We start from the raw sequence: 72,089 nt of genomic DNA on the forward strand, positions 1-72,089 counted from the left end.
AATACTGGCAAACCGGATCCAGCAGCACATCAAAAAGCTTATCCACCATGATCAAGTGGGCTTCATCCCTGGGAGGCAAGGCTGGTTCAAAATATGCAAATCAATAAACGTAATCCAGCATATAAACAGAACCAAAGACAAAAACCACATGATTATCTCAATAGATGCAGAAAAGGCTTTTGACAAAATTCAACAGCCCTTCATGCTAAAAACGCTCAATAAATTCGGTATTGATGGAATGTATCTCAAAATCATAAGAGCTATTTATGACAAACCCACAGCCAATATCATACTGAATGGGCAAAAACTGGAAAAATGCCCTTTGAAAACTGGCACAAGACAGGGATGCCCTCTCTCACCACTCCTATTCAACATAGTGTTGGAAGTTCTGGCTAGGGCAATCAGGCAAGAGAAAGAAATCAAGGGTATTCAGTTAGGAAAAGAAGAAGTCAAATTGTCCCTGTTTGCAGATGACATGATTGTATATTTAGAAAACCCCATTGTCTCAGCCCAAAATCTCCTTAAGCTGATAAGCAACTTCAGCAAAGTCTCGGGATACAAAATTAATGTGCAAAAATCACAAGCATTCTTATACACCAGTAACAGACAAACAGAGAGCCAAATCATGAATGAACTTCCATTCACAATTGCTTCAAAGAGAATAAAATACCTAGGAATCCAACTTACAAGGGATGTAAAGGACCTCTTCAAGGAGAACTACAAACCACTGCTCAGTGAAATAAAAGAGGACACAAACATACCATGCTCATGGATAGGAAGAATCAATATCTTGAAAATGGCCATACTGCCCAAGGTAATTTATAGATTCAATGCCATCCCCATCAAGCTACCAATGAGTTTCTTCACAGAATTGGAAAAAACTGCTTTAAAGTTCATATGGAACCAAAAAAGAGCCCGCATTGCCAAGACAATCCTAAGTCAAAAGAACAAAGCTGGAGGCATCACGCTACCTGACTTCAAACTATACTACAAGGCTACGGTAACCAAAACAGCATGGTACTGATACCAAAACAGAGATATAGACCAATGGAACAGGACAGAGTCCTCAGAAATAATACCACACATCTACAGCCATCTGATCTTTGACAAACCTGAGAGAAACAAGAAATGGGGAAAGGATTCCCTATTTAATAAATGGTTCTGGGAAAATGGCTAGCCATAAGTAGAAAGCTGAAACTGGATCCTTTCCTTACTCCGTAAACGAAAATTAATTCAAGATGGATTAGAGACTTAAATGTTAGACCTAATACCATAAAAACCCTAGAAGAAAACCTAGGTAATACTATTCAGGACATAGGCATGGGCAAGGACTTCATGTCTAAAACACCAAAAGCAAGGGTAACAAAAGCCAAAATTGACAAATGGGATCTAATTAAACTAAAGAACTTCTGCACAGCAAAAGAAACTACCATCAGAGTGAACAGGCAACCTACAGAATGGGAGAAAATTTTTGCAATCTACTCATCTGACAAAGCGCTAATATCCAGAACCTACAAAGAACTCAAACAAATTTACAAGAAAAAAAACAAACAAGCCCATCAAAAAGTGGGCAAAGGATATGAACAGACAGTTCTCAAAAGAAGACATTCATACAGCCAACAGACACATGAAAAAATGCTCATCATCACTGGCCATCAGAGAAATGCAAATCAAAACCACAATGAGATACCATCTCACACCAGTTAGAATAGCAATCATTAAAAAGTCAGGAAACAACATGTGCTGGAGAGGATGTGGAGAAATAGGAACACTTTTACACTGTTGGTGGGATTGTCAACTAGTTCAACCATTATGGAAAACAGTATGGCAATTCCTCAAGGATCTGGAACTAGAAGTACCTTATGACCCAGCCATCCCATTACTGGGTATATACCCAAAGGATTATAAATCAAGCTGCTGTAAAGACACATGCACACGTATGTTTATTGCGGCACTAATCACTATAGCAAAGACTTGGAATCAACTCAAATGTCCATCAGTGACAGACTGGATTAAGAAAATGTGGCACATATACACCATGGAATACTATGCAGCCATAAAAAGAAAATAAAAGGATGAGTTTGTGTCCTTCGTAGGGACATGGATGCAGCTGGAAACCATCATTCTCAGCAAACTATCGCAAGAACAGAAAACCAAACACTGCATGTTCTCACTCATAGGTGGTAACTGAACAATGAGATCACTTGGGCTTGGGAAGGGGAACATCATACACTGGGGCCTATCATGGGGAGGGGGAAGGGGGGAGGGATTGCATTGGGAGTTATACCTGATGTAAATGATGAGTTGATGGGTGCTGACGAGTTGATGGGTGCAGCACGCCAACAGGGCACAAGTATACATATGTAACGAACCTGCACGTTATGCACATGTACCCTAGAACTTAAAGTATAATAAAAAATAAAAATAAAAAAAATAAAGTCTATTAAAAAAAGTTCTGTGGTCGAGTAAGTTTGGGAATACTGTGTACTCAGATTCTCTCTTGGAGATTATGATGCTCACATAAAGCACATATCAAAGGTTCTAAGAAGTTCAATGATAAAGAAATCCAGCATAAACCAACTTGTTCGACCACAGAAGCTTTGTTTGCTCAACAGCTAGTTACATCCAATGGAACTAGTACGCAATAGAATATTCGTGGGAAATGCTGAAACCCCCCACGCCAAACACACACACAAAAAGTAAACACTTGTGCTCTAAAGGACATCATTAACAAAGTGAAAAGATGACTCACAGAATGAGAGAAAATATCGGCAAATCATAGCTCTGATGAGGGACTTATCCCTAGAATATATATCTAACTCTTACAACTCAAATATAAAAAGAAAACCAAATTAAAAAATGAACAAAGGATTTGCATAGATATTTCTCCAAGGAAGACATGCAAATTGCCAGTAAGAACATGAAAAGATGTTAAACATTGTCTACTATCAAAAAGCAAAGCAAAACAACACAAAAACACAAGATACCACTTTGTGCTCACTTGCAGGGCTATAACTGAGGAGACAGTAAGACAAGTGTTGATGAGGATGTAGAGAAATTGGAAGCTTTGTACATTGTTGGTGGGGATGTAAAATGATGCAGCTTTGGAATACAGTGTGGAAGTTCTTCGAATAGTTAGTTACTACATAACCAGATATTCTGCTCCTAGGTATATAACCAAGAGAAAAAATATATATACCACACAAAACCTTTCATAGCAATGTTCAGAGCTGCATTATTCATAATAGCTAAAAAGTGGAAATAACCTATGCATTTGTAATAAACAAGATGTGGTATATCTATACATTGGAACATTATGTGGCCATAAAATGCAATGAATTTTTTTTTTTTTTTTTTTTTTGAGACGGAGTCTCGCTCTGTTGCCCAGGCTGGAGTGCAGTGGCGCGATCTCGGCTCACTAGCTCCACCTCCCGGGTTCACGCCATTCTCCCGCCTCAGCCTCCGAGTAGCTGGGACTACAGGCGCCCGCCACCTCGCCCGGCTAATTTTTTTTTTTTTGTATTTTTAGTAGAGACGGGGTTTCACCATGTTAGCCAGGATGGTCTCGATCTCCTGACCTCGTGATCCACCCGCCTCGGCCTCCCAAAGTGCTGGGATTACAGGCTTGAGCCACCGCGCCCGGCCCAATGACGTATTAATGTGTGCTGCAACATGAATGAACCTGAAGGGAAAGAAAGAAAATAAGTGGGGAAAAAAAAAAAAAAAAAAAAAAAGAAACAGTCTCAAGGGGTCACACATGGAATGATTCCATTTGTATGAAATGTCCAGAACAGGCAAATTTATAAAGACAGAAAGTAGATTAGCAGTTGCCAGAGGCTGGGAGAAGGGGATAATGGGGAGTGACTGCTAAGAGATGTGTGGTTTCTTTTTGGGGTAATGAAAATATTCTGGAAGTAAGTAGTGGTGATAGCTGCATAACTCTGTGAATATACTAAAGCCACTGAATTGTACACTTTAATTATATCACAAAATTATTTTAAAAATTAATTAGTTCGTGTAAATGACTTTAATATATGATTAAGGCATTACAGAATAGTGAGGAAAGGGAAGCTTATTAATGGTATCGGGGCTATCTGCTTTACAATTTAGAAAAAGTAATATCTTTACATTTATATTATGATTCAAAATACATTTTAGAGGGATTACATATTAAATAGTAGAATTGGTTTTAAACAGAAAAACTAACAAGAAAGTAGAAATATTAATCAGACATTTATTAGTGGAGCTAGAATAAACTTCTTTGCAAAGCAGCAATAGAAGAAATCACCAAATAAATGATCAACATCAAACTAGATGTATAAAAATTAAGAACTATTTGATATAAATAGGAAAACAATAATAAAAAGGAAAATAGCAAATTGGCAGAGAATGTATTGCAGCAATATGTTGGACGAAAGGTGAGTATCTTTACTCTAGAAAAAGTTAAATTATTTGATAAGATATAAAAATGAAAATAAAGCAGAAGATACAAAAAAAGAAAAAAAAAAAAAAAAAAAGAAAGTTGCACAATTCAAGGCAGGATAAAAGTTGTGGAATAACCCATGTTGTGAAAAGGCTATGTGCTATACTGTTGTGCAGAGACAGGAAATATCCATTTGGTGTTGGGGAGGGAGACAACAAAGGGTAGAGTAAACAAGATGCAGAAAAATATTTGTCCATGCTTGTAATCAAAGGCATGTATTTTAAAAGAGTAACTATCTGTTTTTCTTTGATTGAATTAGCAAACATTACAATTCTCAAAACTGGCGTGAAGAAAAGGTAAAAGTGATGTATTTTCAAACATAGACAAGCAATGTAGTATCATGAAAAGATTCATACTGTGTTTGGAATTAGGCAGAATCAAAATCAAACGATAATTCTGTCACTTACAAGCTGTGTGATCTTGGTAACTAAGACAATCTCTCTAAATCTGTATTATTAGCCATAATATGGTGATGTTTCCTACTTTGCAGCATTGATGTGAGAAAAATAGTAAGAATCTAGCTGAGTCCTTGACACATTCTACACACTCAGTTTATTCTAAGAGTTCAGTAAACAGTGACTGTTTGAATATTACAGTTGGTCATGGAAATTAATAAGAAAGAAATTTAGCAAGTATCAAAAACTATCAAATGTTCATATTATTTGATCCAGTGATTTTACTTCTGGAAATATATTCTAAGAAAATAACCATTAAGAAAAAATTATATGCACAAAACTATTTTAATGGCATTATCCAGAATAGGAAATGTTTTATAACAGAGGAATGGTTAACTAAATTATGATGTAACTATTTACCGAGTGGAAGTATGATGTGGCTGCTGCAAAGAAAGATAATTGTGAACGTCAAGTCATTTCTTTAAAAAAATTGATATTTATGTGCATCAAAGGGCACAATGAACAGAGTGAAAAGGTAACTTACAGAATGGGAGAAAATAGTTGCAAATCATATATCTATAAGGTGTTAATATCTAGAAACATAAAAAACTTGTATAACTTAACAACAAAAAGACAAGCTGATTTTTAAAAGGACGAAGGACTTGAATAGACATTTGTCTAAAGAAGACATACAAACATATGAAAAAATGCTCAATATTACTAATCAGAGAAATGCAAATCAAAACCACAATGAGATAGTACCTCATACTTGTTAGGATGGCTACTATGAAAAAAACAAAAACAAAAACAAAAGTAGGCCAGGTACGGTGACTTATGCCTGTAATCCCAGCTCTTTGGGATGCAAAGGTAGGAAGAAGATAGCTTGAGACTAGGAGTTTGAGACCAGCCTGGGCAATGTCATGAGATCCTGTTTCAACAAACAGACAAAGAAACAAAACCCCAAAAGTAACAAGATTGGTAAGAATGAAGAGAAATGGAACCCTTGTGCACTGTTGGTGGGAAATTGTAAAATGATGTAGCTCTATGGAAAACAGTATGGAGCTTCCTAAAAAAATTGAAAATAGAAGTACCATGTGGTCCAGCAATCCCACTTCTGAGTATACATCCAAAAAAGCTAAATGAGGGATCTCAAAGAGATATTTGCCCATCCGTGTTCATAGCAGCATTATTCACAGTAGCCAAGAGATAGAAGCAACACGAATGTCCATGAATGGATGGATGAATAAACAAAACGTAGTAAATCCATACAATGGAATATTACTCAGCCTTAAAAAGGAATAAAACTCTGTCACATACTACAATATAGATAAACCCTGATAATATTATGTGAAAAAGCCAGTAACAAAAAGACAAGTACTGTATCCTTCTACTTATATGAGGTATTTAAAGTAGTCAAAATCACAGAAACAAAGTAGAATGGTGGTTACCAGGGGCTGGTGGGTGTAGTGGAGGAAAAGGGGAATTGTTTAACGGGTATAGACTTTCAGATTTGCATGGCGAAACAGTTCTGGAGGTCTGCTGTAGAACAATGTGAATATACATAACACTACTAAACTGCACTCTTAAAATGGCTCAGAGAGAAAACTTCACTTTTTTGCCACAATAATTTTTTAAAAATTAAAGCTTCAATAAATATGAATTGATCGTGTTTCACTGTGCCATGTCCTGTGGTCTGGAGGGAGATCACTTCAGAAAAGAAAAGGCCAGAGCGACCATCAAGGGCCATTTGGGAAGAGCAGGGAGAAGCCATTGACAGTTTTTGAAAAAGTTTAAGACAGGGTCTTGCTCTGTTGCCCAGGCTGGAGTGCAGTGGTGCAATCATAGCTCTCTGCATCCTGGAACTCCTAGGCTCAAGTGATTCTCCTGCCTCCATCTCTTGAGTAGCTAGGACTACAGGCACATGCCACTGCCCCTGGCTAATTTTTAAAATTTTTGTAGAGATGAGGTCTTGCTATGTTGCCCAGGCCAGTCTTGAACTCCTCAAGAGATCTTCTGCCTTGGCTTCCCAAAATGTTGGGATTACAGGCCTAAAACACTGCCCAATCATCCATTGAAATTTTAAAGCAGGAAAACAAAAACAGTGTAAAATAGATTAGAACAGAAAATTACATGTAATACAACTATGCAAAAACACGCCAACCAAGGAAAACATGAAAAGGAATGAGCTTATGGGTGATGCTTTCCTCCATTAAAAAAGTAATTCTTGTTTTTGTCTCCTCTAACTCATAAAGGGAGTGGCCAGCAAAGCCACACAATCTGGAAGTTCTAAGAGAAAGGAGAGTATTGCGTCTTCTATACCTACCTTTCTCCGGCTTACTCCTCTAGTCAGGCGAGTACAAGTTGAATTCAAGGCTGGGTGTCTCCTGTGCTGCCACCTCGTGGTCACTCTCAGGCTGTCAGCTGAATTGAAGAGTATGCCAGTAACATGTTGTTTCATGTCAAATAATCGGAGCACAATTTATGAATATGATTGAAATTATTTTAGCAAATAATCTTAAAATGTGTCTCTTAGATACTAGTCTTGATTGCAAGTGGTTGAGGATGAACCTTGTGACCTTTTAAAATGTCTTCCAGCTCTGTTTTATGTGGTTTAAATTAAAAAAAAAAAAAAAAAAACTTTCGAAACTCTGGAAATTTTATATTAACGTGGCATAATTCATACCAAAAGTTCTGTTGGTTTGTGTTTTTAGAAAAATTCAATATTTAATAATAATGAAAAGACACTAGAGGTTTTTACAAAACGAATGATGAGCTTTAGACATAAATATCATGAATAACATTTTTAAGTTGGCAAATTCAGTATTTTCTTTGCCAAACTGTTATTTTGCAACGAGAAACTTCTCAAAGTAGATGATCAAATAGTCCTTAGGCTCAAAAGTAGTATATGTTGACATTGAGAAAAAATAATATTTTAATATAAGAAAATCTGTGGTGCTTGCTAATGAATGTTTTAAATAATATGGCATGAAGCAAGTATTTTTTCCCATAATTTAGAACTATTTTATAACTAATGGGAAATACTATTTTTTTCCAGAAGACAAGTAGACCATACATATTAAATTAATGTAAGAAATTTCAAAATCTTACCTTATGCAGCTGTTTTTTTCCTTCTTTCTTTTTCCTATTTATCAATTGTAAAGACTATGTAGCAAAATTTTCAACTTTTAAAATTCCCTAATGATACCTGAATTTATGGATTAATCTGTATTTTGGGAAAGGCAGAGGCTCTGGACTCAGATTGCCTGCTTCCAATTCTGACATGACCTTTCTGGGCACACGTTCTTTGAACCAATGAGTTTAATGGTTTTCATCTGCAAAATGAGACAAACACCCTACCTACTTCATAGGGGTTTTGAAAAATTCGATGAAATAATGCATACAATGCACTTGACAGTGCTCAGTACATAAGAAATTCTTACTCTTAGGCAATATTACAAATGAAAAGAATCTATGCTAGAGAAAAACTTCTGTAATTATCACAGCATCATAGTACTCTAATATCTTTCACCAGATCAGTGGTGTGATTTTCTTTCTTTCTTTCTTTCTTTCTTTCTTTCTTTCTTTCTTTCTTTCTTTCTTTCTTTCTTTCTTTCTTTCTTTCTTTCTTTCTTTCTTTCTTTCTTTCTTTCTTTCTTCCTTTCTTTCTTTCTTTCTTTCTTTTTCTTTCCTTCCTTCCTTCCTTCCTTCCTTCCTTCCTTCCTTCCTTCCTTCCTTCCTTCCTTCCTTCCTTCCTTCCTTCTTTCTTTCTTTCTTTCTTTCTTTCTTTCTTTCTTTCTTTCTTTCTTTCTTTCTTTCTTTCTTTCTTTCTTTCTTTCTTTCTTTCTTTCTTTCTTTCTTTCTTTCTTTCTTTCTTTCTTTCTTTCTTTCTTTTTTTTTTTTGAGACAGAGTCTCATTCTGTTACCCAGGCTGGAGTGCAGTGGTATGATCTCGGCTCATTGCAACCTCTGCTCCCGGGTTCAAGCAATTCTTCTGCCTCAGCCTCCTGAGTAGCTGGGACTACAGGCACCTGCCACCACGCCCAGTTAATTTTTGTATTTTTAGTAGAGATGGGGTTTCGCCATGTTGGCCAGGCTGGTCATGAGTTCCTGACTTCGTGGTCTGCCCTCCTTGGCCTCCCAAAGTGCTGGGATTACAGGTGTGAGCCACTGCACCAGGCATGGTGTGATTTCTTTAAAATGTGTGTGTGTGTATGTGTGTATGTATGTATGTGCGTGTAATGATCTATTTCTAGAAATGTTTCCTTGGAGTTATTTTGTTATTTATTTGTTGTTTTGAAGAAATTACTATCACATATGCATCTCACAGCCTGTTCTTCCTTAGATATGGATTCTACAGTGTTCAGAATAGAAACAAAATGAGTTTGACCCAGAGCATGATCGGTTATACTGTAAAGTTTTAATTAAAAAGACATAAGAAAAATTCGAATCCAAATATTACATATCTAAAAAACTATTCATACTCTATAATATTTAAAACCACTTCTCATACATCAGTGCTAGGTAAAACTTTAATAACTCTTGAATTAGCATTTTAAATTAAAATTTAAAAATCATTTTGATAAACAAACCTTTTAAATACCATTTAAGGTTCTTTAAATAATTGATTATTGTTCACCATGTTGTATGATTGGAAAAATAGAACAACTGAGGAATGTTTTGTGATATTATGTACCAGAAGTTAAAAAAATATGGTACAAATTAGATCCAAACAATATATGGTATGTTGTTTAGACACCAAACAATATATGGAACAAAAATCAGAGAGATGCAGGGAACAGCTCAGAGTTAGGAGTAGAGAATGAGGAATTGTCTATGGAGTGTTCTTCAAGGTGATACGTTGGCAAAGTTCTGGATTATTGGAGAGACTGTCCTGGACAATCGGTATATCTCTGAGTCAGTATATTAGCCTTTTGTTTTTTTGGAGACAGGCTTCTTTCTCACTTTGTCACCCAAGCTGGAGTGCGGTGACACAATCTCAGCTCACTACAGTCTTGACCTTCCAGGCTCAAGTGATCCTTGCACCTCAGCCTCCTGAGTAGCTAGGACCACAGGTGTGCACCATCGTTCCTGGCTAATTTTTGTATGTTTTGTAGAGGTGAAGTCTCACTATGTTACCCAGGCTGGTCTCGAACTCCTGAACTCAAGTGATTCATCTGCCTTAATATCCTAAAGTGATGGGATTATAGGTGTGGACCACTGCATCTGGCCAGTGTATCAGCCTCTTATCAAAGATTGAGGCTGGTCAGGAGAAGCTTGATGGATGGAGAATATGGAGTAAGCAGAAATGCAGAATCTGAAATACATAGTGTGGTTTGGCTGAAGAAAGAGGGTGTGAATGGTGCAGGCACAGCTGCTCAACATCAGAATGAAACCTCAGATCCAACTGTTCTCACCCAGATTTGGTGATGCTGAGAACGGGGATACGCTGGTCATGTAGAGAGCTGCTATGTTCCTTTCATTGATTCAGCACATGCTTATTCAATTTATGTGGCAGAAACCACTGCAGACACTAGGGAACATGACACAGTCCTTGTCTCAAGGAGCTTAGTGGGTGACAGCTATGTGAACGTACAATCACAGAAGAGTGTGGTAAGTGCTGGACAGGTAGTACGGCAGAATGCTTAGAACAGGGACTTTGGCATTATCTGGACTCAGGCTCTTGCTCTGTAACCTTGGTGAGTTGCTTGACCTTCTAAGCCTCAGATTTCTTATCTAGAAAATGGAGGCACTAACAAAACCTATTATATTTGGGTTGTTATAGGATTGACATGCTATGATGCCAGCCAAATTCTTAACATAATCCTGACTCGCGGTGGTGGGGGCCGGAGGGGGAACCTAATAAATGTTAGCTATTGGGAGGAAAAGCACAGACTATGGGGCTCACTACATGAGAAATAGCGAGTTCAAAGAAGACATAATGGAAGATGTGAGTAAGACGAGGCCCAGAGAAGTTAGCTTGACAAAGGAAAGCACATGGAAAGCTAGGGAGGAGTGTTCAGGGAGGAAGAGTTCTAGAGGTGGGAGAATGGAAGGCGTGTTGAGGGAACTAAAAGTAATAGATCAATGACCATAAAATGGATTCTGGAGGGAGAGAGAGGAAGGGCTTTGATTCTGCAGGGTTGCCTATGTCAGAGAGTTCTTGAGACTAACCAAGCACACACCTACCTCATGGATGTCAGCTTGACCTTCCTTCTGCCTGGATTACTCTTCCCTACATGCCTCTTTCCCTTGCTTCCTTCAGGCCTTTGCTCAGACTTCAGGAAATTCTTCCTTGACCACCCTACATAAAATAGGATTTAAACTGTATAGGGCAGTAGTGAAATAGGCAGATTCAGGAGCCCAACTGCTGGGACTCACATCCCAACGCTACCCTTTCCTGCGGCAAATTACTTCACCTTGTTATGCTTCACCTTCGTCATGTGTAAAATGAGCATAATACTAGTACTGATGCGGGGAGGTGCTATAAGGATTACATGAACTAATAGAAGTAGACCCTTGAGAAGATTGCTTGGCACATAGTAAGTACTCAGTAAGCATCTGCTGCTGTTATTGTCACTAATAATATTATTCCAAATAGTAAATAAAGCACACGATCAAGGCCATTACACAGTTAAAGTTAGCACCTGTTCAGTCTGCTCAGTGCTCTGCGAAAGCTGCTGGGACCTAGAGTTCTACGAGGGGGATGATTTTGTCGTTGATGTTATTTTGCTTTTGTTATTGTAGTTAGGAAACACATTGAACACATCAAGAAATATATGGAAGTGTATAATGAATATCTGTATATCTACCACTCAGCTTAAGAAATAAGATGTTACAGGCTGGGCACGATGGCTCGCGCCTGTAATCCCAACACTTTGGGGAGGCTGAGGCGGGTGGATCACTTGAGGTCAGGAGTTTGAGACCAGCCTGGCCAACATGGTGAAACCCTGTCTATACTAAAAAGACAAAAATGAGCTGGGCGTGGTGGTGGGCACCTGTAGTCCCAGCTACCTAGGAGGTCGAGGCAGGAGACTCACTTGAACCCAGGAGGTGGAGGTTGCAGTGAGCTGACATCACGGTGCTGCACTCTAGCCTGGGTGACAGAGTGAGATTCTGTCTCAAAAATAAATAAACACATAAATAAATAAAATGTTACAAATGGAAGCATCGTAAAGTGTTTTGGTTCTGATTTCCTTCTTATTGTCCAACACTACAAACTTTTTCCTAAGTGAGCCACTAGAAAGCTACTTCCACAGAGTGCTGACAGGTATTATGTGGGGAAAAGTTTGGGGGATTGGGTTCAAATTAGTTTGAGAAATACTGACTTTAATAAAGTAAAATGGGGTTATTTTCTTCACGATAGCTCAAAGCCTTTCAAGCTGAACCCAGGAACCCCTTTCTATGCCATGTCTTTTGTGACCATGTTTTATACAAAACAGTTTTGGAAACACCAATCTGTGTTATACTACTGCATCAACTCCAAAAAGTACCAATCACCTGATACTTTTCGCATCACTCAAAGAGGATAAATTAATTTTAAAACTTGAGTTAAAAAATAGGGCTTAGTCATTAATAATCTTAGTGCCAAGAAGATCAGAAGCAAATGGGCAGTTTGACTTTAATGACCATGGAGTTATGGCCTAATATTTACATTCCAATTTTCTCCATAATCTTGCTATTTTATTCCATCCACCTTTTCCTTGATCCTGATATTTATTTATTTTTAATCGTCATTGTAACAATTTTTTGTTGTTATTGCAATAGCTCTCAAATCCCTTGTAGAACAAGGCAGGGAATATATTCATTAAACTCAAATGAAATGTACCTAATTTCTTCACTCAAATATACTAAATTTTACAATGCTGATTTAATAACTATATTGGACATTTCTTTTGGTTATTTCCAAATTTAACATTGATTGATACTGATATTAGGCCTTTGGTATTGACGTAAGCCAGAAATTGGACTATAGCCACACCATACTTATAAATGTAGTCATTTCAAGGTTATGTGGTGGTAGAAGTCTGGGTCAGTGATGATCTGATGGATTGGAAGATGGGTGGGGAAAAAGTTCTTGGAGCAGCTGGTCCCTGAGCTGTGATTTAAAGAGGAGAAACTTGTGGTTTGGTTGTTATTCCATAGATATGGAAAAAATTGAGCCAAGGCTCACAGCCAGGAGAGGAAGAACCAGTGGAAGGAACCACATGACAATAAATTTAGTTGGTGTGGAAGGTGAAGGCTAGGTTAGAGTAGGAGACGAAAACAAAGAGGGCGGGGCAAGCTGGGAGAGGCCTTTGAAAGAAATACTCGGAAAATTGTGTTTGATTCAAAGTGTAATAGGAAATCAATGTAAGTTCATGAGAGGATGTGGTCAAAATGATGAAAAAGGAAAACAAAAAGAGAAAAGGAGTAACTCTGGAAATTGTAGTCCTACAAACACAATTTACGTACCAGTAAATATTATATAATCTATTTGAAAACAAGTAAACCATATTTGTTGAATGGGTGGAGTGAGTTCAATGCAATGGTGAGTGAACACATGGGTACGCTGAGGGAGGTGGCTTCTAGAACCCAGGTGATAAGTGCCCATAATCAGGACAGTGGCTTGTCAGAGACTCTGTGCGAATATCAAGAGGGATAACAATAATGATGATTATATACATACATACCTACCTATATAATATCAGGCATCAGGCAGCACTCTGATGAAACTATAATAAAACAGGTGAGGTAGATAAGTCCCTTGCCTTTAGGAAGCTTAAAATCTAGAGGCAACAATTCATACCCATTCAACAAATTCTTACTGAGCACTTGATCCTGGCCAGGGTATGCCATGTGCTGGTGGTGGAATAAAAGATACAGTTCTCATGAAGCTTACAGTCCATCAGGATATAAACAAGTAGGCAGGTAATTAACATCAGTGTAAAGAGAGTCTCTAGGGAAAATACAGAGAGCTGGAGCTAGACTGATGGGGTGGACTGAACATGCACAGAATGGAGTGAGATGTGTTTCTAAAACTCAGGGGAGTTACAATTATACTATTTTGATAAGCATTTTGGAGGAGGGTGGCGAGCAGGGGAGAGCTCCAAGAAGCATGCTTGAATAGCAATAATGGATCATTAAATGCCTTTCTAAAGAGGCAGAGGTTGGTAATCTTCAGGGCTTTTCTTTTGCTGAACTGGAGATTCAAATCTGATGCTAGAGGGAAACTTTTCACAGGCCACAGAAGAGAAGCTAATTGCTGGCTGCCTCAGGAGCTCCCTCTCTACTCTTCCCCACAGAGCGTATGGCTTCTCCTCTATACAACCATCTAAGAGAATCGATTTGCAGAGGCGCTCATGGTTGGCTTGTATTTCTCGGTCTGGATTCCATTCTGCAGTGTGCTATGGGAGCATGTAAGTGGGGTGCCTAGCCCGTTTTGTTGGGCTGGGGAGAGGGGTGGACAGTGCTTGATGATGTCGTAGTTCAGAATGATGAAAAAAGAACTATGATCCCAGGGGGCAGCTGCCAGAGAAGACTTGGAAGGAGCGTGGTAACAAGAAACCCAGGAGAAACTACCTGATGCTTTAAACCTGTCTTAATATATGTGAATAGTGTGTTGTTCCCTCTGTATCCTGCTTATCTCCGTGATCTCAGAATGATCTGTTAGTGCAGCTTGGCCACTCACAGACGTTCTCTGAAGGAGATAGGTGCTGTTGGTGAAGAAGTGAAAGTCAGAAAAAGTCAGAAGTCAGGCTTGTTGTTCAGAGCCCTTTGATCCAAGTAACAGAGCCCAACCAAACTAGGTTGTGAAAAAGGAGATTGCTCCTCCCCCATCCCTGCCCCCCTCATATCACTAAAAACCTTGGGAAATGAGTGCGCAATGGACCGAATGTTTTGTTGCTTTTTTCGTATGTTGAAACGCTAATCTCCAGTGTGATGGTATTAGGAAGTGGGGCCTTTGGAAGGCAATTAGGTCATGAGGATGAAGCCCTCATAAATGGGATAAACGCCCTTATAAGAGGAGGTGGGAAAGTGAGCTGGCCCTCTTTCTGCCAGGTGAGGATACAAGGTGAAGCTGGCTGTCTGTAACCTGCAAGAGGGCCTTTACCAGAATCCAAGCCCGCTGGCACCCTGATTTCTGACTTCCCAACCTCCAGAACTGTAAGAAATAAATATGTATTGTTTCCACTCAGTATATGGTAATTGGGTATGGGAGCATGAACTGACTAAAACAAGGTGGATGCAGGGCATAAGCCATGGTGTCAGGGTTACCTTTTCCTCTCTCTTGTCTCTGCTTTTCTTTGTAACTCAGCTTCTTTCCCTCTTATCCTGGACAGCCTCTTTCAAGCAGCTGGGGAGATGATGAACAAGAAAAATGCGAACACTTTTCATACAATTCAAGATTGTGAAGGCAACAGAATCATCATTCCCATTACGCTCAGCAGAAAAGTCTAGGGAAAATTCTGATTGGCTAATTTGATGACGTGCTCATCCCCGAACCATCATTATGGTTAAGGATAATGGAGTTCTCTGACCAAGTTTAGGTCATTTCCCACTTTGTGGATTGGAAGGTTGCATTAACTCTCCTATCCCTGAAACAGACACTGTTTAGAGAAAAAGAGTGGATCTATCGAGGGGAAGATACTGCTAATAAAATATAATTTTTTAAAAAGTAAAATCATGGCTGGTCATGGTGGCTCACGTCTGTAATCCCAGCACTTTGGGAGGCTGAGGAGGTCAGATTACCTGAGGTTAGGAGTTCGAGACCAGCCTGGTCAACATGGCGAAACCCTGTCTCTACTAATAATACAAAAATTAGCCAGGCAAGGTGGTACGTGCTTGTAATCCCAGCTACTCTGGAGGCTGAGGCATGAGAATCACTTGAACCGAGGAGGCAGAGGTTACAGTGAGCCGAGATCATGCCACTGTACTCCAGCCTGGGCAACAAAGTGAACTGTGTCTCAAAAAAAAAAAAAAGAAAGAAAGAAAGTAAAATCATAGGCCAGGTATGATGGCTCACGCCTGTAATCCCAGCACTTTGGGAGGCTGAGGCAGGCAGATCACTGGAGGTCAGGAGTTTGAGACCAGCCTGGCCAATATGGCGAAACCCTATCTCTACTAAAACTACAAAAATTAGCCAGGCTTGGTGGTGGGTGCCTGTATTCCCAGCTACTCAGGAGCCTGAGACAGGAGAATTATTTGAACCTGGGAGGTGGAGTTTGCAGTGAGTTGAGATTGCACCATTGAACTCCACCCTGGGCAACAGAGCAAGACTTTGTCTCAAAAAAAAAAAAAAAAAAGAAAAGAAAAAGAAAAGAAAAGAAAAGAAAAAGAAAAAAAGAAAAGAAAGAACGAAAGAAAGAAAAAAAGTAAAATCATGACTGATACAGATATGCAAATGAGCATATATAAAAGATTTATTATATTCACTAATCAATGAAAAAACTAACATTACAACTCATTCCAAAAAGAAACTGATTTAGGGATATTGAAATAAACATCCAAATGGAGGCAAAACTATTTTTTCCAGAATGGGTGGGAAAGAAATCAATCAAACCTATACCAAATAGGAAAAAATTACAGACAAAAATCATTTTCCATTCCTGTCGGTTACCTAGAAGTCACAGAGTTGTAAATACCTCCCACAGTGTCAGAATCTGATAACCCAGAGGGGTTTCCTCTAGCGTGTAGTTGCATAGTTTTCAACTGGAAGCGCAAATATTTTGCCTACACCAGGCAGACAAACAACATGTGTTCACTAAACAAGGGATGTAGTATTTGAGAGAGAAATGTTTCCCCTTGTAATTCCAGGTGGTACCAGCAGAAAGCTTACCTAAATTCAGTTACCATAGGTAATATATTGGTTCCTGGAAATGGGGTCTCCGCCTCAGTTGTCTCTGTGTTCTCTGGACCTAACACATGAGAGATGTTTATTAAGTGTGTGAGATGAATGTTGAATAGTGCACCTGCCATGTGGACTTCCTCTGGAGCAATAGAAAAGTGTCCCCACCTTTATGTTGCTCATACATAGCCTTGAACCATTTCTACAGCTCTTAGTTCTCAGCTAGCAGGAAAGCCCTGTAATTTTATTGCTACAAAATATATTGCATGTATGTAAAACATTAGAAACTTGGATTTGGGGATTTGTATTATAGATTACTCAAGGTTAATTTTGGTTCTACAGAGATATTATTTCTGTGGTGGTTGGCTATAGTAACACTAAACAAGCATGAGGAATTGTTGCTATTATAACTACAGTAAACTATGTTATAATTACAGTAAAAAAAAAACACAAAAAAAGAGTGAACAGCAAAAGATGATAGGAACTGGGATTTTCATTAAACTCCAGTCTATGTTGAGTGTGCCAGCAAATGGAACTTACAACTCCAACGAATACAACTTTTTTCAGGGCATCTAGTTACTCCCAACCAATGAGATACATATTTATTAGACCATAAGCAGCTGCTGGGCCAACCCTCAAGGAAAAACATCAACTCAATAGGAAACAACTGCTAAAAATGTATAGGGAATAAGAAAAAAAAAAAAAAGCAGGTGTGTGTGTGTGTGTGTGTGTGTGTGTGTGTGTGTGTGTTTTGAGACAGAGTCTCTCTGTCACCTGGGCTGGAGTGTAGTGAGATCTTGGCTCACTGCAACCTCTGCCTCCCAAGTTCAAGTGATTCTCCTTCCTCAGCCTCCCAAGTAGCTGGGACTACAAACATGCACTACCACGCCCGGCTAATTTTTTTTTTTTTGTATTTTTTGGTAGAGATGGGGCTTCACCATGTTGGCCAGTCTGGTCTCAAACTCTTGACCTCAAGTGATCCGCCGGCCTCAGCCGCGCAAAGTGCTGGGATTACAGGCGTGAGGCGCTGCGCCCAGCCAGCAATTATATTTTCGGTACAAGGTCCAGAAAGACCAAGCCATCTGTGAACTGCCCGCCCCACAGTCAAACTGTGGAATCAAGACTGCCTATCCTTTAACATGCACTGTTTTGACATTACTTCTCCTCCGAATTGCTTCTTAATGGTGACACCACAGGCACATGTGGTACCAGCAGAGAGTTAGGCAAGCAGCATAGTAGTTCTCTGTGGGAGCAGATAGAACTTCATCTGCCTTTAGATTCATGGGGTAGCCTTCACTACTTGGGGCAGATAAATCTGTGTGATTCTTGGAAAATGTGGGACAAGGAGACCCGTAATGAGAAGGAGTCAATTTTAGGAACATGGTCCTTTACCATAGTAAAAGGTAAAAATCTCTGTTTCCCCCATTCAAAGAGTCAATAAAGTATATCCAGCCATTATCCCAAGACCTGTGTTTTCCTCTGGGCCGTAAAATATATACTTAGTTGTGCATCTCTTTAAAAGATTCACTTAGTGTAAAATGGAAAGACAGCTTTGAGCGGGGCAGGCTTCTTGACAGCTAGATTGCGCGCTATGAAAATGAAAGAATAGAGAACAGGTTTTTAAAAGCAAGGAAGTTTCAGACTCTTGAAGGGAAATGTGGGGAGAACTTAAGCAGCTTGAGCCGACAATGCTTTCAAAACAAGTCAAGCTAGCACCTCTGTAAGATGGTGTCTGACCTTCACCCCCTACGCAAGCTGATTTCTAAATGGAAAGAAGCTGAAACTCAAATGAGGCCTGGCCTATTCTCCCCAGGGTGCCCTCCTACGATGAAAGGCGTTCTTCTTCCCTAATCAAGTCTATCTCAGTGGAAAACTCTTCTTTCCTCTTTTCTGTGTAATTTAAAAATAAATAAGTCACCAAAAGCCAATCTAGAGATGAAAACCCATTGAAAAGAAATGATGACATGCTTGTTACTGGCTGCTGTGTGGGCCATGCACAGGGAGTGGGCACACACTGCTGTTAGCTGGAGAAAGCATGAACTGCTGAAATTATTTCTGACTGCTAAATGAAGGAGGAAAACTGCCGTGCAATGTGCCAAGTGTTCACATAGAAAATCGCATACCCCAGGGAAACGGGGAGGGAGGGGGAGGCGCAGAAAAACTGAATATTGGAGTTTTGGAGCAGGTTGAGAGGTAACAGGAGGGGAAAGATTTCATCTCTGGGGTGGTCCCATTTTAAATCTGCTTTCGCCTTCTTACAGAAAGTGGCTCTCTGTATACCTTTACACACCCGCCTGCCAGCCAGCGCTTCCTCGCCTTCCTCTGCCACACTCCTTTTAAAGCAACAGCTGCCCATTCATGGGCCTGGGCAAACACCTGGGCTTCTTGGCTGTGTGTGTGTTTGTGTGTGTGTGTGTGTGTGAGACAGAGAGAGAGAAAGCGAGAGAGAGAGAGAGAGAGAGGGAGAGAGAGCAAGTGAGCAAGAGAGCATTTTAGAGCTGTGTGGAATCTAAGGTGGCAGTCAGCCTTACGAGATGCCTGGAAAGACAGAAGCTGGTAAAATGATGAAATAGAGGACTGAAGCAAAACAGGATTGTATTGGACCTGTGATTGCCGTGAATTTGCAGACAGCAAGACAAAAATTGTTTTGTCTAGAAGATGTTTATTCTGAACCAAGCTTTCCTGCACTATTTGTAAGCTATGGTGCACAGAGTAGAAGCTCTGAAGTTAGGCGAAACTTACTGTGAATCCCATCTCTGCCACTTACAAACTGCATGATCTTGGGCAAGTTGTCTAATCTGTCTCTGGCAAGGTCGCATTATCTGTAAAATGGAGACGAAGAATATCTTTCTCACAGGATGCTTGGAGGGATTAAATGAGATACAGTATAGTATAAATCAGGTTAGAAAACTAAGTCTTTGCTCTATTATTTGTTGGCTAGGTATTATGCTAATTTATTCTTTCTGACATAATATTCTAATGTTAAAAGATGTTGCTCCAAAACACAATTTCTAATCCTTGAGGAAGATGACAATGAAGAATCTCTTACTATGTCATATGAAGAAAACACTATTCTCTCTAAAAAAAGCTGCTGGCTTCAGTTTCTTCCACCTATGGAGAACCATGGTACATCTCTTTAATATATTCTTTTGTATTCTACATTGACTGAAGGGTTCCACTAAAACCCCTGATGAATAGAAGAAACAGTAATGTGCATATAGGGTTACCAAATTTAATGTGGCATGGTTTGTTATTGTTTTGCATTTATTTTGTAGAACATAGAACTCATCAGAGCGTCTTCCCAGCAGCTTTTCAATGACAACCCAGTGAGCTATGACCATCAATTACTTTACTCAAATGAAAGATGGATGGACTGTTTTACTCTTCAGACCTCAAAGCAATGTAGATTTGGCAGGGAGTAGTCACCATTAAAACAATCCATTTTTTTTTTAGAGGTGACACATTTTGTATTTGTTCCAATTTGTAAATGTCTTTGAGTTTGGAGGAAAACGTAAGGAAACTCTTTGGAAGATGTTTTGAAGCTTAATTAAAATGCAATTTGAAAATGTACCCCTTGTGCTTTGCACTTGTAAATATGAGCATGTTAGGAGCTTACACAGAGATGTGAGCGTTCGCATCCTGCTGTTGGGTTGGGAACTGTGTACATTAATCTTCTGTCAAAATAGCAGCGTGCCTCTTTTGCACAACTGAGCCCTGTGGGTAACTTCTGTGCAGTGTATTCATAGGAAGAAAACCTGATATTTTAAATTCTCCTCCCTTCCTCTGGGAGGTTGCTGTATACTCAACACAAACCCTTGCATCTTGTAGTTACAGGGCTGGAAAAGTTCCCACTCAACCAGAGGCTGAAAAACAAAGGGCACTCTGGTGAACAGTGGATAACTTAGAGCAGTTATTCTCTAAGCTTCTTGTTATTGGAGTAAGAGAAGGGCGTGCCATGGGAATCTGAAATACTCAAAACTCAGATCCATCTCCTATTTCCAGCAGATCTTGGGGGCAAAACGCTGCTTTTCAGTTGTTTAATACAGAAACTGAAAGAACTTTTAAATTTTGTTCAACAGATATTTATTGGGCACCTGCTATGTACTGATGTTGTTAATTAGTGTTGATGGCATATATGGAATAAAACAAGGCTCCTGCCTTGAAAAGGTCACAAGATCATTAGGGAAGTACCACTGACAAGGTGAAAGGAATAGTCCTTCTCTTAAGGAGTTAACCTCATGACACATGACAGGATAATTGAAGCAATATCTTTAGTCTTTTTACTCTTAGTAGCTACTGGTATTTAATGCTTTCCCTAAAATGTTCAACTGAATCTTCAGGACTACCTCACCATGTGGCAGCATTTTACTAACTATATATAGAAACTTTCATAATAATCTTGTACCTAACACCTTCTGGGTTGTGACATGAAGGGATGTGGCAAACATTTGTGCTTGGAACGTCTTTTCCTCTTTCTTTGAGGAAAGAGTGATGGCTCTGCTCTGCTAGGAACACTTCCTACCTGAAACTCTCAACAAAAGTCAGCGCTTTACAGAAGATGAACTCTCTGCAGACATAGCTTCTGTCTATAACTGGTCCTATTTTCCATGCGCTTTGTGGCCAAAGTGGGGAAAATTGCAGTTGAACTGTAAGATACTCTAATATTCACTTCCAGATTATCCTAAAGTTCATACCCAGTGATGGTGTAAGTATCCCAGAATTTCTTACAAAAGGCCATAACTCGAGTTCTTTAAGTACATGGAGGTTATCTATTAAGCCATATTTCAGTATTTATTTGATGAATTGATCAGACAATAAAATTGAAGTAATACCTTCTTGTTCTTGTTGGGTCCATTACATAGTATATTAAAGAGAGCATTTGGAATTTTAAAATGATTGATTTGACTCCTTTTGTCCTTGTACTAACAATAGATGATGAAACATTAAAACTAAATTTTTAGCCATCATGGTTGTAGTTATACTTTCTCCCAAGAAAATCGTCAGTTTCTTCATCTTTTTCAGATTGACATCTTTTTCAGATTTTTTTCATCTTTTTCAGATTGACACTGCCTGCATTCCAAACTAATTTTTGTAACAAGGAAGGGAGATGTCAATATTGACTTTAATATTTTCAGGACCAATAATGTCAACACTGATTTTGGTTCATAACTTACGTAGCTCTAAATATGTTAGTTGTAGTATAAGCAACATGCTTTAAAATGCACTTGCTTTACAATGATGGCTATGAAAGTACAGAGGAAAGGAACAGGACCTTCAGGCTTAAGTGTCACTGCCTGTCTTTTGGAGGTGACCTCTATAATACCTGTAAATACCAAATTTCTGTCTGAATAGAATATGAGGAAGGTAGTGGTGTGTTAGCAGATTAAGTTTTATTTTCTTAATGCCAGAATATTTAGTCCAACTTGCCTTTGTGTAAATTGCTACTGTTTTATAAACAGTACTTAAGTCAAAGATAAGCTATATTCACTAACAGTGTAATTTGCTGGGAGTTTATTTACATTAAAATACTTATTACCTTAAACTACATATTTCAGTTTTTCTTTCATATAAAATGACTCTTTTCCCCAAATGTTTTTGCCTCCTTCATCTCCCAACTCCATCCCTTATCCTATGATTTTACTCTTTAACACTGCCAGAGGACCCAGGGTATGACTAAGGGCAACAATGGCATTAATAATGCTTTGGTAATAATTGATAACTATAAATCTCCAAGTTCCCTCTTCCTCCTTTCCTTTTCAGGAACAGGCTACTTGTGAAGCAAAACTTAAAGATGGTATACACTTAAAGGTGACTCTGATGCTTTCTTGCTTTGATAACTAAGTATTTACCAAGTTAGTATTAGAAAAACTTATTTTTCATGTGAACAACTTATAAGGATTTGGTGCAATGTCACTTAAGATGTAGAGTTTCAAAACTGCTTCATGGAGTTTTGCAAAATGTGGCTATGTCTGTTTTTAAGGCACCGCAAACTTCTTGCTTTATTCAGGCTTAGTGCATTGGCCTTAAACTTCTAAAGATTGCTTAGTTGTAAAACCACTTCCAACAAATTTTTAAGTGAAGCGAAGCACAAGTTTCCTTATTTGCCTACTAATGTAGGTTTAAACTCTTTTTTAAAAAAATAGCCAAATCAGTTCTATTTTGAAGACTATGGGATCTAAGTGAAAGTATAAATTCAATAGAACAGTACTCCCAGAAACATAATTCTACTCACACCTAGTTCATACTAATCTCTCCTTATGTGTTTTTTCCCCTTTTCTAGCCATCCATAGGATTTTGGATCATTTCAGCATTTAGTTGTTTCATGTATACATATGCAACAATCCACCCACTGGAGTAAAAGGCTCATAAAGGCAATTTACTTCTTATGTACCCCCCAAACATCCAATAGACATCTAACAGGATATGGGCATTAATAGACTACTTCTTCAATATGTGCTTGCTTGATTCGTAGGTTTTTTTGTTCTGTTTTTCACTAAGCTGCAGGCAGCAAAGAAAACAGATCTGTAGAAGGAAACGTGTTCATGTTTTCATCTGAACATAATGGGAGGAACCACTAGGAGGATATTCAAAAGTCAAAAAATAACAGATGCTGGTGAGGTTGCGGAGAAAAAGGAACATTTATACACTGTTGGTGGGAGTGTAAATTAGATCACCCACTGTGGAAGACAGTGTGGCAGTTCCCCGAAGACCTGAAGACTGAAATACCACTCGACCCAGCAATCCCATTACTGGGTATATACCCAAAGGAATACAAATTGTTCTATTATAAAGACACATGCACGCATATGTTCACTGCAGCACTATTGACAGTAGCAAAGACACAGAATCAGCCTAAATGCCCATCAATGATAGACGGGATAAAGAAAATGTGGTACATATGCAGCATGAAATACTATGCAGCCATGAAAAAGAATGAGATTATGTCCTTTGCTGGGACTTGGATGGAGCTGAGGCCATTATCCTTAGCAAACTAACAAGGAACAGAAAACCAAATACCACACGTTCTCACTTATAAGTGGGAGCTAAATGATGAGAACACATGGACACATAGAGGGGAACAATACACATTGAGGCCTATTGGATAGTGGAGGGGAGGGTGAGAGGAGGGAGAGGATTAGGAAAAATAACTAACGGATACTAGGCTTAATACCTGGGTGATGAAATAATTGGTACAACCCACATGACATGTGTTTACTTCTGTAACAAACCTGCACATGTACACCTGAACTTAAAAGTTAAAAATAAAAAATACAAAAGAGATTCCACATGACATCACAACCAAGCTGTTTGGAACTAGAATTCCAGGAACTGTGATACCACAGGAAAGCAATGCTCACCTTTGAGAGCTTTTTGAGCAGTTACTTATTTCCCAAACTTGAGTCTTTCTCCTTTCTGTTAGGAACCTTAATAGGCGGTATTCTCAAGTAGCTCTTTTATGTTTAATATTGTTGTTACTAGTAAGAGCAAAATCCCTTAAATTACACTCTACATTGGTTAAAATTACCCATGACCTTATAGTCTCTGATCGGCCTCCTTCCCTTTTTTCCAGCTCTGGCCAACTTTCTGGACTTAATGTCTTTAATCCTTTCTCCTGATTTCTTTCTGCTTCTTTTTTGCCCACTCCTGTCTGAACTTCAAATTGAATGTACTTTATAAAATGACATCTAGATAGTTCAGCCATGCTGTTGACTTGAACTGAAATATTGGACAAAATACATTTTAAGTTGTTTTTAACTAAAAGCTAATGTAGAATTGTTGGAATGTGTACCCACATAAACAAATTATGTTCAAGATTATATTCAAATCGCTTTTTAAAAAAACATATGTTCCTTCTATTAAAAATCTTAAAGGATAGAATTCACTCGAGTCATGATGTAATTAGATTATATTTTATTAGACATTCTTTACAAATTTAAAATACTGCTATTTTTACATGCACAGAGGAAAATCAATTTGGATAATTATATTTAGGCATTCATTAAAATCAACCACAAAATAGAGACACTTTATTGTGTCATTTATCAACATACTTGATATGTATATCTAAAGTGCATTATGTTACAAAAAATATAGAAATTCAGCAGCACCAAGATACATTTACAAAATAAATACATCAATTGACAAAATAAATTATGGTAAATGTGATAACAATAATTGGATTAGCCTTGGCAAAAAAAATATTCACAATGACCAATGTGCAGTTTCATAGAGCAATGGGGGAGACAGTTTTATTCCAATGCATTTACAGTATTTACAGACAATAAATATTTCTAATACTTTCCATATGTTCACTATTACAGCATCCTGCAATATGTCCTTGGAAGGTCTCTGCTGAAAATTTCAATGCCTCCTGCAAAAAGAAAGAAGAGAAAGAAAAGGAGAAAACAGGTTAGTTTTCTTTACAAATGAAAACATAAAATATAAAGGATATAAGCTAAGGAACACAAAATCGCAATGGAAAGAGATTCAGGGAACTTCTTGTAAATATCTCCTACAAGAGGTACCTGCGGGATCCACCTGGATCTCCATAACCTCTGTTACAGGCAGGGTCTTCAACCCGACTTAGTCCATGTGTGCGGAAAGGAAAAGGGCCTTTATTTCCAATCATGCTGTCAGAAAAAAGGAGACTGTGGAAAAATTTTCTAAGACTGCCAGCTGGCAAGTTTGGGAAGAGAAGGGACAAATTTGAGAACTTGGAAATGAGGTTAGGTTGGACCATCCATTATCAAATACAATTCACTTGGGAGTTATTCTTCCAGTGACACCTGAATTAGGCAATCCAAAGCTTGTTTATTTTGTTCAGGTGCTCATTTGGCCAATCTCTCACAGCATAGTGGGCAGTGGTGAGGATAGTGGAAGTGTGGGACTTTGGTAACAATTGAAGGATGTGTAGTTTAAATAGAGTTGATGATATAATGATATCCATCTTAGTCGATGATATGATGTTTGGCATTTCTTTAGCTGTCTTTAAACACTAATGAATGAAACTATTATTGGATTTTATAATAGTTTCCAAAGCCAAAACTAAAGTAGAATCATTTGTCTCTCACTCTGTTGGTTTTTGAATGGATTTTCTATTAGCATTGGGAAAGTCTACTGTAAATGAGGGAATAATTAAGAATAAATTAATTTAAAAGTATAAAATAGCAGTATTTCCTATTACCATGTCTGTTTTATTATTCCAAAGCTACTACTTGGAGCTGACACCTTTTCTAATCTATCTAAATACTGTAGTGACAATATTTTAAGATGGGTTAGTGGAATTTTCTCTGCTTTTCTCTCTCCCTTTCTCTTCTCTTTGTGTGGTATATGTATTTGTTCCCAAGAAAACAACTATAGAATGGAATTTGATTTGCTATGACATTGAATTAACAGCCAGAATTGTGGCAGAGTTTTTACATGGCAGACATATATGGATGTAAGACCTATAAAACAGTATATTTTTAACAATTTTGGAGTTTTCTGTGCCACTTACAGAAAAAGCAAATTGAGCATTTAGAGTGTTTTAATGTCAGGTTATTGACTTCTTCACCAATGGTTTTGCTGGGAATGTTAAAATCACTCCCAGCTGCAAACAAAGAAAAGAAGAGTTTAAGATTAAAATTTTAATTGGCGAATGGATGTGGATAGATGAAATGAATAAAGCCAAAAAGATGACCTCGAAACTCAATAATCTGCATACTCTACTGATTTTTAAATGTGTTTGTACTAAATGGTATTTTGTGAATTGGGATTAAGAATAACACAAACAAAGAGGGAAGGAAGAGGATTTTGAACAACTATTTCCTCAGAAAGAAAGAAAGAAAAAGAAATAAGTTAAAGGACCAAGGAAAAATCTTCTATGTATCTTGCCCTGCCCAGATGTTTGCTCATTCTCCTTTCTTTTGATTTCTCCTTTAACAAAGGCATGTATTGGAATAGACAAGTAAAACATCTAACATGACTTAAAAGTATATGTGTATGTTTACTATATGTGTGTGCATATGACAGCATTCTACATTCCTAGCTCTTTTTACTATGGACTTTTAATATTTTTCTAAATCAGTATTTTCCAAGACAAAATGATATGATTTATAACAAATGAGTCCCACTGTATCTGGATATCACATTTGCAACATTGAAAATTCTAAAATATAATCCCCTCAATTTAAAGCTATATATTTTCCACTGAATGGTTCATGTGAGAGAAAAATAGACAATTTTACCTCAGTAGTTTTTTTCTAAAAGAAGGCTGTATTATTGGCCAGGTATGGTGGCTCATACCTGTAATCCCAGCACTTTGGGGCAGGTGAATCACCTGAGGTCAAGAGTTCAAGACCAGCCTGGCCAACATGGTGAAAATCCATCTCTACTAAAAATACAAAAATTAGCCAAGCATGGTGGTGGGCACCTGCAATCCCAGCTACTCAGGAAGTTGAGGCAGGAGAATCTCTTGAACCCAGGAGGCAGAGGTTGCAGTGAGCCGAGTGCACCATTGCACTCTAGCCTGGGCAACAAAGCAAGACTCCGTCTCAAAAAAAAAAAAAAAAAAGGTACTGTATTATTTTTCAAAATATTGTATGTATTATAGTCAAGTGCATGCTTGCCATCTCATCAGACCTCTTGGTTCATCATGTAATAATGCAAAAGACTAAGGAGGGGATGTTAATAAAAGACTTGTCACTTATAAAACTTTAAAATAGGTATTCTGAAAAGATTTTATTTGGATTACAAAATTTGCATGGCCCCATACATTCTCATCAATACACTCCTAAACTTCCTCACTCTTCCCTGAACCTCTGTTGGATTATGTTGGGAGAGTGCCAACATTTGGCTGCCAAATAGTTCTTTCCATGAATGTCCCTCACAAACAGGGAAGAGAAAGGAAAAGCAGAAACTTCCCGTTTCTTTCAGCCCTAGGTCTGGATTTGATTAGGCCACTGCCTAATTTTCAGTAGACCTACTTTAACTTAGGGGTAGTTCCAGCCATAAGAATTGACGAGTGTTAATTTTCATCAATTTTCCAGATACTTAAAGAACATTGCAAATTTGACATGAATAAAATCCATCAAAAGTTATTTATACCTGTTTTTATAACTTACATATATATATATACTTTTTGCCTCATAGAAACATACCCCCCTAGATAGATAGATAGATATAAATAGATAGATGATAGATAGGTAGATGGTACAATCAGAACTAGGTCTAAAAACACCAAAATAATATGCTGCAATTTATTGTTTACTATATGACATATATGTTTTTATATATATGACATGTTTATATATGTATGTATATAATGGATAAAAATAGGAAATAGGTTTTGGCAATAAAGTAGGGTCCTTGCATTAGTTATAAACATATACAGTTAGGATCCTATCTTCAAATACACTAAATATGTGCAGTAAACCAGAATTTATAGGGTTTGTTACCCTTTAGAGATCCATTAGATGTTTGCAGGATAGGTTATTCACTGTGCTAAAGATTTTTCTAGTGTCATTGCCCATTGATTACTGAAGCTGTACTACTTATCCCATATGATTGTTATTTTATGTGCTATTTAATGACAGGTTTGCCAGCTTAAAGAGAGAAATAATGGTGAATAGGTTCAAGCTCCTCTTTGAAACATCATCCTATAATCCTGTCCGTAGCAGAGTCAAAGGAAATGACTAAAGTAGTAACAGGGGAGGCTTTAAATAATGAGATCATTAGTTGCATATGATGTGTTCTTCTGTTGTTTTCCTTTTTTTTTTTTCAAACCCCACAGAAGTGCTGTACTGAAAAATGAAAAGAAAAAAAAAATCCATTCAATGGAAATGCATGGATGAAGAAGCAGGGCAAACATAGCACTGGTCTAAGTGTCAGAAAATAGGGAGATAAATCTAGCTCTGGGGCTTCCTATTTCAATTCCAAGGACTACTCAGGTCTTTTAGCCATGGAATGCCTTGGCTTTCTATTTTATAAAATGAGATTAATATTTGCCCCACTTTTTGCCTCATAGAAACATACCCCCTAGACAGATAGACAGATATATAGAGGTAGATATAGATAGATATATAGACAGATAGATAGATAGATAGATATAAATAGATAGATGATAGATAGGTAGACGGTACAATCAGAACTAGTTCTAAAAACACCAAAATAATATGTTGCAATTTATTGAGTGTTTACTATATGACAGACATTTAATCCACATATAATCTCATTTAGTCGACACCAAAGTCTATGAGGTTGGTACAGTTACTATCTTCATTTCACAGAAGATGTAAGTGAGTCTTAGAAAGGCAGAGTAACTTGCCCTAGGTTGTGAACTTCAATAAATTTAGACCCAAGACTTGGCCCTAAGTTACTTGATCCCAAACTCTAGGAGTGTCATTATTACCTGGATCTGTGAGCTAAGGATAAACAAGCCACATAAATGTGAAGTTTTATTTTTCCTATGGCATTACCCTAGAAACATTATTTCATCTTGCCGATGGACAAAGAGATACATGAGAAAAACCTACATCCTTGTAAGTTAATACTTAAACATTCAGAAACCATTTATTTTTTTATGAGCTGGTAGAAACCAGAGTTAAATTTAATTAAACAAATTTAAAGCATGTGTTTAAAACATAATTTAAGTTCTTTACATTAAAATAAATTTGAGATTTAATTAAATACATTTAATTAAATAAAAAGTGTGAATGGCTCAGAATCGTTTATGACATGATGCTGTTCTGCAGTGTTTGTAGATAATATGCTTCTATATTCTCCCTTGAAGTGAAAGAACCTAAGAAATGAAAAACACTGAAGAAAGTTTGCCAAAGTGTGAGAGTAAGGGGGAGAAACACACTTCTCCAGCAAATTATGAAGATGGTCACTAGCTTCTGAAGCTTGAATATGAAATTACTTGGTAGAGTGGTAAAGGATTGATGTTGGGTGACGGTGGAATGGGCTCTAAAGCCTCTCTATGGTGCTGGAGGATAGGGGTGTGTGTGGTAGGGGGTACTGCTTTAAGGCAGACAATATTCTGACTTATTCTCTATCAGTTGCTGCACAATTGATAGAGATACAGAAAGGGAGAAAATTCTAGGTTTGTACAAGCCAAGGCAGAAGGGAGGCTCCAAAACCCAGCTGAGAGCACCCCGCTGAGGCTACGGGCCAGAGAAGCCTGTTACCGTGAATCGAGCTCCAGCGACGTTGTGGAGGTGTCAGACAGGTGGTCCCCTTCTAGCCCACTCCCAGTCACTCCAGAGTCTAACCAGGCAGAGCGAGTTCGCCGTTTTTTCTTTTCCTGCTCCTTGCGTTTCCCGGGCTTGCCTTTCTTTTTCTTCCCGGGTGTCTTGAGCGGCTGCTCTTTGTACGTCTCCACCTTGTTGGTTTCCTGAGTTAGGTATCTGCCCTCATCATCAGACCCGAATCGCACGGAGTGGTTCTTTGTGTTGGGAGAGGGCTTGGAGTTAGGGGACACCTCCGAGGTAGCTCTGATTTCAGCTGTGTGGATTTCTGCGATCAGATGGTGAAGGAAGAATCGTCGCCGTAAATCTTGGATGGACTTCCCCTTGTCATGGAGGAGCTGATGTTCAGACACAGCTCTTTTGCTTTGAAAGGAAATAGTAGAGGGAAGAAAACAGTTACATTTTACTCGTTGATAGAGACAACAAAGACATGAGTAGATCTCTTTAGTTTTCTAGTTGGTCCACGGCAAGACACAAGCTGGATGGGTAGCAAGCTCATTGCGCAGGGAAGGGTAACCTGTGGGAAGGAAAGAGCTGGCAGTTGAAAGACTCCAGCTCCCGGTCCCAGTTCTATCACTCACTAGGTTGTGACCTTGGTGGGATCATGAACATTCTTGGGCCTCATGGGCTTCAAATGTATAAAAGGAGGGGGTCAGAGACAGTGATTTCTATACTGCCTTCCCAATTTAAAACATTATGATTCAGTTATGATCAGAAATAGAAACCACTAATAGAAATAGAGTATCTCTTCACATTTTTCAGAGTTCTGCTGAGAAAATAAATCTAGAAGTCCCAGGCTGGGAAATAAAAGGCAGCTGCTGCTTTTACCTGAGTATTCTCTCTTTGTTTCTCTCTCTCTCTCTCTCTGTGTGTGTGTGTGTGTCTCACACACACACACGTGCCCCATTAAGAAAATAATAATATTGAATCTCAAAGAACAGCAAGCCATAAGAGTAAAAGCAAACAAAGGCTGAAGGAGAAGTGAGCAGTGAAGCCTGTCTAGGAAACCATCTGATTCACAGACTGAACTTTAACATTTTAGACTACTGGCTACCAAGAACATATATCTGAAGGTCAATCGTCAGAGAGAGAGAGAGAGAGAGAGAGAGAGAGAGAGAGAATATGTATTTTTCTGTAAAGTAATGGGTGGTCTCCTTAAAATGGGTTTCTTTGTGTGCTTAAATGAGCTCATTCTATTTCTTCTGTGCTTCATGTTCTTTTTTTTTAAATTTAGAACTTCAGAGAGTATGATCCTTACTACTTAGTTGAGAAGTTCACTTTTCTACTTGCTCTCTTTGTCTTAAAATTCTCTAGGAAAAAATATAAAGGATTTTTCTATTTAAATGACACTCTAATGAAAATATCATGAAAAAGAATAAACTAATTCTCTATCAATCCTTTTAGATAACACCCAGACTCTTGCTTAAATGTCCATCATGTATTCTTTTATTATTTTGTGTATATAATTACCTATTTTTTTTTTTTTTTTGAGACGGAGTCTCGCTCTGTCGCCCAGGCTAGAGTGCAGTGGTGTGATCTTAGCTCACTGCAAGTGCTGCCTCCCGGGTTCACGCCATTCTCCTGCCTCAGCCTCCTGAGTAGCTGGGACTACAGGTGCCTGCCACCATGCCTGGTTAATTTTTTGGTATTTTTAGTAGAGACGGGGTTTCACCGTGTTAGGATGGTCTCGATCTCCTGACCTTGTGATCCGCCCACCTCAGCCTCCCAAAGTGCTGGGATTACAGACATGAGCCATGGCGCCGGGTCATTATTAACCATATTTAAGGACTGCATCCATTAATCAGTCATGTCATGCCTGCTTCAACTCTGCATTAACTCCAATTTCTACCACTGGAATAGTCCTCCAAACTGGCCCATCCTCAAAAGCATCTGAAAGTGTTTCCCAGGGCTACATCCCATGTACTCTTACTTCCCTGAAACAATGGTGTCTGGGTCCTTGGTTGCCTTTGTTGGTGCAATGTCTTTAACTCCTCAGAGAAATAGGAAAATAATAAATAGCATTATTACTGCCATTGTAATTCATTGTATTCACGGGGAAAGTGTGGTCCAGAGAGGTTAGATGACTTGCCCTAGTCTACACAGTGAGAACTGGCAGAGCCAGGGCTCCAAAAACTAGGTCTTCTGATTCTAAAGCCAAGATTGCTTTTTCAATTTCCTCAACCCTTTCTCCTGTCAGAGCGGAAGCTGAAGCTGAAGTCCCAGCCTGTTCCTGTGCTAGGGAACACGGTAACGAGAGTACAGGGTATATGCGTGGGGCATAGAGTAACAAGCCACCACAATAATGGGCAGATTGGACAGAAATTTATCAGTTTCCTTGAAGATCAAGCCTATTGCCCCAAAAGTTCATTTTCTTCATCAAAATTAGGAACTACAAGAGTTTGGATTATCACTGGATGAATGAGTCGAAGAAAAGAGTAAGAGATGAAAATACAGTCATCATTTCTCTGGCCCTTCTAGCAAAAATGTCAGCTACCTTCTAGTATTTTAGTGTGTGGACTGACTTGAAGCCATGTAGCTCATTCAAAAAAGACATGACTTAATGGAAAGAAATGTAACAGGAGCCTGGTTTAAATGAGGCATGAAGGAGTCTCTCTTTCTTTTAGAAGGTGCCACATGTGACTAGATTAAAATTCACTTACTCCGTGGCAATAGTTAGTATTCTGGAAACTTTTAAGAATCTACAAGTTTGAGGCTTTGGTATGAGGTATTTATATCCTTTAATCACATTTTTTAAATAATAGGACATATTTCATAAGCACCGCAGTTTAATAAGTATCTTTTAGCAAAATGTCACATTAAAAAGAAGTTCTTAACCACTGATAATTTACAGTTTTGGGGACTTTTATTTCTCTTCTCTGTTCCTGGCAGAAGCCCTCCTCTTCTGTATTGCTCTCCAAATGGATAAAGTGTAGCCCATTTTAGCTTAACTTGAGGCCAAAACTTTTAATGGTTGGTCTATTCTAATTAAGCCACCATTGCTCATGCCCCTTCTCATGGGCATATGTGCTTGTCATCTTGGCCAGCCTGTCAACTGTGAGTCACAGTGCCTTCCTAACTCAAGCTGCATTTTCCCAGGATAGTTCTCTTGGGAAATGCAGTGATCATTCTATCCTTCTATTTTATAAAAAGCCTACAATATGGTACAACTTTGTTCAATTTAAAATAGTACATTGCTTATGAGGGACAAAGCTGTTCATCTGCCTTTTGGGGGAAACTGTTAGTATTTTAGAAAACACAAGTTTGCTTAAATGCTAAATCGGAAATGTTGTTAGACACTTTACTTAGTATTTCAAAAACTTCTGCAATTGAAGTGTTGTGAAGAATGAATCTCTCACTAGGCAGTTGCATTAGAGGATCGGGAATATAATGGCATCAGTACAAACTAGATATATAGAGGTAGTGAGTAATAAATTCAAATTAAGGTGGTTTTCAATTTAGGTAACTCTAAAATATTTAGGTTGTGAATATGGCCTCAATAATAGTCTTTTACTCAATTTGTCTGTAAACATTACATAGCATGATGGTTCACCTGACATATACATTCCTAAGCTCCAAAATGGAAAAACAGGTATGTTATGCATCATGTCTCCTTTGATTATTGTAAAAAAAAATTGCAAAATTTGGGGGAAATCCTTATCACAGATAACTCTAAATTCGGCTGAAACACAGTTCTTCTCTCTTTTTTTTTTTTTTTTAAATCACTTCAAGGGAGTTTTTAGGGAAGAAGCTTAAATTTCTAAGGAACTATCAAGGAACAGAGGGCATAAAAACAGTGATGGAAATTCCCTTTCCAGCACAGGAAGAAGCAGTATGCTTGTACTGATGCTAGGCTTCTAAGGACGGACTCTGTGTTTGAGAAGAAAAGTTCTGTGGTACATGCAAGAGACAGGGTTAGGGTGTTAGAGTTAAGATGACTCACCAGAAGGTCCTGCCAACCCAAATGACTCAGCAGAAAGTTATGCTTTTCATTAAGTGGAATAGACCCAGTCTGGCTCCCAAGCAAATCAGCCAATGATGTTTTAGGTTTCTGAATCTGCTGGAGTTCCCTCTCTAACTTAAACATAAAGACAGCCACCTGTCAAAAGCCTTGTTCATCTGCACAAGAACATCCATAGGCCTCACTTTCCAATATCCAACTTGATCATGCTCCAGCTCCATTAATTAAAATCTTTGGGATTAACAGGTTCAAAAGACTCACAATTTGTAACTGCCTCCTTTGCATGGTTTAGGAAGTCTTATTGTTATAGTAATTTCCTCTCCCTTAAAAGTTAGCATCTAGTTAAAAAAAATCTATACTTCTAAAGCAGTTTCCCTAATACTTGGTGTGAAAACTGGGGAGTGATATGGTTTGATTATATGTTAAAATTTCTTTCCAGAAACTAGCTTGATTTAGCATGATGGCAGACTTATGTTTTGTCTAGCACACAAAATTTACTGTTACTTGGCAGCAAGACAAAAATAATGACTTGTTTTTAAAAACTCCATTTGGCTATAATAATTTGATGAAACATCTTCATCTACTGATGATTTCAGCCTCCATGAAAAACCATGCCTGTAATGTGATGATCTATTACCCATTAACTATGAGAATGTTTTGTGGTAGTTTTATAACCATCTGCTGAGTGTGAGTGTTTAACTACAATATTGTATTTCACCCACAAACAGAACTATAACAGTCACTGGCTGCTAAATGGTTTCTGATGTGTGTTTTGTAAGGTGCAACAAAGAAAGAGTTAAAAATAGCCTTTAGGACAACTTAGCAGTATTTTTATGCCATAGTTGTGTACATAATCATGGCTCATTTGCTGTTTCTCAAAAGAGAAGATAGGTATTCTTAAGCAACCTTAAAGAAAAAATTGGCTCTGTTCCAAGGTAGTATTTCTTAACCAAATAAATATAGTATTTAAGTATGCTTTTAAAAATTCAGTCATTTCTATTTATATATGAATTTTAAATTATAGAATTTAACACAAGTCTCAAAATGAGCAAAAAGTCTGAACACAATTTTCAGAAATACATCGGTAAAAAGTTGATCTGAAGAATACAATGCAGCTTTATCTTCGGTATAATGTTCTACACAATTTGCCTTAGGAGATTCATAATAGATTTTCATTTTGATGCCAAGGTTCAGACATGTCTCAAGTATTTTCATTTAAGGATTTTCTTCTCTAATAATAATAGACCACGAGCACGTATAAAACAGTTGCCTTTTTGTACATCCTCGGGAATTTACAAGGAGGCACCATAAACCTGACTGTAAATATTAGATGCTGCTATTTTTATTGTTAGTGTAAAAATTTGCCTTAATTCCTTCTCCAGAGTCAAACTCTTCTTCTTAGTTCTCGAACTTTATAATCTTCCCATTCTGAACACTGAGTCTGCAGTTTAAAGATCACCCAAATATGGTGTTACACACATTAGTGAACTGCTAGGTCCAACAGATTATTAAGATCATGTTACTCTATCACTCTTCCAAGTTTTCAGTCACACGACATAGTGATATTTCTCTGGTGTGCTTGGATGTATGATTATTTCAAAGTCGAAGTTATCATTAAAAGAATCACCAAGTGAGAATGCCAAAATACAAGTTTTCAGTCTACAATGCAAATATTTGACTCCGAATTAAAGAACTGTTAGCAATAACTCCAAGAAAAAAAAAGTTTCCACACCTAAAATTCATTTTGGAACCAAGCACTCTAGCGTTCCTGAACTGTATCAATACTAACATTGGAGTCTTGCCACTGCAAAGTTGTTACTACTTTATTATATAATATGCTTTCATTATGTAATATGGTCCTATTTTATATGCTTAAAATTATGTCATTCATAATAAAATTAGATGTACGGCTTTTGCTTTTTCACACGCAAACCGCCACCCACATTCAGTACGTATACAAGCGCGCAGACCATACGTCCCCAGGACCGCTCAGCTTCCTCGGAGTTTCAGAAGCTTCCTGGGTCCTGACAGTAACAACCACCCCCCACCTTTTTTTTTTTTTCTCTCACTAGAGGCAGAGGATCTCTGCCTAGAAGAGATTCTGTGAAACGCTCCCTCTTATGGAAACACACATAAAATCTGTCTCTTGCCTGTCTCCCCTTGAAGATCAACCAGTCCTCCCGCCGGGTTTGAGGACCCGGACTCAGGCCGTGGCAGGTATCCGGGATGGTCCCTCTCCCTAACCCGGGCGAGGAGCATCGGTGACCGCTGCAAGCCCTCGGCAGCGTCCCAGCTTGGCAGCCCCTCCCCCTGGCCTCCCCAACCCGGCGCCTTGGGGAGGATGGGGCACTTACAGGCGGCGGCTGAGCCCCTCCACCGAGCGCCCGCAGGAGGGCACCGCGTAGCTCAGCAGGAACACCGCGACGCTCCACTGCTGAACCAGTCTCCGCTGCATCGTCTCCGCTCGCGCTCGGGACCTGCAACAGAAGGGAGAGGGACCCGAGTGTCAGTCTGGACTCTTCATCTCCCCGCACTACTCCGCTTTCCCTTTATAGCCCGGTCTCAAAAAGCCTCTTCAACATCAAGGGCATCTCCCAAGTTGAAAAGGAAAAAAAAAATTATCTGGAGCCTCTCAGCACTTACTTATTTAGCAACCGGCTACTCCAACTGTGCTTTCTCCAAACCACACAGCCAGAAAGAGCAAAAAGGGAAAAAAGAAACAAATCAGAGGCGCTTCCTCTGAAATAGCGAAAATGAAATGGTTTTATATATGCATCAATGATAAGTAATGTGTTTACACGTCTCCCATAGCAATGGCTAATTAATCTGGCCAGCAGTTCTCCTGGGTTCGTGGAACAGGGCTAACCGCCTCCTAAAAGAAGAAAGTTTCCCCCTCTGAAGTCAGCTTCTTTGAGAACCAGGCCCTTTGGTTCCAGAGCCACTTGTAGCGAAACCCACATATATATACATAGCTGTCTGTCTACCTCCTCTGGTGGGCTGGTTGCTTCCGGAAAGTTGATTCCACACACCCTGAGAACAAGTTTCAAGAGCGTGTGTCGTCGATCAGGAGGGCCAGGTGGCGGCGAGGGCGGGTCGTTAGCGGCAGCCGGAGCGGCAGGGCGGCGGCAGCCCCGCTTCACGGGAGGGGAGACATGCCGGTCGGGCGGCGCAGGTTGGAGGCGAGTTGAAAGCCGAGCGGAGGAATGTTCACACGCTCCGAGGCAAACCTGCCGGAGAAGTGAGAGAGTCGCAAAGAGGTGGCGCCCTAGGAACGCGCGCGGGGCGAGCGAGGGCGCGGGCGGGCGCGCGGGGGGCGGGGGCGGCGACGGGCGGCCCGAACGGGCCCCGCGCCGCCCGAGCGAGTGGAGGGGAGCCCCGAGCAGGGAATGAACGGCGAGCGGCGGAGCTCCCCCCTCCCGCGCCGCCGCCCCCGGAGCTGTCCGGAGCTCTACCGAGCCCCACCCCGGAGCTTGGGCCCTGTCGCGCCATCCCCGGGCCGGGGGCGTGGGCGGATCCGCTTGCTCCCTCCAGGCCCGGCCGGCTCCTGCCGGCGCGCCGGATCCCGGAGCCGAGATCCCCGAGGGCGTGCGGACGGCCCCGGGCAGCTGGCGGTTCCCGGCGCGCCGGGCTGGACCAGCGGGCGCCAAGACCACCAGGGGCGGACCGACGAGGAGGAGGCCAAGGAGCGGGGCCGGGGACCACGGGCGCCCGGGAGCCTGCGCGGAGAGGACGCGGGCTGTTGGCCTGTGAATTTAAGGAGCCCGAAGCTCGCCTGGCAGCTCGGGGCGATGGATGAGAACCTTCTTCCCTGGCTCATTCCCGGGATGAACTGAGTGGGGAGCATCGGCTAGAGAGAGGGAGATCTTTTGCTTAGAAGAGAGCAAAAACGGTTCCAGACTTCAGATCTAAATTGCACTTTTTGCTGTTTCAGAACTGCTGGTAGACATCTGGAGCCGGTCCAAAAAAACCCGCGCACGGGAGAGATCCCCCTTTTGAATTGCAGAGGGGCACCGACACTCCTGGGGCACGCACACGGCCCTTTTCCCCCCTGGTCAGGAGTCTAACCCATCCTTTCTCTGATACTCTACCCGGTTGTCCCCTCCCCCTCAAAAGTGCCTGATTACAGATTCTAGGAAGATTGTATCCAAGTCACTGCAGCCAGCGGACAGACGCAGCGGAACTATGGTTGTGTGCTGCTCTGCTTGGGAGAAGCGACGGGAAAGCAGAGGTTCTTTCCAAAGCTAATGGGCGGGGAAGAAAGACTGCTCGGAATGACTGGGTAGTATCATCTAGGAAAGGATTGCAGCGGGAGTGGATACCCGCCCCAGGGCTCCTCTAACTTTGTGAAAAGAGCGCGAGTGACTGGGAACCATTCAAGGGATATTTGTCTTCTAGGCAATCCTGCTGGTAGGGTTCATTAGTTTCTAGAAGGCTAGTGTGATTTAGAGACTTGAGATGATTCAAGGAGTGTGGCCTTTATCAAGCCTGGCCTTCCAGGTGATGCTCCACATATTTTACCCAGGGTGGGAGAAACAGTGGCCTCTCACCGAGACCCTCGCTCATCGGGGCTCCCCACTGGGTCGCTGCAGCTAGCTAGCAGTTAAAGTTTGCTGCTTAGGTTGGGTGGGGGGCATCTTTTCTTAGAAACTCCTGTCTTCCTCAGTTGATTACTGTAAACCCCATACCTTAAAAAACTTGACTTCCTCTCACTAACAAAGAAAAAAATAAAACACACACGCACACACACACACTCTCTCTGGGAATTTCCACAACTTCCCTTGAATGTGTAAGGATTTCTAAATGTTAGACCTTTTTGGATAGTATGAAAGGACAAAGTATCAGCACGCAGAAATGTCAACCTTTGAACCTCGAGCACTTTCTGATTTATAAAAAGAATCCTTCCAAAAAGATGCAGGAGCCCTAATGTAATCGTTAGGTCTGAAGAGGGAAATCTGTTAAAAAAAAAAAAAAAAAAAAAGGTAAATCACAAATGAGCCATTTAATACTTGCAAGTTGTTTAACATTGAAATGATAATATTTGCTTCCACAATAAAAAGTCCAAAGTACCTAGCCAAGTTTCAAACTGTCCAGGCTCTAAAAAGTCAACCCTTCTCCCAACAGAAGGTTAAAACAAAAATCAGATTGAAATGATCAAATCACTTATGTTGTAAATAAATTCACTTTACTTTCAGAACATTATAAATTAAGGACTGGCATCAATAGACTGCTTTGATTTATGTTGCTTTTTCTACTAATTAAACAAAATTAACCCCCAACTCCTTCCCTCCTTTCTTTTTCCCCACACACTTTTCTGGTGTTAATGGCAAAACATCTATCAAATATTTTTAGAATTTCCTCTCCTCCACAAAAAGAGAAAATATAGACACAGGAAAAATAAATAGTCTTTATATACTCAGAATACCAAAGTTCCCTCCTAATTTATTACTTCACCTTTTCCTTGATTTACAGTCTTCTCTCTGCTCTTCTGGCTGGAAGAGGGAAATCTTCTCAGCAGTCTTTTCCAGAAATATTTTTTTTTGTTCTTAAAAAAAAACCATAAAATTAAGTCTTAAAATGAATTAAAATCTTCTTGTAAGGAGACTTCTGTTCCCACTAAAGGCAATTATTAGAAAGCAGGTACCTCTTCCAAGCTGCCCTGTTTATTACTTTCAGTAGAAATTCTCCCCAATATATACCCAGGATCCTGACTTTCTGCCTGTTTTGGAAAGGATATTTTCTGACATCATAATCTAGCTCCTAACATAACTGAGTAATCTCCATCATAATAATGTAGAGAATGCATGACTGCAAATGAGACACAGGAGGAGCACCCCCTACCTACCCCCCCCCACCCCGCCCCACACACACACCTTTTTTCTAAGGCTTAGAAATAGAACAAGTGCCCATAGAAGCTAAATGTTTGCTTAGGCTTTGCTGTCACGTAAATGCACCTTAGCAAATGGGAAGGCCTGCCTCTAATCTGAAGTATTTCCATGTTTAGCATTGTAAGATCTACACCTACACAAATGCCTAGCCCGTGAGCACCATGCTTCCATCCCCAGTGGCAGTTTATTACAGTATATCCAATTTTAAAAGAGGTTTTAAAAAGTTTAAATGTATTACTCTTAAATTCATTTGAATACCCAGTTAATGTATATCTCCAGGGATATTTCCTGTCATAAAGCTTAGAAAAAAATAAACCAGCATTTATGCTTAGCTTCTTAATCCTTTTTTCTTCTTTCCTCCTTAACCCAAACAGCAAACAGATATACATGACAAATCAAATATGAATCTTTAGCACTTTAAACAGTGCACCTGAGCTTGGGAATTTTCTTATTACCAATAAGCATCCAGATTTAACATTTACCAATCTGTAGCTCCAAGCTATATCTCTAAAATCCCCTGAAACCAAACAACTAAACTCATCCCTTCTCTTCTCCAAACGTTTTTCAATGTTTACAAAGAGAAGTTGCATAATCAGCTCAAGTAATGTTCTCACTGGATTCCATTAGAATGTGGCTCTCATCACTTGCCTGGACCGAGACTTGAGAGGAGGCTGTTGCCAGCTGACCTCAAGGTAGCAAAAATGAAAAAACGATGTAATGCCTTCAAACCCCAAGTAACAATAGGAAAGGGTGTGTTTCTTTATTAAATCTTTTTGTAGTTAGGTGAGGATAAGACTTATCCAGGAACAAGGCGGGCTGCTAACATCTGGAGGAACTGCCTCAGGGAGGAGTGTATAGATATACATCAGGCTGATGGGATCCTCCCATGGGAAAAGTGGGCCTCACACCTTTCCTCACCCTTCCCTACTTCCTGGGCAATGTTCTGCTTCCCCCAAACTGGAGCAGGAGGCCCTGAGAGGAGGCAGTTTCCTGGGAGGAGCCCAAACCAATGTGAGATGAGAAGGTCTTTAGGAAAGGTCTTTAGGGTCCCTGAGAACTGGTTCTTCAAGTTCAAGCACTTGAGCACCTCGCAAACCCCTGACAATTGAAACATATCTGAAGAGTCTGAAGGTGTGTGTGTGTGTGTGTGTGTGTGAGTGTGTGTGTGTGTGTGTGAGAGAGAGAGAGAGAGAGAGAGAAAGAAAGAATATGAATGTGCAGTGTGCGAGTCCTGATCTCCTGGACTGGTGCCAGCCAGCCAGTTGCCTGCCCTTGGCTGGCCAAGTTTTTGGCTCCTGAAAGTAGGCAGCTCTGGACTTGTGCGAGACCACAGAGAGAGTTCCAAGCTCCACCTGGCTCAGGCGACAACCTCTCAACCTGAAGCCAAACTCCGGTGGTGTCACAGGACTCTCCTGGCGGCAGTCCAGTTCCCCACATGAAGCGAATGGTCCTTTCTTAAATTCTGAGCCGGGGCTGCCTAAAAGGTGCTGCCCTCGGAAGCATTTTACCTCCCTAACACCATTCTCTGCCCGTGCCACGCTGGCCAACTCAAAGTCCCTTCCCAGGGCAGCACCGGGACTGAGATGTCTCAACTCTGGGGCAGGAAGGATACCTATCCAGACACCCACACTGGATGTCCTGCCTATTTGGCTTTGAGCTGGTCATTACGGTGTCTTTGGACCCTGCCTACCTTTTCTGTAATTTTTGTCAGAAATAAGGCTTCAGGAGAGCAAACGTTGAGTTATGCGCTGTTTCTCCGGAGTCTCCTGCCCTGGTGTTTGCGCTCCCACTACAGCAAGAGGAGGCCTGAGTTTCTTAGGGCAGGGCTCCAGGGTCTTGGAAGAGGCCTTAGGGCAATGGGATCATCTTTTTCAGCCTCTCCTCCCGTCCTCCCACCCAGCGTCCTCATCCCCACCGCCTGCGATAGACTTGGGTCGCCCATTACGAAGCTGATCCGCAGGGACTGGGCAGGCTTGGCTCCTGGGGATCTTAGGCTCCATGGGAACTTCGGGGGTCTCGGAGCCCGTGAGCGGATCTAGCTACTATTTTCCCTAGGTTCTCCTCGGGCTTCCGTCCCTGAGTCTGGACTCCGGACTGCCGCACAGAATCCTTCTTGCCCGGAGCGCTATTATTGAGGCCTTTGCGTTCTGCCTCGCCCTGTCCCGCCGGCTTGAGTGCTTGGTTTCTAACCCGAGTATACTCGGAGTCTCCGGTTCTGCGCGCCCCCCTCCTCCCGGGAGAGCCCCGCATCTGGCTGAGGGTGAGGGAAAGATTCGGGAACCACGAGACCCAAGGACAGGGTCGGAGGGAGCGCGCGAACTTCCTCCGAGCAGGACTCTCCCTCCCCTTCCCTCTCCCTCCAGGTCAATTTATGACTCAAACATGAGATAAGCCCTAGGCAGACGGTGACGCTGACTTCTCCGTGGGGGCGCGGGGAGAGAAGGGTGAGGCAGACGTACCCCCTCCCCGGCCTGCCCCTGCCCGGGCCGCATCGGGGTGTGGAGGGGCGACTCCCTTCCTCCCGGAGCCCCGACTCGCTCTCTCCCAGCGCGCCTCCCCTGCGCCCGTAAAGCTCGGCGCTGCAGGAGCCCTGGGACCCGTCTGTTTTATTTCACTTAACACGATCTGCAAAGCCAAGGCCGGGTGAGGTGCGGGGCGGGAGAGGAGAGGATATGAAGGAACGTGGAACGAAGTTCTGTCTGCCAACTCTCTCCGTCTGATTCCTGGAATCCGGTGGCACCTTAAAGGACGGAATTGAGGGCAAGGAGAAGATTATTAATCCCCGAAGCCCGCTCTGTCTATATATAACTGCTCAGTGGTTACAGTTGGCGATCGCGGTGCTGGGGATGGGGGTGTAGACCGTGGACCGTGGAACACATGGCATCTCCCCAGGGCATAAAAATCAACCTAGCTGGTGGCTCCTATGGAGTTTGTAAATTGCGCGGAGCTGGCTGGGGAAAGCCAGTGAGCTGTCCATGGTGGTTAAGGCTCGTTGACGTGCGTGCTCTGGCCGTCCTGGCCAGGCACAGACCCCCGCTACCCCAGGGGCCGCAACGCCCCGGAGCCCGAGCGTGCCAGCAACCCAGCCAGTGTGCGCCCGACACGAGGCTGGACGTGTCCGTTTGCACAACTCCAGGACGCGCTCTTGCACAGAGGCCGAATTCCAGAGATAGACGGAAAAACCTCCCGACTCCAAATTGTGGGTTTCCTTTTAGTTCCTTCCTGAACGTGTCTTTGCCCACTCAGGCAAAGTTTCTCATGCTTTAAGAAAAGTCCATCCATTTTAGTAGCCTCCCTCCCTTTCCTTTGCTAAGGTTCTGTTCTCTAAAGAGAGAGAAGCAAGTTAATGATCTTGTTAGGCTTCTGTTTGTTAAAAGCATCCACCAGCTGAAGGCTGCATTTGCACCATGTGGGATGTCCCCAACATCTTCTTTTATTGAGTGGGGAAACTGCTGTCACGAGATTGTCCAGTATCTCAGGAAAATTGGGCAATTCCTTCTCTAGGGGTGGTGAAGCCCTTTGTAGCATATTGTTCAGTGGGGCGACTTCTTCATTAATCACCATTGTCCTGAGCAGTGTGTCTGATCGCCACTCCTAGCAAAGCAGAAAACAAATTGCTATGGGAGTTTCCTTGTGGGCACAGTTTTGCCCAGTTCTTGTGATATATTCTTATGAAAAAACATATACAAAGGTAAGCTTCTATACATGTTTAAGGCAAAGGATGCTTTGCCTTTTAAATTATCACCACATTTTACTTTTTTGTCTCTTACTTTATCCTGGCAATTTTCTCCTTAACTCAATTAGAGATCTCATCTTCAACTGAATAACGAATTACCTCAAATAATACAGAAGACTGCAAAATATTATAAACATTTATAACTCATTTGTATTACACGCCTTTATTTATGGGAATATATTTAATTAACATCCAATACATAAGAGAAGCTTTTACTTATTTCTGTACAAGATATCAGATTGCTGCTTTTAACCTTCTTTCTAATTGTGGTGTGGCAAATTAACAAAAAGGGTTTGTGTGGGCATACTTACAAATAACTTTTAGAATATTTGATATTCAATAGAAAGTATTATGATTCAATAATTTTTAATAGCTTTTTGTCCTCTCTCAGCTTCTGGGTCTAACTATAAGAATCGTCAGTAGGGAAAATGAAATATTTCTATAACTTCTTCTAAATGTTTTCCCAAGTCAATAAAATTGATATAATGTATTTTACTTTCCTTCTCTCTATTTACAAAAATTAAGGAAATAAGATTTGAATGTGTACCCAGTTTTTGAAAAGTAAGAAATAAACTATCATAATATTTTATTATTATGATTATTTTGAAATGTGGAAGTTTAGTTTTGTTCTGTAACTCTTTGGTAACTGGCCTTCTCCTGTGCCTGTCTTAGACCTCCTTTCTATGAAATAAAAATATATACAATAATATTAATATATTTCATTCTCTTATACTTTATCTGCTTGTACAACTTAGGGTCTTTTTTTGTTTTGTTTTTACCCTCTCTGTGGCTTCACACTTGCCTGTCTCCCATAGTGATAATGATTGAAAGTTTTCCCTTTAAAGTTCAATCTAATTTTCTTCAGTTTCCTTATCTTTTTTTTTTTTTAAGAAAGTTTTATCCAACAGCTTCTTATTAGATTTTAAAGATCTCATTATTTGATCCATTAAATTAATCACATTTGTTAGGGAGAAAGCATTTTACTAGTAGCTCTGTTAAAGCTGCTAGACCTTTCCCCCGCTTGCTTTTAAAAGGAAAGCATCCCATTGGTAAAACTGATCATGAGCTAAAACCCAAACAAACAAATAAGCACTCATTAGTCTCTTGTTGCGTTCTGATCTCTTTCCCAATGGGCCCAACACTGCTGTGAGCCCAGAGCAGGTCTTCGGAAGAGATCTGTGAAATCAAATTGAATTGCAGTTCTCCTCACTTTTGAGAGATGAAAGTATATTTTTAATTATTTTAGACATCTTTTCCAAAATCCATATATAAGCTTTTTGATCTGTTGCTGGAAAACTTTGCTAAGGCATATTTAAAAAAAAAAAAATAGCCATGGTAGATTTGGGGGGCATCCCGGGTCCCTTTCAGCCTCAAAAATGTCTCCCTGTGCTGAATGCATGGTTTTATGAGCTCTCCTGAAGCTATTTCTCTCCTCACTTCATTCGTGCTTCTCTTCTCAGAGACGGATAAATAAGGGAGCAGAGGGAATGAACGTGGACTCTTGCTGCATCATGATATATTGAGATCAATTATTATGTGGGAGTACTTAATGCTTAAAAAAATTTCAACTGACCTTAGCACAATTCTGTTGCACTTTGCTCTTTTACTTTCCATCCTGCTAAGCTGTTAATTACACAGAGAATTGCCAAGGTGCTTTTAATGGTTAAAAAAAGGAAGCCGCTTTTTGTGGAAAGGATAAAAAAAGGTTTTTGTCCTGTAAACACAGGTCACATTCTTTGTAAAGCTGTTCTTAATAGGCAAAAATGTACATGTCTCTAACAGTTAAATTACTCTTTAAAAGACCTATGATGGCCTTAAATGGAGCAGGAACTCCAGTGTGGTTGATATGGTTCCAAAAAGCCCACGTCTTAAAAAGAGTTTCATTGTTGAGGTGCACGAGGGTGTACTTTCAGATCTATAATACGCAATCTGGCCATCACAACCACATTATTTCCCTCATCTCATTCCAATCCCGGTGTGGTAAAACCAGAGAGACACAGGATCAAGGAAAGTTTGAGGATTTGCAGGGAAAGGGCTGTGTAAGTACAGTGAGTACAGATTTTTAAGATCTTCCCCAGACTTCTAAACAGTTGAGAAGGTAGCTTGTTTGCTAAGTAGTGCAAAGTGTCTCCAGGTCTATCGCTGGAACTGCTGACATAATTAATGATTTCATTCGGAGCCTGAAAGAAGGTACTTGTATTCCCTCTGGCATGGGCAGGCCAAGTTCATGTCCAGACTCTAATACCTTGGGCTGATTTTAGCTAACAAGACTGTTGGTCCTCTTGTCGCACACCCAGATCATGAAAGCCAAATATTATATTAGGCCTTGATACTTCCCAGCTTTGAGGACGTTGACACATCCTAAATATATAAACAGTCACTGTTATCTAAAGATGGATTATGTTAGGCTGGGAGAGTCATTACTCCTAGGTCAAACTGGGAAAACTAAAAACCGTAGAACACCCTACCCCACCAAACACATAGCAAACTACTTAAAAATCATTATTTTCCACTCAAACCTTACATGCAAAAATTTTCTTGTCCCATCTCATACTATGAGGTTAATGGCAATCCTTGAAAATTAATTATGTACTGAAAAGACTTCGGTAACATTTCTGCTAAAAATAAACTGGAGGCAGATTAGTGCCCTGGATTCATGATTGCTTACATCTGGTTTCTATTTCTGTGAGTTTCATTTGGTTCTCAGAGAGTTCATTCACAGTCATCACAGGTCCAGTTTCCTGCTCTCCAATGGGAGAGTTTGTCTTGATGATCCATACATTTTTTCATCTGAATGCTGCAATTTTTTTTTTTTTTTTTTTTTTACATTACGAGATGTGGAAAGGGAGAATGAAAAATACATCAGGTCTAATCCAACCAAACTAAAACCTGAACAACATTTTTCAGCACCTGGCTTATCCAGAATCCAATGGCAAATAACAATGAGGAAATCACTCCATGTTAGACCCTTATAAAATGAGGTAGGAAAGAAAAGAGAAAATAGAAGGAAGGAGAGGAAGGGAAGATGGAAGGAAGGGAGGGGAGGGGAAGAATGGAAGAAGGAATGAATTAAAGGAAGGGCTTCTTGTTGAGAAGAACCCCCATACTTGTCCCATCATATTTCCCATTACCTGTAAGACATGGGCAAGTGTTTTTCCTTCTAACCATGTTAACATTAAGACTTTTCTCAAAAAAGAAATCGAGTTGTACTGGCTTCTCATTGAAAACAATCTCTTGAATTTCTTCAAACACTTAGGGTTGAAGTGGCAGAATGTCATACAAGCCTTACTTAGTCCCTGCTGCTCTGGACTTACATAGACCAGTGTGACTCTAGCTTATAAACTATCCTATGTAACATCATTTTTCACCATCTAGAACTTCTCAATTGTTCTCCTCTGTGTAAGTAACACCTTAACACCTTTTGAGATGACTATTCTATCTAAAGATCCTGTCTAGATGATACTTCAAGTCTCATGTAGCCTGTTTTTCACCCCATCATATGATTTTCCTACATTTCCTTCCTACTGATAGCTCAGAAACCAAGTCTCCAAAATATCCCAGATGTTATCTACATTCAACAGCAATAATTCCAGATATTACTGAGCTCATGTACCTGGCACTGTGATGACTTAAAAATAGTATTATTTCATTTACAACATATTGCTGTCTTGATTTTTTCTAACTAGGTTAAATAATTACTAGAACTGCGACTGGGATTCAGTTTTGCCTGACACTACTTTGCCCCTTTAGTATGATGCACATCCACGGATTGTTAGCCTTGAGTTGACTGATGTGACTAGCCAGGCAACTGGTATCTTCTCTCACCCACCTGTGTGGATTCCTGAAAGCTGTGCACTGAGATGAAGAGATTGAGAAGAGTCATTATTTCATCAAGGGTTATTGAGATGCTGAACTGCTCTGGTGGGAAGCACACCATAGGATGCTTTAACTATACAGAGCAAAATAAAAAGAACATCCTCTGTTCTGCTAATTACACGGTCTTACTACCATGCTATAGAAATAGTCTAAGAATCAACTTTATCTGAGGGTGTTATGTCAACATTTATTGAGAGTCTACTTTATACTAAGTTCTATTCTTGGAACTTTAAAGAAAGCCACGTGCATTGGACTATTATTACTCTAGTGCCCATAGAAATACTTTATTGGGTCAAGTTTTTTTCCCTTTTCTTTTAAAATCACATTTGGACCTGCCCATCTCAGCAATAGCATACTTTTTAAAAGATCATGTGAAAATATGTACATATCCTTTGATAAGCTGCTATCAAATAAACTTTCACTTAAGCTATTGATTACCTACTATGTTCAAGCCCTCTATTAAAATACAAAGGAAAAGCCATATGCAGGACTATATTTCTTCTTTTATTGCTTGGGCCACATTCTTTACTTTTTATTTGCAAATTACTTCAAATCTGTTTTGAAAGTAAGCAAGTACAAAAAGAAAATATGGCATGGAATTGAGATATACTGTCAGGGCTATTTACAGTGCCCATAAAGTGTGTTCATTAGTTTATTCAGTCATTCAACAAATATTTCTTTGAAATATTTGAATCCCTATCAGCCCAGCACTGTATTAGGTTCTGGGGTTACACTGATATAAAATTTGCAGTCTGTGAATTTTTAAATTCTCATTTACTAAATATATGACTAATTTTTTTTATTAGAAATCTTCGAATTTTGTCATACTAAGTATTTCACTTTTTAAATTGTCTGTCTCTTCCCATTGGAATAAACGCTAATTTTGTGAGGGTTAAGAGTTTTGTCTGTTTTGTCTCCAGCACTTAGAACAATGCTTGGCATATGGTAGGAAATCAAAAAATATTTCAAATAATAAAAGAATGAATGAAGGTTAAAAGGTGCAAATACCTTTTGTCTACATACATATATTGGCACACAAACATATATACATATTTCTTTGATAAGACAGATTTCTACCCTGAGTTGGAAATTTTCTTAATGATTACTACATACTTATTATATCAATAAACAAAAGGATTACTGGTATATGAAACTAATGTCAGGTTAAACATGATTACCTTTTGAAAATCCTATGTGATAAGTTAGACTTGCCCAGAAATAAATTGTTTTTAATCATAATAATATTTGTACTGTAAAGGCAAGTCTTATTTTCATTCCTGTGTTCATTTATTTTACCTCCCAAACTATAACACAATTAAAATAGTCTCTAAGATCAGATCATGTAGCTAAAGTGGATAATGTTATTTTACCACACCCAAGTAAAGATTCCTGCTAGTAGGAAAGACTGGTTATTGTCCTTTAGGTGGTATCATCATAGCTGAATCATGAAATAACGAAAGTTTTGGTATGTTGAACTTGTGTTTTTTTCCTACACTAAGTTAAATACATTTTCTTGTCATGGCAAATGAGTTGGACAGAATAGTGTCATACCTGAGTCAGTTTCCCACTCCTTTCCCTGACTACCACGTTCAACTCTATAATAAAGCCCAGGAATGCATTTTCAGTAATTTTTTAAAACCACATTTTCCCCTCAGATGACCTATGATAGCTGTGATTAAGTGCTACATTTTCCTTTCAATCACTCTGAATAATTCCCTTACAGTTCACCATGGAGTTATGAGCTTGATATATTTGCTATGTTGGTTCAGAAGAATGCAGAATTGTGTTAAAAACCTAAAAAATTCAGATTTGCAAATCCCATCTCTTATAATTCTACATATTAAATTTTCAGTGGGGTTTCAGACATCTGGGAACATGTCAGACCTTATTATTGAGTTTTTTCCTATCCTATCAAGAAGGGCTAGTTACATACCCCAATAGATAAAACCTCAAACACAAGCAACATCGCATTGTTTGTTAGAAACACATCATTGGATAGAACTTGGAAATCATAGTTGCTGTCTTGTTTTTAGCAGGAAACTGTTTGAATGGGGCCTATCTCAAGCTCTAATAGAAATTGCTGAAGAGTGAAAGTCGGCAGCGTTTATGGCAGAGTGCCAAGGGTAGTGGAAACTACTTTCATCTTATAAACTGGGAATAATAGAGCAAAATGACCTTAAGGGTTGCTTTTAAAAGGGACATCAGACCACCCTATGCTTAACAAGCTGTCACACTTTTGATTTAGAGGATGATTCAAATAATTAGGGCTTCAGTGCATGTATAAATAATGAAAATCAAGGGAAAATTGAGTGCTTTAACAACTTCAGGAGACTCTTCCTTGTTGTCACTCAGCTAACCATCAGCACGTTGTACATTCCAAGTCCCCTTGGGAATATTGCTCATTCATTAGGTTCTTCCAGTTGCTCCTCAAAGAAACGTTATCATAGTGTTATACTGAACCAAAGAAAAACAGATTGTAAGGCAAAGCCATAGGCTTTATATAAAGAAGAAACACCTGAATTGCAACCTGTTGGCTTCCAATTTTTGCTCAGTTTGTTTAGGAACTGAGGACTATATTTATCTTTTGTCTTGAATATATATTGGCAATGTGGGCTGTGGAAAGAGTGAGTCAAGAAGTTAGATTTCAGTCTTGGCTCTTCCTTTTACCAGCTAGTTTTATAAACTCAGAAAAGGCACAAAACTTTTTAGAGTCTGACTTTATTTACATTTAAAATGGGAATAGCATTAGTATACACTCCATAGGGCTGTCATAATCATCAAATGAAGTAATACAGGTAGAGTTGCTTTATAAGCTAGAAAGCCCTATTGAAATATTTAGCTCAGTGCATATATTATATTTAACCATTATTCTAGGTAGAAATACATAGATATTAATCCAAATTGCTCCCTTCTCAAACACTTTTATGCTGCTGTTGGAAATTTAAATTAGTACAACCACTATGAAAAATAGTATGGAGATGCCTTAAAGAACTAAAAGTAGATGTACTATTTGATGCAGCAACCCCACTACTGGGTATCTACCCACAGGAAAATAAATCATGATATGAAAAAGACAAGTGCACACACATTTTTGTAGCAGCATTATTCTCAGTTGCAAAGATATGAAATCAACCTAAGTGCCCATTGACCAACAAGTGAATGAAGAAAATGAGGTATATATAAAACATGGAACACTACTCAGCCATAAAAACAGATGAAATCATGTCTTTTGCAGCAACTTGGATGGAGCTGGAGGCCATTATTCTAAGTGAAGTAACTCAGGAAAGAAACACCAAATATCGTATATTTTCACCTATAAGTGGGAACTAAGCTATGAGGACATAAAGGCATAGAATGATATAATGGACTTTGGGGACTTGGGGGGAAAGGATGGGAGATGGGTGAGAGATAGAAGACTACATATGATGTACAGTGTACACTTCTTGGGTGATGGATGCACTCAAATCTGAGAAATCATCACTAAAGAACATATCGATGTAACAAAAAACCACCTGTACTCCCAAAACTATTGAAATTAAAAAATAAATACTTTTCAGATATTCAGATTAGCATTTTGTAACACAGTGGGATAATTAGACAATGAAAATGACCTTAAGACTGAAGATTTTTGAATGGCTTTTTACTCTTTCAATATTTTCCTTCTTTTACCTGAACAATGTTGGTATTGTGTAAATCAGTTCAGGAAATACCATCCTACCTGATTCTCAGCATGAATATTATATTGAATATCTTTTAATAAAGGGTAGTGAATTGATTTGTAACAGGGTTTTGAAAATAGCTGCTATTATCTAAGCATCTTTGTTTGGACAGCAATTTTAGCTGTGGCTATTACAATCCCTGTGGCATCCCATGAGTCAGCAATGTTCAGTTTTGGGGAGAGTCAGTTTGACCCTTTGGGTAACCATGGCATCTAAGTACTTTTCAGACATAACAAACTTCGAGGCTGGGGTCAGAATAGAGAGATAAGAATTAACAGTGGAGGAATCAGAACCAAAGGGCATGAGTCAGGATAGTCAGCAAATACAGTGTGTCATAGGAAAAGGGGAAAAAACCCAAAGCTCTTAACTGGGGAGATTAAATAAGGCAACAGGATAGCAAAAAGAAAGAGGAGAAATATCAAATCACATAGAGACTTTTATTTAAAGTTACTATTTGTGTGTACATCTGTCTGAACATACTGAAGTTTTGATAAAACCTACCAAAGGATTTTTCAGCCCACTATTTCTTAGAAATGAGGTCCCGTCTAGATGAGAGAAGCTGAAAAGGCATGGATTGGTAAGATCTGATCAAGGTCTGAATTTTTCCAAATAATGCTTGTCTGACTAAGGGACTGTAATTTCTTTCCCACTGCAGCCAACTCCATGGCCATAAACAGCATAAATTCCATCCTGAAAGTCCCTGCATCTGGGTGATATTTTTAATTGTAATTGTGGAGAGGAGAGTATCTTAAAGTCCAAGAATCTTCTCTGATGCACACGGGCTGGATGTGAGCCGCACCTAGCTTGGAGCCTTAATTCTCACTGTCGTGAAGATTTATGTTAGGCCTGGAAAGAATTAATGAGATTAATAATTCAGCTTATCATTTATTTATTGAACTGAATTCTATAGGCTATATAAATGTGAAAAGACACCGTCTTTTCTTTCCCTTGAAGGGTTTACAGACTTGTGCATGTGGGAATTAGGCTTATATAAAATAATGACGGCCTCCATTTTTACTCCTCAGAGTAAAATCAAATATTTATGGGAGGGGTAAACTGAATACAAAATGCAATCATATGCAGTGTTCTCTCTCCAGTAAGAAAGAAAAGCCAGGTAAAACCTTCAGCTCCTTTCAATGGTACCGCACTTCCTATAGAGAAGCAAAGAGCCCAGTGTGCAACAGCACAGTAATACTTATTCCTAAAGAGGGCCATAGCTCTGTTAATATGAGTATTCTTTTATCAATAATGATTAGAATGGACCATCCCTAAGAGAATTTCATAGTTTAGAGAGATTGCCTACTTAGCCGATACCGTTGGTTACCTCACATCTTTTCTGACACATCTTTCTTCCTTCCTAATAGGACCCTGATTTTGTTCAGGCATTCCCCACTTCTCCGTGTGATGATATTCTTTGGGGTGGGCAGGCCCCAGCTCCAACTTTCAGCCCTGGCAATTCCAGAGTCCTGGCTGGTTTAAACCAGTTATGGTGGTCCTATCCCCTTACCAGTGATTTGGTAAGCATAGGTATGTGATCCGACTCTGTTCAATACAGTCTTGGCTGGAGAAGTGCTGAGAGATTCTGGGAAGAGTTTCTTTGCTCCTCAGAGAAACATGGAGCGTCCGCTCTTCCTCCTGTAGACACTATTGTACCAGATATGATGCCTGGATCTGTGGCAGCCATCTTGCTCTCTGCCTGAGTAGGAAGCTAACATTCAGAGGAACGTTGATCCTGGAGGATCTTAGAGAAGCAGAGTTCTGACTTCATTTATGTGACTGACGCCTGTTGATTGACTTACCTATGAAATTTTGTTATGAGAGATAATAAATGTTATAAATATGAAGCCACTTTGAGTTGAGTTTCATTATCTGTAGCTAAGACATTTCTAGCAGATAGTTACCAAGTGAGGGAACTGGAGACTCCATAGCTGTCGCTGGTGTTCTGTAGTTGGAGTTTAGTTGTAGAACCCACCTTCACCCTTGCTCATACCTGAAGCTCATCTTTCACTCAGAGGCCATGAAATTGAGCAGAGGTAAATGTCAAAGGTGACCTAATTGAAGTCTAGGATATGCCTTGAGTTGGAGAATCCCAACTATCACACTTTATCCAAATATCACACTTTATCCCATGGAAATAGTGATGTTTTCCTGGAGAAAGACTTGGAGTTGGTTGGTCTGGGAGGCTTGAGAAGGTTGATGTATGCAGAAATCCGCATTTTAAAATGTCTTCCCTACTGTGACACAGTGAAAGTCCAAATTAGCCAAAATTATGTTTTTTAATCCTCCTCTCTGATAATCCTCCTCCTCTCTGCTTGCTGCAATGCCAGAGTAAAGTACTTTGAATATGTACTATAGTCTTGTGTGTTAGGCCGGTAAAAACTGTAAGACAGTGGGCTGGGAGTTGAGGTTTTTCCTCAACTTCATAGTCTTTTAGGCACTACAAACCACTTTTTTCGTTGGATGGACTATGCCATATTATAGCGATGAAAGTGACCCACCACCTTGGAGTCACCAGGGAAGGCAGAGCATATTTCATTGTTTTCTGGAACACTGTTTTTCCCCCCTAACATATTAACCTCTCTAAAATTAGGCCACATCTCACAATTGCTGTTGGCCAAGGGGCAGTCACAAGGGAGCTGTAATTGCCTATTCACCTGCACCAAAACTCAGAGTTGGCTCTAGTGGCTTGGAAGAAATTCCTAAAGATTATAGAGGAGTACTCTTACGAAATGTTGTATCACTAACTGTCTCGATGACCCAATGGATGATATTGCATGTGAAAACATGGATACAGTTGATTCTGAGTCTGACAGTAATTCAAAAAAGTCAGACTCCAAATGTGAATAATGTTAAGTTATTAAAATGTATTGGTTAACAATACATTTTATGATGAAAACTTATGCCTATATGTTTAATAGAGTTTTTCCATAAGTAAAAAAATAAAAATTTCAAGTTATAAGAACACACTGGGTCAGGCGTGGTTGCTCACGCCTGTAATCTTAGCACTTTGGGAGCCCGAGACAGGAGGATTGCTTGAGCCTAGTGGTTTGAGACCAGCCTGGGCAGCACAGCAGGCGTCCATCTCTACAAAAAATTTTTAAAATTAGCCTAGTGTGGTGGCACATGCTTGTAGTCCCAGCTGCTTGAGAAGCTGAGGCGAGAGGATCCCCTGAGCCCAAGAGGTTGAGGCTATAATGAGCTATGATTGTGTCACTGCACTCCAGCCTGGGTGGCAGAGCAAGACTTTGTCTCAAACAAAACAAAAAAACCCAACCAAACAAAAAAAAATCCACATTGCATCATAGCTCCATTGGCATCATTAAAAAAATATTTTAGAGGTATGTGAAATAATGCTGCATCTATAGTTGATAACATCTTAGATTCAATGAAAGATGGTGACTAGAAGCTCATACCCCATTGTCAAGCAAAAATCAGATGCATTTTTTTTTTTTTTTTTTTGAGAGGGAGTTTCTCTCTTTTTGATCAGGCTGGAGTGCAGTGGCGTGATACCAGCTCACTGCAACCTCCACCTCCTGGGTTCAAGCAATTCTCCTGCCTCAGCCTCCTGAGTAGCTGGGATTATAGGTGCCTGCCACCAAGCCCGGCTAATCTTTTGTATTTTTAGTAGAGGTGGGGTTTCACCATGTTGGCCAAGCTGGTCTTGAACTACTGACCTTAAAGCCAATCCACCCACCTTGGCTTGCCAAAGTGCTGGGATTACAGGTGTGAGCCACCATGACTGGCAACCAAATGCTTCTTATGCCATCCTTGCCAGTAGATTCTTTCGTCTGAGCATAGTCAACTCTCTGTCGCTCTTTTTTGAATCAGTATCTCAAGTGGCTACTCCTGATTGACTAGACTCAGTCACATGACTGTTTCCTAGCTATGAAGGAATCTGAGGATGTGATTTGTAATTTCTATGGTGGGGAGATAAGACTTATGACATGAGACTACCTCAAATTGTAGAAAGGTAGGCATACTTGAATAAAGAAATAACATATGACATGGGCTTCAAAGGTTAGGTGGCATTTTTAACTAGTAGAGATGAGTAGGGAAGATGTTTTTAGTGGAAAAAATAGCATGAAGTCAGAAAAACATCGCCTATGTTTGAGGATAAGAAAGGAGTGTGACACACTAATGGGAATTGTAGGAAAGGTCTGCTGGAGCCAGATGGTGGCAGGGTTTCAGGCTTAGGAATTTGTGTATTCCAAGGGCCATATGGAACCATTAGGCATGGGGAGTAGAAGATTCTGTGGTTGCTTTAGTCTTAGATAATCCATGGACTACAGCATGCCAAGGACAGGATTGGTTCAATGATACTTTTGGGAATTTAGAAGGGATCTGCCTTTAAACTGAGTTTTTCTTTGCAAATATGTTTTCTAAGGTACTAAAAAATATATGCTTAATTAGATACCTCAGCTCCTTTTTAATGAAATGCTCACACTGTGTGATTATTTTCTAAAACAGTCATTGTAGGATTTGGTATGGATGTGGGCTGTATCCTTTATGCATTTCCTGACCCTTTCTTCTACCCTCTAGCAAGAGAATTTGAGGTGGTTTGAGGTTTGGAAGAAAGGTTGGAAGGCACATGCTCAAGCATGCCAGTCTTCACTAATTGAGTGAGTGTTGACATAACAATTTCTTCCTTTTCTCTTTGTTCTTTTCTCCTCTTGGCCTTCAAACCATAATTCTTATTTTATAAGTGTAAAATCTGTAAGTGAAGTTCCACTGGGATGGGAAATGGATATAGGCAAAGGGTTATATCTCAACTTGAAAGAGCTAAATCCAGTCACTTCAATAAGGCAGAAGGGCTGGCTCAAATACTCATTACCAGCTTAGCTATCTACAAAGGCTGCACTGGGAGAAGGAGTGAATCACAAGGTTTTTGTTATCAATAAATCAAGTGGTTGATGCTGCTATAGCTTTGTGATTTTTTTTCTGTTAGTACTTTCAAAAAACAAGCCACTGTACATAAAATTTATTGTGTGCATTTTATTCTTTTTAAAGTATACTGTTGACAGCAGCTACTAACTCTGACACTATGACATAAAAAGCTGATGTGATTAGCAGTCTCTATGCCATGCACAGTGTCTTTTTGTTCTTTAGTGTTGCTGCTACTTGCAATGGCTGTTGCTATTTGTAAATTGCATCTTAGCTTTATGCTCCCTGATTATTTTGCTTCCAGAATCACTTATTGCATCAGTTAGCTTTTGCAGTAGAGAAAGCATCCAAAAAATAAGGGCTTAATAGTACAACCACTTATGATTGCTCATGACCAGTTTGGTGCCTCTGCTGACATAAAGCAGACACACAAATAGCTAGACTCACTCGTGTGTGGGGTCAGTTGGTGACTTAGCTGTGGACTGTGTGTGAATGAGGATGTGTCTGGTGGTTGTCTCACTGTTTGCTGGGAAGATGGAGGTGACTAGGCCACATGCCTCTCACCATCCAACAGTTTGAAAGCTATCAGGTCTGCTTTTAAGGCTCTGGTGCAGAACTCTCACACTGTAACTTCCTCTACATTCCGTTGGTCTCCGTAAGTCATATGACCAGCCCAAATTCAAGAGGTAAGGAAATAGACTTCACCTCTTGATGGAGGAACTGCAAAGTATTGTGGCTGTTTTCTCAATCACAATCACTTTCTCTCAAGGTAGAGTGACTGATGGGTATGCCTTCCCCTATAGTTTCCCAGTTGCAAAAATCCGTGCTATGCAAAGTTGTTTCCCCTTGATTCACTGTGTTTATGGCGGATTCTCTCTGGTTACAGATGGAAAATTTTGCTCTCCTTCTTTCTCCTTAAACACTCAGTGACCAGTTACTGTGGGTAGTGAAAAGAGCACTAAAGGTTTGGTTTTATTTTCATATGTAAAGAGGCACTAAGAGAGTTCAAATTTCATCAACTGCAAATTGAGAGGAAAAAATCTTTTAATTCAAAATCTTTTCATGATAAAATTTTCGGTCAGCCATGGTGTCTCACGCCTGTAATTGCAACACTTTGGGAGGCAGAGGTGGGCAGATCACTTGAGGTCAGAAGCTCAAGACCAGCCTGGCCAAACGGAAACCCTAGAAACGGTGAAACTCTGTTTCTACTGAAAAAAAAAAAATTAGCCAGGTGTGGTGGTGCGTGCCTGTAATCCCAGCTACTCAGGAGGCTGAGGGAGGAGAATTGCTTGAACCCAGGAGGCGGAGGTTGCAGTGAACCGAGATCACTCCACTGCACTCCAGCCTGCACAACAGTGCAAGATGCTGTCTTAAAAAAAAAAAAAAAAAAAAAAAAAAAAAAAAAAAAAATTTTCAACAAACTAAGTATAGAAGACAACATAATAAAGGCCATAGGTGAAAACTCACAGGTAGCATTATATTAAAGGATGAAAAACTGAAAGCTTTTCCTTTAAGATCAGGAACTAGGCAAGGATGCCTACTCTTGCAACTCCTATTCAACATGCAACTAGAACCCCCAGCCACAGCAATTGGGCAGGAAAAATAAATGAAAGGCATCCAAATCAGAACAAAAGATGTAAAATTATATGTTTGCAGAGGACATGATCTTACATATAGAGAAAGACTCCACAAAACAACCCTTTTAGAACTAATAAACACATTTAGCAAAGCTTCAGGATACAAAACCAACATACAAAAATCAGTGGTGTTTCTACACACTAACAACAAACTGAAGAGAAAATTTTTAAAGTCCCACTTGCAAAAGCATCAAAAATAGTAAAATATTTAGCAATAAACTTAACCAAGGAGATTAAAAGCCTCCTGATGAAAGAAATTAAACTGATGAAAGATATTAAACACAAATAAATTGAAAAACATCTCATATACATGAATTGGAAGGCTTAATGTAGTTAAAATGTTCATATCCAAAGTGATCTACAGATTTAATACAATCCCTATCAACATCCCAATCGTATCTTTTTACAGAAATAGAAAAACAACCCTGAATTTCATATAAAACCACAAAAGAGCCTGAGTAGCCAAAGCAATCTTAAGATAGGAGAACCAAGCTGGAAGCATCACAATTCCTGATTGTAAAACGTATCACAAAGCTATAGTAATTAAAACATTATGGTACCAGCATAAAGACAGATATGTATACCAATCAAACAGATTAGGGAGCTCAGAAATAAACCCATGCATACACAGTCAACTGATCTTTGACAAGAGTTCCAAGAATACATGATGCAGAAAGGATAGTATCTTCAATAAATGTTGTTGGGAAAACTGGATATCCATGTGCAAAAGAATGAAATTGGTCCCTTATACAATACACAAAAAACACCATATACAAAAATCAACTAAAATGGAATTAAATATTTAAGTGTGAGACCTAAAACTACTGAATAACTCCTAGAAGAAAATGTAGGAGAAAAGCTTCATGACATTGGGTTCAGCAATATTTCTTTGGTATGACACCAAAAAGCACAAGCAACAAAAGCAAAAACAGACAAATGGCACTATATCAAGCTAAAAATAATCTGCATTGCAAAGGAAACAATCAACAGAGTGAAAAGGCAACCTACAGAATTGGAGAAAAATATTTGCAAACTATATATCTAATAGGGGGTTAATATCCCTAACATATAAGACCTTCTACAATTCAATAGCAAACTACAAATAATCCCGTGTTGATAATGGGCAGTGGATTTAAACAGACATTTCTCCGCAGAAGACATACAAGTGGCCAAGAAATATAAGTCAGGGTGCTCAGCATCACTAATCATCAGGTAAATGCAAATCAAAACCAGTGAGGTACCACCTCACACTTGTTAGGATAACTATTATAAAAATAAAAAAGATAACAAATGTTGGTGAAGATGTGGAGAAATTGGAACTCTTGTGCAATATTGATGGGAATATAAAATGGGTTCAGCCTCAGTGGAAAACTGTATACAGTTTCCTCAAAAAAATTATAAATAGAACTACTGTGTGATCCAGGAATTCCATTTCTGGGTATATATGCAAAAGAATTGAATTAAGGATCTCTTTATTTTAAATTTTTTTTTGATATGGGATTTCACTCTGTCACCCAGGCTGTAGTGCGGTGGCACAATCAGAGCTCACTGAAGCCTTGAACTCCTGGGTTCAAGTGATCCCCTTGCTTCAGACTCCTGAGTAGCTGGGGCTACAGGCACTCACCACCACGCCCAGCTAACTTTTAAAACTTTTTTTGTGGAGACGAGGTCTCATTATGTTTCCCGGGCTGGTTTGAACTCCTGGGCTCAAGCAATCCTCCCTCCTCAACCTCCTAAAGTGCTGGGAATACAGGTGTGAGCCACTATGTTCAGCTGAAATCAGGATCTCATAGAGATATCTGCACCCCTTGTTCATTGCAGCATTATTCACAATAGCCAACATATGAAAACAACCTAAATGTCCACTGATGGATGAATGAATAAAGAAAATGTGGTATACATACACACTGGATACTATCAGCTTTAAAAAAGAAGAGAAACCTGCCATATGTGACAACATTGATGAACCCAGAGGATGTTAAGCTACATGAAATAAGCCAGTTACTGGCTGGGTGTGGTGACTCGCACCTGTAATCCTGGCACTGTGGGATGCTGAAGCAGGAGGACGGCTTGAGGCCAGGGGTTCAAGACCAGTCTGGGAAACATAGTGAGATCCCTTAAAAAAAAGAAGTCAGCCACAATCAGACAAATATTGCATGTTTCCTCTTGTACAAGGTATCTAAAATAGTTAAATTCATAGAAACAGAGAGTAGAATGGTGGTTGCCAGGGACTGGGAGGGAAAGAAAAATGGAGAGTTGTTGTTCAATAGGTATATAGTTTATGCAGGATGAATATGTTTAGAGATCTTCTGTAAAACTTGGTGCATATAGTTTATAGTACTGTATCGTGCACTTAAAAATTTGCCAAGAGGGTAGATCTCATGTGAAGTGTTTTTATCACAATAATAAGGAAAAACCCCAAACTTTTCCCTGCCTTTTTTATAAGGTTGTGATAGGGGATCCAGTGATGGTATAATCCCCCTGACAGTTCTGAAAAACAATAAAGCACAATAAAACTACTTGGTTTCCATTATTATTGCTATTCTAATACTGTTTAATACTGATGGAAAGCTTATACTTCAGAATCTTCTGGTGATGACTGTGCCTTTGCCTTTTTAAGGATTACTCATCTCATTGTAATTGATGAAACTATTCAGGAAGACAGTATAATGTATTTATTGCCATTATTTAATCAGACAACTATTTGCTAAGCTTCTATTGTGTATCCAGCAATGTTTTAGACACTGTGGGAAAGGAAAACACTGTACTAGATGAAAGTCATTCTTGCCTTAAAGCAGTTGAACAGTCTATTTAGAGAAATGAAGCTAACATATAGAAGACAATAAGCAGGGAATGAAATAGTAATGAATCAGTAACAAGCAGGTTCAGAGCCCAGTTGGAGTTTAGAGAAGAGAAAGATCTGGGAGGTGTGAGTGTTTCACAAAATCTTCCTGGAAAAAGCGGGACCTTGAAGAGTTCAAAAGAGCTGGCTAACCAGAGAGGAAAAAGGTGATTGCAATTGCTATGGCTAACCTATGGTAGTTGGTACTATCCTGCTTTTTAGACTCTCCAAAACTATAAGGGCTTTCTTGATTTAGTTGTCAATTATTAGAAAGGATGTGGCTTAAAAGTAGAATTTCTTCTCTATCCTGGAAGGTAATTTCTTCCAACCTGTAAGGTTTCCTTGGTACAGGCTTATTCATGACCTTCATCCCTTTAAGAATACAGGATGTTTCATAGGATCTTTGCAGGCAGCATTATTTCTGACAGGAGTTTATCTCTGATCCAGAAGATGATCATCAAGAAATTGACATTGTTCTATGTTTTCAGAAGATGTGCAGTTACTAAGTAGATTTACCTAGAGATGGACATCAATCAATAACTAAATTAATTGGTATCCTTTTCTCATAGTGTTTTTTTTCTTTTTTCCTTCAACTCTTCCTTAATGCAGTGTTTCTCAAAGTGTGGCCTTTCGGCCACCTACACCAAAATCCACTGCATGTGCTGGTTAAAAGTGTAGTTTCCTGAAACCCATTCTAGGCCTCCTGAATCAATCCTTGAAGAGGGCTCAAGAATAAACAATTGTGCAAGCTTTCCAGATGAGGTTTTGCACACTAATGCTTAAGAATCATGTCTCAACGCTTCGTGAGCTTCTAAATATTCTAATACCTGGTGTTCTCCTCCCAAACCCCTCAATGAAATAGAATCTCTGAGGTTGGGACTCAGGCATCAGTGTTTTTAAACCTCAGAGGTGATTGCCATGTGCAGCTAAGGTTGACGACCACCAGCATACGGCAGCTCTTTTCAAGCTTTAATGTACATATGAACCACCTGGGGAGCTTATTAAACTATGATTCTGATTTAGGAAGCCTGAACTAAGGTTTTAAATTTTGTATTTTAATTACTTCTTAGATGATCCGGACGCTGCCAGTCCATGAACCACAATTTGACTAGCAAGGGATTAGAGAAAATACATTTAATTGCTTAATTGACCTGTTCTTGACTGACACAATCTTCTGCATGACTTACAGATGATTGAAACTAATACCACATTAACTATTTTATGGCATAGAGAAAGCTCCATCCCAAATGATCATACTTTCATTGACCCATCATGAAGAGAAAAATGTTTTTAGAAGTTAAGGTTTAAATGAAAAAGTCTTCTTCAAACTGTCAGAGAGCCAACGGGGCAGGAAATAAAACAGGAAGACAGATTGGAGCAATTGTAGTTGAAAAGAAATGCAGCCGGGCGCGGTGGCTTATGCCTGTAATCCCAGCACTTTGGGAGACTAAGGTGGGCAGATCACCTGAGGTCAGGAGTTTGACACCAGCCTCAACATGGACAAACCCCGTTTCTAGTAAAAATACAAAATTAGCCGGGCGTGGTGGTGCAAGCCTGTAATCCCAGCTACTCGGGAGGCTGAGGCAGGAGAATTGCTTGAACCTGGGAGGTGGAGGTTGCGATGAGCCGAGATCGTGCCATTGCACTCCAGCCTGGGCAACAAGAGTGAAACTCCATCTCAGAACAAAACAAAACAAAAAAGAAAAGAAAAGAAAAGAAATGCAGCCTGCATAGATGGGTGAAAAGCTACCAGGGTGACTGACCAACGGGGGACATCTGCCAGTAAAGGACAGGTGGAGCTTTCATGTTAAGTGAATCAGGCAGGAATTAGGTCATGCCTGCTTCCCTTTACATCCAAAGTTATGAATGGATGGATGGGTATTGAGAGGAGCATCACTTCAAATACACACACACACAGAGACACACACATATTCACACACACACTGTGATAGTGTGATAGTTAATTTTCTGGGTCAATGTGATTAAACTCTGGTGCCCAGTTGTTTGGTCAAACATCAGCCAGAATGTTGCCGTGAAAGTATCTTTAGATGTGGTTAACATCTACATCAGTTGGCATGGAGTAAAGCAGATGGCCCTCCACAATGCGATGGGCCTCATCCAATTAGTTACAGGCCTTACCAGCAAAAACAGAGGTTTCCTGAAAAAAGAAGCAATCCTGCCTCAAGACTGCAACATAGAAACCCTTCCTGAGTTTTCAGCCTGCAGATTTTTGACTCAGGACTGCAACTCAACTCTTCTTTGAATTTTCGGCCTGCCGTCATGCTCCATAAATTTCAGACTTACCAGCTCCCACAATTGTGTGATCAATTCCTTAAAATAAATCTCTGTCTCCCTCTATTGCTTCTGTCCGTCTCTGTCTCTATCTCTGTCCCTCCCTCCTCTATTGGTTCCATTTCTCTGCACAGCCCTGTCTAATACACCCTCCAACAACATGCCCATAGATACACGCATACCTCTCCCTCCTCTTCCTTTTTGTTTAAAACTTTCTGCTAGCTTCTGCTAAAAATAGAGTTTCTTTCAAACTTCTTATTCTGGCCAAGAATATCTGAGTCTCTAACCTGAACTCGTCTCTTCTCACTGTAAACAGGCTTTCTCTCTGTACCTCAATGCTCCAGCTCATTCCTGCTTAAGGCCTTTGCCTTGTGATTCCTTGTGAGGCTCTTCTCCTAGTTCATGGCAAAAGGGCCCTCTCCTTTCTTTCAGAACTGAGCCTAGATTCCATCTATTTAGTGGGGGACTTCTCTGACTGCTTTCTTCTATCCCATCCCAAGCAATGCATTCTCTATGACAACATCATACCATGTTTTGTTGTCTTTATAGAACTTACTCTCTGGAATTCCTATTGATTTATTACTTTACTTTTTAATTTGTGTATCTTGCCTCTCACCTCCCATGTAGGCCACATGAGGGTAAAGGCCTGGTCTAGCTTGTTCACAGCTGGAAGCCCAGTACCTTGAACAGTGCCTGGTATATGTTGGTTGATCCACCAGTACTCTTGAAGGAATGAATGACAGTCTGTACAATCATCTGGAGGAAAGGACGCAGAGTCTGTTGGGGGTGGTTATTTAAAATGCGAATTCCTGTATTCCAACCTCAGAGTCTGTTCTGGTAGTTTTAGATTGAGAAACAAAGTCCTAAAATGTGTGTTCCTTTCTTGATTGAATTTCTTGGATAATAGCTATGGGTTGAGGACTTCTTTTAGAAAGACAATCTTTCACAAAAATAGAATATATTTCCCTTGGCTTATGAGTGAAAGTGGACCTTGAGGTAGCTCTCAAACCATGATACCACATCAGATCGCACTTCTGATCTGCCGAAGCAATGTTTCTGGGCATTAGTTCCAGTAATCACTATTTCTTACAAGATCTCCGGGTGCTGCTGGTAAGTATCCAATTTTGTGTAGCTCCAGAGTATGAGGGACTCATGATTAAAATTGAAGGGACATGAAGCGAGCATTGATGTGACTTCTCCACATGCATATAAATAAAAGCCTGTGAATAACATGCCATATCTGATAGATGTATTTTTGGGGCAAGCAACAACAACAAACAACAAAATCTGATTAACAGTAGATTAAACAATAGGTGCCATTTTTGCCTCTCATTACAAGAATCTTGAGTTAGGTGTTTGCTGGCATTGGTTCAGTAGCTCTGCAGAGCCCTCAAGGATCCAGGTTATTTCTCCCTTTATCTTTCACCATCCTCACATGCTCGCTTTCTTCCTCATGCTTATAACTCCATGTTTGCGTAACATTGACACAGCTTCAGGCATCACATTCTCATGCAAGGCAAGATGAAGAGTCAAGGGCTCCTCTCTTTATCTAGAAAGAAAAATCTCTCTCAGGAGCTCCCTCAGAATACTTTTTGTTTTTCCTTGGCCAGAACTTGGCATTTTACACTACAGGCAAGAAAGTCTGGGGCCATGAGGAGATAGCTCTCCCTCTCCCACAGTGGGAGGTGTCCAGTGAGAAGGGGATTGGAAATGATTTTTAAGTGGCCAAGGAAGAGCATCTACCACACATACCTGTGGTGGGAACATTGCGCAGCCTGGATAATGTCCAAGAAGGAGACATCTACCCTCTTTTGCTCCATTCAGTCTTTACTTTTTTAGGATTATGTTTTTCTTCACCTAGAGAATTTTTCCCAAGTGACTGATTCTTACTTCCAAACTCTTCAGGTACTTTTGGTGGCAACAACAATTTACTATATGTCAGACATTATCTATAAGATGTGTGATGTGTGTGTGTGTGTGTGTGTGTGTATAATCTAAGTGAAACATGACCCATATGTCCCTTAAGCTGTTTAAACCTTCCTTACATAGTCAAATGGCCTTTTCCTTTAATTTAATGTATGTAGTTCAACTTGGCCAGTGTCTGGAGAATGAATTCTGTTTCTGGTAATTGTTGGGGTTAAGGATATTAAGTATACCATGATTAAAGGATATGAGTGTCTACTAATAATTCAGAATTTTGAACCATCAGAGAACAAAGAAAATAACAAAGAGGATAAAGAATGAAAACTTTCAGGCCAGGAGTAGTGGTTCATGCCTGGAATCCTAGCACTTTGGGAGGCCGAGGTTGGTGGATCATTTGAGGTCAGGAGTTCAAGACCAGCCTGGCCAACATGGTGAAACCCCATTTCTACTAAAAATACTAAAAAAAAAAAAAAAAAAAAAAAAAAAATTAGCCGGGCATGGTGGCAAGTGCCTGTAGTCCCAGCTACTCATGAGGCTTAGGGGGAGAATCACTTGAACCTGGGAGGTAGAGGTTGCAGTGAGCCGAGACTGTGCAACAGCTCTCCAGCCTGGGTGGCACAGCGAGACTCTGTCTCAAGAAAACAAACAAACAAACAAACAAACAAACAAACAAACAAACAAAAACAAGAATAAAAATTTTCAAAGAAGCATGAGACCATCAGTGGCTTTGGTCATGTAGGAGTCTTGGGCATAAGCCATTTATCTCACATTATCTTCTGCTTCTGAACCAAAACACTCGGTCATAGGCAAATGTCCAAGTGATGAAGACAATGGTATCTGATATGGTTTGGCTGTGTCCTCAGCCAAATTTCATGTTCAATTGTAATCCCCACATGTCAGGGGTGGGAGGTGATTGTATCATGGGGGCAGATTTCCCTCATCCTGTTCTCATGATAGTGAGTGAGTTCTCATGAGATCTGATGGTTTAAAAGTGTGGCACTTCCCACTCACTCTCTTTCTCCTGCTCTGCCATGGTAAGATATGCTTACTTCCCCTTCTGCCACTGTTGTAAGTTTCCTGAGGCCTCCCAGTCATGCTTCCTGTTAAGCTTGTGGAATTGTGAATTAATTAAACCTCTTTTCTTAAGAAATTACCCAGTCTTTGGTAGTTCTTTATAGCAGTGTGAAAATGGACTAATGCAGTATCCATACATTTATCTCCCTAGAATCAATAGTCCTTTACAGAGATTTTTTAGATATTTTCTTCTAAAAAACTCATTTTCTCAGTACCTCAGTCAGTACTCTTAAAGATGAGTGTTTTGGCCACAATAGACAGAAACTCCATCACAATTACCAAGAAATAGCTCTGAGCTCATTTTCTGTGTACTTAAGGTCGGAACTACATCAGAGCAAACACACGCTGCCTATTTGAATACACAACATAAAAGAAGGGCAATCCGTCATTCATTAAGTTCCCCTCAAACACACTTGCACCTGCAGACTTCCTGGAGGTTCTTTTTTTTCTCTTCCTTAGGGGGAGGGTCTTGAAGTACCAGGACTCTCAAGCACCTGGAGGCCAAACAACTGCAGATGTCTGCCTGAAGGCAAAGATTTGATCAGGTTTATGAAACCAGCATGGTATGCCCTAAAAAAACAATGATCTACAGAGATTATAAAGCTTGAAGTATTTTTAATCCTGGAGATATGCAAACTATATGCCTCCAAAAGATTTAGGAGATTCTGCAACAAAAATATAGAGTGATTTTCACATGCATGCTATCAAGAAGTAGAATTTTGGTTGACATTAAGGGTTTTGTGTGTGATAGCACATTAATTTTGTGTTGTGTGAATATAGTAAGAGAATCTATAATAATTGCAAATGTGTCTTCAGTAGAGAAGAAAAGAAGATTCTTTATGGCCACGCGTTCAGAATCTGTATTATTATTAATAGCCCAAATTTGGACTCTGAATTTTCCCCAGAATTTAAACTATCGGGTTTTCAAAATAAAAATATATCATTATTTACTTCAATAACATCTCTAAAAATGTCTTGGCTACCTAAAATATAGCAATATTTAGACTAAGTCAGAACTATTAAGTAAATTTCCTTTGGTTAATAAGTTGTTTTCCATTTAAAACAAAAGAGGAAAGCAAATCTGTTTTCTTAGAGTTAAAATCAGCCAAGATGTTTGTCTGAAAACCTGTTGGCTTTGCCTATCCCTAATTGTTCCTTTCTGATTCACATTAGAAGCCTATACTGTTGTTAACAAACCTGACCATTTTGCCAAATTACTACAGTTGCACTGCTCCAAGTTAGACTCTATGGTATTGTGTAAAAATTAAGCATTTAGCGGCTTAGTCACACGACATAATTGCAAAAGTTCTTAAGTCTAGGTCAACTTGAGCAAGTTTGTTCTTGATTTACATGCTACCTCCAAAACTATGTCAGGGTATTTATTTGCTTTCAGAATAGCTTGCATCTCTCTTTCAGAGGAGAGGTGAGGCAAACATAGGTTGTGATGATGGGTGATGGCCCACACACGTGCAACTATGAGAGCTGCTTTTTTGGATTTGAGTAACACCGATTTTAAATATTTAACCCTTGCAATCACTTATTGTTTACCAATACCATCTTCTCAGCTTTGTTCTAAATTATTTTCTTCATTTTTTTTTAAGGCCAAGAGCCAGGAGGTCAAACCTTCTGCCTCTCTGACCAACTGCATGCAGGCAATTAGAGAGCAATGCCCCTTTTAAACACAGGTTTGAGCACAAGTGTAATTCTCAGACTTATCTGGATCCGAGGGTTATCCTCAAGAATCTCTTGACTCATACTATAAGATTCTCAGAAATATTTGCTGGAAAAAAAAATCCAGCCGGGCGCGGTGGCTCACGCCTGTAATCCCAGCACTTTGGGAGGCCGAGGCGGGCGGATCGCAAGGTCAGGAGATCGAGACCACGGTGAAACCCCGTCTCTATTAAAAATACAAAAAATTAGCCGGGCGCGGTGGCGGGCGCCTGTAGTCCCAGCTACTCGGGAGGCTGAGGCAGGAGAATGGCGGGAACCCGGGAGGCAGAGCTTGCAGTGAGCCGAGATTGCACCACTGCACTCCAGCCTGGGGCACAGAGCGAGACTCTGTCTCAAAAAAAAAAAAAAAAAAAAAAATCCAAACTCTGAGCAGCTATCACATAATCTCTTTCATCTGTTGAAACCACGATGTTGTTCATAGTGGTAGGCAGACACAGCAGAAAACTGATCCATCATTATTTATGTTATTCACCTTCAGGAGAACTAAGGCATCTCACAATGGAACAGTACTGATTTCTGAATGCTGCTTCAGACAGGTTGTTTTTTTTTTCTACTGCTGTTGATAGTGTTTTCAGTTAACTTCAGAGAATGAATACATATATGTCCAACCAGTAAAGCAACATATTCAGAAAGGATCCTATTTTTGTTAAAGAGCTTGCTATATTCTTTCAGATTTGTACATACACTTATAATAGGACCTGGAAACACAGGCAAAGATGTGAGTTGAGATGATTAAATAATGTTTTCAGCCTCTCTTTCCTCCTCTAGCTGGATTGATCAGGTGCTCTGTGCGTTAGAGTAAGGCTGACATTCGCTCCTGCATTGTGCCTTGTGTTGGGCAGAACTGAGACTAGGGGGTGGGAAGCAATAGGGATGAGCTGATTGGACCACTTTTAGGCCAGGTAAGAGAGAAATGTATTACTCAACTTTATCCCCACAGTTTCTTGTGCAGATGTGGCATATAACACACAGTTAATCGTTATTGACTTTTTTATTTATTTTCAGTTCCCATTACTTATTCTGCTAGAATAGCACTGTCCAATAGAAATATAATGTAAGCCATAAATGCAAGTCACATATATGCTTTTAAATTTTCTAGCAGTCAATCTTTACTTTTATTTCATCCCATAATCTCTCCAATCTTCTATTTTGAGGATTTTTTGGTGTTTTTAACCATTTATTATACTTTATTAATTATTTCAAATACATTTATTTTATAGTATCATCTGATAGGATTACTTGTTGAAATTCTTAATCGTCTAATTCTGCTGACTTTTGCTTACAATGTTTCAGAAGTTGGGAACTGTGAGCTTCTTTTCAGCATACCTTTAGCTGTGGGAATCCTGTGAAGTTTCAGGGAGGATTTGATTTACTTCTACCAGTGACCCATTTTATTGTTAATTTCTTAGCTTTCAATGGTCTCACTTAAAAATAATGCAAATTGCCAGGCACGGTGGCTCACACCTGTAATCCCAGCACTTTGGGAGGCCAAGGCGGGAGGATCACTTGAGGTCAGGAGTCTGAGACCAGCCTGGCCAACATAGTGGAACCCCATCTCTACCAAAATTACAAAAATTAACTGGGTGTGGTGGCGCGTGCCTGTAATCCCAGCTACTCAGGAACCTGAGGCAGGAGAATTGCTTGAACCCGGGAGGCAGAGGTTGCAGTGGGTGGAGATTGTGCCACTGTACTCCAGCCTGGGTGACAGAGCAAGACTCTGTCACACACACACACAAAAGCAAATTTAAAAATCTATTGTATGTCAGGGTAGATCCATGACTAAACATTTTCTTAACCCTGTATTCAGTGGTTTGCAGTAAATTAGTTTGTTAGAGTGGAGGCACTGTACTGATAAACTGTAAAAATATTGTGTATTGCTCTTTCTTTTTTTCTTTAAATAGGTTGGTTACTTAAGCATTCTGGATGATAACAGAAAATAAAATTTATAAAGATTAAAGTACTATAAATGTATTAATAAAAAATTTCTAATAGTTATATTAAACAAAAAGAAACAAGTAGAATTAGTTTTAATAATATAGTTTATTTAACCCAATATGCCCCAAATATTGTCATTTCAACATGGCCTTAACATAAAAAATGATATAGGATATTTTACCTTTTTTTTTTCTTTTACAGTCTTTGAAATCCAGTATGTATCTTTCACATCTCAATTCAGACAAGCCATATGCCAAGCACTCAGCAGACTTGCGTGGCTGATAGCTACAGCTGTGCATAGTACAGCTCTGGAGATTTCTACCTCCATTCAGGACATTGCTGGGTACTCTATAATAACTGCTTCAGGGGATGGATGACAAACTGAGAGGACCAAGGCTTTTTTTTTTTCTGGCTTTTGAGTTTCAAAATCCCAGGCCCTCTGTGGGGAAAGAAAGTCTCATTCAGAGGAAACAGACTTGGTAGAAACCTTATGATGGCTTCCTGTGGCATTTTCCACCCCACCCTGCCCCTAAATGAACACAACTAAGTACCTCCACTGATGCATACAAGTGCACAAGTACACACGCAAGCAAAGATCCCCTAAACCAGGGAGTGGGGAGCATTTAAGGGGAAGCAGGAGGTGAACAAACAATGTGGTCCTGGAGAAAGAAGGGTTCATGCTTCTCTCTCTCTCTTTCTCTCTCTCTCTCTGTCTCTCCCTCTCTCAGGTTCAGAGTAGGGGACAACTGAAATCCAAGCTGACTTTGGATTTGAAGATTTGAGAGCGATGAAGGCCTGGGTCCCCTTTCTCAGGAAGAGCTTAAGGAGTGGGCAAGTAGAAGTCTCTGTGAAGAATGTCCATGCCGATGGACTTGAAATGACCTCACAGAATTTCCACATGTCCTGGAGGCTTATAATTACTCCTATACACCCAGAGGGCCTGTTGATCATCTCACTGGGTTTCCCTTTGTTTTGTAAGAGAAGCAAAAGGATCCTATGCACCAGAAGAGAGAGAAAAGTACAGATAAACACAGAGAGAGACAGACAGGCAGGCAAATGGACAGATGAAATACACAGACATGGAGAGCCTGTGGTAGACAGTGACCTATATTGACATGGGGTCAGAGATGAGATAGAAGCAAGACAGCTGAATACATGTCACCATGGATAGGTGACAACTTTAAGAGGACATCCCTCTCAGGCTCTGGCACCACATAAACTCTCCTGGAAATTATACACGACTCCAGGGAGAGGAAGGGTGGCAGGGATAAATTGACTGGGCTTAAGTAAGTTTCTTCTACCTGAAGCATGAGGACTTATATAATAAAATTTAAGTTCTGGCTGGATGCAGTGGCTCATACCTGTAATCCCAGCACTTGGGGAGCCTGACGCAGGCGGATTGCTTGAGCTCAGGAGTTTGAGACCAGTTCAGGCAACGTGGTGAAACCTTGTCTCTACAAAACGCAAAAGTTAGCTGGGCATGATTGTTCGTGCCTGTAGTCCCAGTTACTCAGGAGGTGGAGGTGGGAGGAGCACTTCAGCCTGGGAGGTCAAGGCTGCAGTGAGCTGAGATCTCACCACTGTACTCCAGCCTAGGTGACAGAGTGAGACCCTATCTTAAAAAAAAAAAAAAAAATTAAGTTCACTTATGGAAAAACAAAGGAAGTTACATCTCTTACACAGCTGATTTTGTGGACAGAGATTCCAACATCCAAAGAATATTTTTGGTTCCCAGTGACTTCAATGTCTATTTTTAATAGTACTTAGAAAATAGTCTTACTATCATCCTTAAATTTATTTTATTTAGGAAGGCACTAAAGTCACAGAAAGAATTCGAAAATATTTTCAATAGTACATTATAATTAATTATAATTAAATTCTTCCTAGATTTAGATAATCTAAAAATTGTAAGACACAAACTTCCTCATGTAGTCAAGGAATGGATGGAAACTGAAAAACAGATGATGCTGATTGTTGAGAAACATAGGGTCAGTGAATTTAAGAATTGCCTGTTTCTAGTAACCTAGAGAAGTGATAGTCATGAGCAGACACCATCTTTCTACATGGGATTAGTGTGCCCTGTTACTCTTGCTACCTTGCTTTAGGAGTTATCAGAAAGGGAAGAGAGTAAAATCTAACCTGTATAAATATGTGGACTCTGGTAGATTTCTTAAAAGGAAGGAACTAGAGATCATAGGGACTAAATTCAGGTGAAATAGGTTGGTGCCCTTTGCCAATCCAATAAGAAAAGATTCTGTCATTTGTCTAACCATTGTGGGTGGCTGGAAGTTATGGGGATAGAGCGAAACGCAGGTAAACTAAGTCTAGATTAAGGACAGAATATATTTAAGAACCAAAATTTGATGAGGTGAGACACAAACACAGAAGTTACTTAACTATTAGCCTCAAAAAGGTTTGTATCATACATATTTGACATCCTCTCCTCTTCTAAAACTGAGAGGAGAAATAATGAAAAGCTCACTGGTTGCAGAATCAAGATCTTTAACCCATCACTTCTGGAAAAACCTCACTTCTAGTCATGCTAGGAGTCTGTCTGACCCAATTAGTCAAGAGAAAATAGATTCAAAACTTTCCCAGCAGCTCAGAGGAGTACAAGGGAATCAGCAGGGAGGTGATAAAATGAGAACATTCTCAGAAAACTTACCTCAAAT

General features: G+C 39.7%; 1 protein-coding gene and 1 long non-coding RNA gene across 3 annotated transcripts; one reads left to right on the top strand and one right to left on the bottom strand.

The window, feature by feature from the left end:
• Window positions 1-24,593: 24,593 nt before the first annotated feature.
• On the bottom strand, window positions 24,594-37,126 carry PTHLH (parathyroid hormone like hormone). 2 transcript variants are annotated; one of them, XM_015430568.4, is made up of 4 exons: window positions 36,871-37,126; window positions 36,241-36,363; window positions 29,869-30,291; window positions 24,594-25,073 (listed from the first exon to the last, which is right to left on the bottom strand). In XM_015430568.4, exons 2-4 carry the CDS (start codon window positions 36,339-36,341, stop codon window positions 25,064-25,066), a joined length of 534 nt encoding a protein of 177 aa, XP_015286054.1. In that variant the 5' UTR covers window positions 36,342-36,363; window positions 36,871-37,126; the 3' UTR covers window positions 24,594-25,063. The 2 variants fall into 2 exon arrangements, with proteins under 2 accessions (XP_015286054.1, XP_065380013.1); XM_065523941.2 differs by lacking the exon at window positions 36,871-37,126 and adding an exon at window positions 36,530-36,822.
• LOC135966195 (uncharacterized) lies at window positions 36,961-39,264 on the top strand. Its single transcript, XR_010579341.2, has 2 exons — window positions 36,961-37,143; window positions 37,818-39,264. It is a non-coding gene; the product is annotated as an uncharacterized lncRNA (long non-coding RNA).
• Window positions 39,265-72,089: the final 32,825 nt, after the last annotated feature.

Source organism: Macaca fascicularis, chromosome 11, assembly GCF_037993035.2.
Source record: "Macaca fascicularis isolate 582-1 chromosome 11, T2T-MFA8v1.1".
In the NCBI taxonomy this organism is placed as follows: Eukaryota; Metazoa; Chordata; class Mammalia; order Primates; family Cercopithecidae; genus Macaca; species Macaca fascicularis.

Bases quoted from the DNA above. Each gene is read 5' to 3' on its own strand.
- PTHLH (XM_015430568.4), bottom strand. From the start codon at position 36,341: ATGCAGCGGAGACTGGTTCAGCAGTGGAGCGTCGCGGTGTTCCTGCTG. The intron at 30,292-36,240 runs GTAAGTGCCCCA...TTCCTTTCAAAG, and splicing joins GAGGGGCTCAGCCGCCGCCT to CAAAAGAGCTGTGTCTGAAC.